We start from the raw sequence: 72,089 nt of genomic DNA, 5'->3' as shown, positions 1-72,089 counted from the left end.
ATTAGCAATTTTATGAAAAAATAAAATGCACTAAAAATAAACGTTTGTATGGCATGATTGGTAAATGATGCACAAAAATAGGTTCTTTTTTCCTTCAAGGCAATCAGGAAGAAGAAAGAACTGCTTTTTAAGTAATCCTTTTAGATAGTTACCAGCACCATGTGTGCATTAGGGACCACACTGTGTCAGGACCTTGGTTTCCTCTCTTAGGGGCCTCAAGATGGCCAGGCTCAATCACTGCGGCACAAGTAAGGACTCAGCTGTGGAGAGAAGTCATGATCCACCGCTGTCAGTGTCCAGAGGACAGCAGCTTAGTTCTAATGGTCTTTTCTCATTCCCACAATCTGAGGACTGAAGAGGCTTGAGTGGAAATGACCACATGTGCTCTTTTACAACTAGGTATGTTTGGTAGTTGACCAGTAGTTGTGATCGTTTAGGATTCAGATGCTGTGTTCTGGGGGAAAAGTGGCATACGTGGGCCAATCAGAATGGTGGACTCTTCCTTTTTTTTTTTTTTATTTTATGTTATTTTTATTTTATTTTTTTTCGTTTTCTTCCTTGGTCATTAAATAGCATTCATGCCGTAGTTTGGGAGAACATCTCACATAAAAGACGTCCCCTAGCCAGGCTAGCCTGGATCATGGATCTGTGGATTGGAATAGAAGGGACCACTGTTTTCCTTGTTCCCAAGTTGTTCATTATACATCCTTCCCTCCTTGGACCCCACTCCCAATCTTCCTGAACTGTGTTGGACAGTCAGTTCTGGAGTAAATGTCTAGCAGTGGGGAATTGGAAAATTATTTTACCGTTTTCATCGCATCTCAAAAATGGTGTTTCCTTCTCAGCCGATCATGTGGCAGTTGGATAAATTCTGTGCCAATCTTGAATTATGGGAGCGGGACCAGAGAATATGTGGCTTTAAGATGGAAGTCTCTAGCAGCCTTTGCTCTTGGGCTTCCTTCTTCTTTCTTCATCTTACCTGATGTTGACTTCTTGTCATTGGCCTAGTCCCTTGGGTCTTTTTGATCTATTATCCATCCAGTGTTGTTAGTAACTGGGCCAACTCCTCAAGGCAGGCTCTGTACCTGCTTTTTCTTTGTGTACCTAGTGCCTGGCACAGAGAAGTGATTAATGAAGTTTGGTTAAATTAATAAAAGAGAGACCAAGAAAGCCAACTTTTTGATGAGGAAGTTAGGGGTTAGGAAATTAGGAAGTTAGGAGTTGTTGAGATTACATAGTTAATAAAGGATGTTGGCAATACTCAAATATTAATCTCTCTCATAGTTTATGTTGTTGTTGTTGTTTTTTAGCCAAACCCCACATGCAACAGGGATAATAGGTTTGTATGAAATGTGCCGTATTAATGTTGCAAGGTGCTTTTGGCCGTCAGGGGGCTCCTGCATAAAAATGTGGACATAATGCCACTGAAGGGCACAAAGTGTCAACTTGGCAAGGGGAGAAAACCCATCTAATTACCAGTTTGGAGGCTTCTGATTATTCTGAAGCATTGGTGAGAAATTCTTAAGCCCCTATTTCTAGCTTTACTACACCTCAGCACAGAATGGTTGCTTTTAGCTGTTGGTTAAAAGCTTGTTCGTTATGCCTTTCCATTTTGGGGTTTGCACTAATTAGGATTTGCTTTTGACTATATGTCATTACAACCTTAAACAATGGTAGTTTAATCACATAGGGGTTTATAATAACCCCTTCTTATCAAAAATACCTTAATCAATTCAATAATTCCACTACTCAGCCATCAAAAAAAAAATCTTGCCATGTGCAATGATATGGATGGAACTAGAGGGTATTATGTTAAGCGAAATAAGTCAATCAGAGAAAGACAAGTATCATATGATGTCTTTCCTATGTGGAATTTAAGAAACAAAATGGGATCATGGCGGGGTGGGGGGAAGAGAGGAAAAAATAAGACGAAATCAGAGAGGGAGACAAACCTCTCTTTGTCTAAGATACTCTTTTTATAAAAAGATTTTATTTATTTATTTGAGAAAGAGACAGAGATAGTGAGAGAGAGCACAAGCAGGGAGAAGAGGGAGATGCAGACTCTATGCTGAACAGGGAGCCCAATGGGGGGGGCTCCATCCCAGGACCCCAGGGTCATTACCTGAGCTGAAGGCAGATGCTTAACCAACTGAGCCACCCAGGTGCCCCAAGAGTCTCTTAACGATAGGAAACACACTGAGGGTTGCTGGAGGTAGAGGGGGTGGGTGATGTGGTCACTGGTTGACGGGGGTGGGTGATGGGCATTGAGGAGGGCATGTAATGCCATGAGCACTGGGTGTTCTATAAGGCTGAAGAATCACTGACCTCTACCTCTGAAACTAGTAATACATTACGTGTTAGTTAATTGAATTCAAATAAAGTAAAATTTAAAAAATTCAGTAATTCCATGAAGTTGTCAAGGATACAGACCGTTTTTTTTCTCTTTACTCTGCTTTGTCCGTGGTGTGGTTTTGATTCTCAAGGTTACAAGATCGCTCTTTGACTTCTATGCATCACATTGACATTCCAGACAAGAAAGAGGGGATAGGGAAAAAGGAACACAAAAAGCAAAAGCAACAGAAACAATTCAAATGACTCTGTCTTCCTTTTAAAAATGTAGTATCCCAGGGGCCAGGAGAGTGGCACAGGTCACCTCAATAGGTCATGGCCGTTGCTACTCCATCCTAAATAGGGTTCTCTAGTTAAGGAAGAACGGGAAGCAAAGAGTGTGTGGGTAACAATTGGCGTTTGCCATAGTCTACCCTTAGTTAAACGACATCCACACAGACCCCCTTCCTTTCAGATATCAATCAACACCCCTGAAGTCTCATTTAATTATAACATTCAACTCACGGACCCAAAGTATTTGCCAGGTCTTTGAGTTCCCACAATGAATAAATTCAATGACAATTTTTGTTTGGCTCCTACGCATGCCTGTATGCCATTGTGGGAAAGGAAGAGGATGGCAAGAATAAAACTACAACTCAGAAAAGAGAATTGGAGACACATCATTCTAGAGCAGTCATCAGATCCTCTGGGTGGTAAGAGTGATGCCTTCTGGCCCTGGTGCACGTAGTGGTTCTAAGTGCCTTGGCGGCCAGTTGGCAACCCTTGGCATTATCCAAGGGATTATAGTCCTTGTCTTTTATTTACCTCCCAAGCCAGATTTGAGGAGGGTGCTGGGAAGGACGTCATGTGTGCTTCCACAGTCCATTTCTTGTTGAAGCCAAGGACCCGGGAATCATTTAGCCATGGACCACTGGTGTCCAAGAATGGAGGTTTGTTTTGTTTTTGTTTTTAATTTTCGTTTTTGTTTTTGTTTTTTTGTTTTGTTTTGTTTTTTGCATGATTTCCCTCTAAATTCCTAGCTGGCATCCAGCTGATTCATTACCTGTGAGAGTAACAAGAGCACACACCTTGTTTAGGTGTTTTTAAGCCTGAGATTATTTTCCCTTTGCCTGTTGCTCTTTGTGTCCTGGCTGCCATCCTTCCTCTTAGCTTAATGGCTTCCATCTGAGGCAATTCCTAACAGTAGGCTTTCGTAGCAGGACAACCTCTGAATCTCACTGCCAGCAGGTTAGCCTTCTCTCCCTTGCAGAGAACTAAGGAAAGGTGCCTGCAGAAGGCCTGCAGCTTGGTGGCTGCCCCCCCCCCCGTTTTTAAAATCAATTTTGGGGTTATTGAAGAGCCTGGATATTTCAACTGCAAGATTTTGTGGAGTCCCCACCTAATTTAAATTAAGATCAGCTGCCAGAGAGTCTTTTCCTGAACAAGTTGGTATTTCCTTTCTTCTTTCTCTGTGGTTTTATGACCTTGAGACTCATTGTATCTGTCTTTCAGAATGTTGCGGAATGTGACACACATTCATTTTGTTGGCCGCATCTTGGGTGTTGATGGCCTGTTCCCCCCTCCCACATTCTCAGATGCCAGCTCAACCCCAGCAACTTCCAGGACCAACCAGCCACATGCCAAGAGTCTCTGGCTCCTCCTAACACTCGTGTATTGACTTGAAATGCGGGACATGATTTCTTGGGTGGCAGCTGACAGGGTCATATGATATATCCTGGAAATATGGGGGAATTAGCTTTACAAGGGATGAGTTTTGTCCACTGAGAAACAGGAGGCAGCGGAGATACAGGCACACACGTTCCTTCTCCTTCCCTTTCCAGTGGACTGGGGTAGTGCCCATTGCTGAGACATATAGCAGCCTGGATACCAGCTGTAGGTCTGTGGCTTCGCACACAGCAGTCGTCACCATGGTGATCGAGCACCTTGTCCTGCTTCCTGAGCTTCCCTCTTGCTTCTCCTTTCCTTCATTCGGCACTGGGATTCTCTCTCTCAAATAAAGCAGCAGCACCTCCTCCCTGTCCAGCTCTCCACATTCGAGGAAAACTGAACCAATATCCCACATTCTGACTTTTTCGTAGCATTTCCCATAGAACTTATGACTTGGATGACAACTGGTATGCATCCTGAGGTGTAGCCGTCAGACGTCTAAACCACTGGTTTGCCATTGCATGGAAACGGATCATCAGCTTGCTTATTCAGTGAAATCTGGGTCCTTACTTCCCAAAGATGTGTTAAGCGTCTCCTTGGCTGGGAAAAGGTGCTGTCAAACTACTAAACCACAAAGGCTTTTCTTTTCTCCCACAGTTTTTGTCTTATGCAACGGCAGTTTTAAATGCAAGTAGAAGAGCATTTAATTTGTTACCTAGAATTACTGAAATTGCACATTTCTATTTCATTGCCTGTTCACGTACACATATATTTTCTTCTTACCACAGCATTGGAAATGCAGAGCAGTAGTAACTCAGCTGTTTTACTTGCACTTCTCAGTACATCCAAATTATACCAATGCTCTGTTCCTTCTCCTCACTGATAATGATGGAAGGACTAAAAGGAAAAGGAGCTATGGCTTGCCCTATATTTCCTTTTCATTCTATATATTAGTCGGCTTGGGATGCCATAACAAAATACCATAGATTGGTGGCTTGGCAGACATTTATTTGCTCCCATTTGGAGGCTGGGAAATCTGAAATGGTTGGGTTTTGGGCGAAGGCTCTTTCTTTGGCTTTTAGATGGTTGCCTTCCCGCTGTATCCTCACATGGCAGAGAGAGAGAGGTCTCTCTCTTTCTCTCTCTCTTTTTTATAAAGCCACAGTTCTATCAGATTAGGGCTCTACCTTTATGTCCTCATTTAACTGTAATTACCTCCTAAAAACCCTAATTCTGTATACAGTCACATTGAAGGTTAGGGCTTCAGCATATAAATTGGATGAGTGGTGTTGGCTCAGTTTAATCCATAACATTCTATGTCATCACTTTGAGAATAACTGATTAGCTGTTAGAGAGAAGTAACATGTGTGAGGAAGATATGAGAAGGTTCCTTGGTCATTCATTTTTCTCAGAATGCAAATGCCACGTTTCTGTGTTTAAATTCTGATTTAAATATAAAGAGCAGCCTTTGGGCTGTGAGTGCCTCCCTCTCAACCTGCTTGTGCAGTCTTAGCTGTAACACCTTTATCTGCAGCATCTTGTATGTCTCCTTGAACTTCCATGCATTGTGGCTCTGTGGAGTCCTCTGCTCCTGGGGCGTTGTGAGCATTCTATGCAAATAGGTGGCAAAAAACAACAGATCCACGTACTGTGTATCTCCTCTGCTTATATGTGTGCTCCATTGTCCCATCAGACTTCACTTACAAAATGTAAGTTCAAATATCAGTTTATTAAAAATGTCAAGATAAGGATAGTAGAATGTTATGCCAAGTATTGGGCCCTGCTGAGCCCCCCTTGAAGCCAGTCCTTCTCAGCCACATTTAACAAAGCATAATTTTAGGTTCTGTTACTTCCTATATCATTGTTTTTTTGGTACCTAGTGTATTTGCCTGCATATAACAAAAAAACACTAATTAAAGGTTGCTTTCTCATGGAGGAGTTTATTTCTTATATATAACAAGAGGTTTTAGGTGGGAAGTTCAGTCTGGTGTAATGGCTCTACAAAATCATCATGGAATCAGGATATCATTTTGTACCATCATTTCTAGACTGTGGTTTTCACCCTCCTGGTGGCAAGGTGGTTCCTGTTCTTCCTTCTTCCAGGTATCAAAACTGCATGCTAGGCAGGGAGAATGAGGAAAGTTAAAAAGATAAAAAAGAAAAAAGTAAAATGCCAAAGACACCAGCCATCTCATCTATCTACTAAAAGTATTTTATTATTTTTATTTTTAGAAACTCTAACTAGCAATTTCATCTTATCTTCTCATTGGCCGTAATTGTACTTACTTGGCCATACTTTGGTATAAAGAAAGCTGGGAGAGTTAGTATTTTTAACAGAGCTCTCCAAACAAAATCAGTATTTTATTGCTAAAGAAAAAGGGCAGAATTGTTAATGGACTGGACACAGGTACTATCTATCAAACCATCCCAAAATTTAGTAGCATACTATAATAACCGTTTTATAATGCTTATGGGATCTTTGGGTCAGGAATTCACAGATATAATGGATCTGGCTTGCTTTGGTTCCACAGTACTTGGGGCCTTAACTGGGAAGACTCACATATCTGGGGGTTACTAAATACCTGGAGGCCGGAACTCTTAGGACTTCCTGCTTGGGGTGTACATTGGTTAAGGTGTGCAAAAAAGACAAAACCAATATGGAAGGTAGGTCAGTAGGTAGGTAGATAGAAAGATATTTTATCTTTGTATCTATTTTTTTTAAGAAAAGATTTTATTTATTCATTTGAGAGAGAGAGAGTACACAAGCAGGAGGAAGGGGCAGAGGAAGAGGGAGAAGCAGACCCCCCACTGAGCAGGTTGCCTGACTACATAGGGCTTGATCCCAGGACCCTGATATCACTACCTGAGCTGAAGGCCGATGCTCAACCAAATGAGCCACCCAGGTACCCCTGTCTGTCTATCTACTGAATGAAATTAGATTGGCTCATGTGATTATGGAAACTGTGAAGTCCCATAATCTGTCATCTGCAAGATGGAGACCCAGGAAAGCCAGTGGTGCAGTTTGAAGGTCTGAGAGCTGGGACCCCGTGGTATAGATCCTGGTCTGAGTATCTGAAAGCTTGAAAACCAGGAATGCTAAAGGTAGGAGGTGATCGGTGTCTCAGCTCAAACAGGCAGAGAGTGATTTCAACCATCCTCTACCTTTCTGTTCTGTTCAGTTTTTCAGTGGGTTGGATGACAGCCACCCACCCACATTGGGGAGGACCACTTGCTTTACTCAGTACACAAGTTCAAATGCTAATTTATTCTGGAAATACCCAGAAATAATGTTTAATTGGATATCTGGGCACCTTGTGACCTAGTCAGGTTGACAAACAAAAGTAACCATTACAGGATGGGATGACTCAAGGTTGGCCTCATTTGGGACTATAAACTCGATAGAAAGCCAGTCTGTGTGTCCCGGGCCTTCCTCACTAAAAAGGCTAGATTTTGAGAGAAAATGCCCTAAGAGACGTGGGCAAAGGCTGTATGGCCTTTTCTGACTTAGCCTATAGGTTCATATATGTTATCAGTTATAAGTGAGTCATTAAGGTTAGGCCAGATTCAAGGGCAGAGGAACCCCACCTCTTGATGAGGGGCTTCAAAGGAGCATGTGGATGGAGTGGGCCATGTTGTAGCCATGTGCCACGGTTGGCTGTAGGGCTCAAGGATCAATGACGTGTCTATACAGATATATTATTTCTTTCACTTTCATGTAATGCTGATCTCTGAAGGGAAATACAGAGCAAGGATGGACATGTGGGTTTTTCCAGGATTTTTCACTTGTCAGAAAAAATAAATGCTTAATGTCTAACTTCATACTAGACCCTTTTTGTTGTTTGTTTTCTTAAGCCTTTATAAAGAATTTATATCCAATATATCCATTGTTTTGGTATATACAGATTGATGGGGTTTAACACTTGAGTAGATTCTTGTTACTGCTGCCATAAAACGGGATATAAAACAGTTCCAACGTCCCAAAGAATGTTCCTGTGTTCCCTCCTTGTCCTTAGCCCCTCTCTCACTTCTAACCCCTCAAAACCTCTTGTCTCCAGATAAAAATTGCTTTGCTTAGTGATCTTCAAAATACGCCATACATATTGTAGGAGGCACACAAGATGACCCAAACTTGGTGGGGTAGGGGTGGGCGAGAAAGAAAATAGTTTCTGTTTACATTTCGATTTTTATGTTTTAAAATGCACATAATACATTAGCACTGAGGTTATACACATTTAACTTATAAATAATGAAACATAATGGGATTGTTTAAAAATTGATTACTAATAAAGATAAGTGACCAAGAAGTTTTTAGACTACTGATTCAGATTATCACCAAAAGCAGTTTCCTCTGGGGTGAAAGTGGTGTGGTTGTTTACACATGGACTTTTTTCTTAACCAAATGTAATAGTGAATGAAGGACAAGAAGGCTGCTCAGAGAAATGTATAGCTCTCTGAGCTGGGTCTCAGATTTCCCAAATGAGATGGTAAAATGTCTAATTATTCAGTTTTTGACTTTCTTGTCACTCATTTAAATGTATGCCTGGCATATTTTAAGATTTAAGGGCATAGGAGAGAATAAGACAGTCAACGTCTTGGCTCTTCTGACGTGTGCTTTCTAGAGCAAGAAATAAAGAGTAAATAAACACGCCAGATTTCAGGTTGTACTACAAAGCTGTGGTCATCAAGAAAAAAAAAAGAGTAAATAAACACACAATTAACAAAATTTCAGGTGGTGCCGAGACAAAAGAGGAAGAGACAAAAGAGGGCAATGGGTGGAGGGGTACGACAGAAGGTTAGACATCCGTGGGAGACCTTTCTCTAGAAGGACCTGTTTGAGCTGAAACCTAAAATAATAACAAGAAGTCCCTACCTGAATATTGGATAGATTTGGGAATTTGAAAGCAGATGGGAATAACACATGAATTTTTATTTTATTGATTGTTTTTTTAAAGTATATAAAGCCTAGAGTGGGAGCAAATCTTATAGAAAGTTCCATGCTCAGATATCCGGGGTAAATAGAAGACAATGAGCAGTGACACAGTGCGTCTACACAGAGAGAGGCTGAAACTTACAGTAGCTTTCCTATGGCCCCTGGGTATCATGGGAAAATATCTAACAATTTTTCACACCTTGAAGTAACTGGTGGATCTGGAGAGGCCTCAGCGTCCCTACACATACGAGGTGGTGACCTGGGTGGCTTGTTCACTGGGACCAGATGGGGACCCATGTCTCCGGGAATGCCAGCATGTCCTCTGTTCATTATTCTCCTCTGCAGACTGTGGCCCATGGATGTCCTGTTCATTCTACTGGACACTGAGGGTAAAATGGTAAACGAGTCAGTCCTCTTGCAGTCTTTCTGGCTCCCTCCTCACTGGTGAGGTTCACCGTTTCCTTGTATGTCAGTTTGGGGCCTACAAGAGGCAGATGCAGGAATAAAATTAAAAATGCAAAGGAATTTTTTGGTGGCCCACAAAAGATAAAGGAGGAGAGGGACTAACAGTAGGCAGAGTGAGTCCCGGACCATGATGTGGATCTGACACCTGCGCACGGTGAGGGGAAAAGAAGGGGGATTGTGGGTGAAGAGCCTCAGACTTCAGTGCAAGTCTGAGAAAGTCTCATCTATGAAGTGATTAATTGTTAGAGGAGTCCCATACTGGGCAGAAATTGCCAGGTTCTAGAACCCCGAGGAGATGTGGCCTTGGCCCAGATGCTGTGGTGGATTCCAAAGGCTTGCAGCTGGGACTGTCCGACAGCCAACTGCCCTCCCCACAGCAGGTTCTCACTCGAAGGGAGAACCAAGAGGTGCATCTCCGTGGCCGTGTGCCTGCTCCTGGGCAGGCATTCCTCTTGCCAGCTTCTGTGGGTATTTTTACATCCCCCGGGGCCCCTGCTTCTGCTCCAAATTAATGAGCATCTTAGAAAGGAACCATGAGGCAGTTTTGTTCCTATTGATACTTATCTCAAGAATGTCATTAATTACCAGAACATATTTCTTGGCCATTCAGTTTTATTAATTAGGATTTTTTTTCCAGACTGTATTTTGGAATCGAGGAGGGTAGGATTCTGACTATAAACTCAAATCAGCAATTGCAAATTGTGACTGATGTGAGTGGGTTGGAAACTTCTGTGGTGGGAGCTGAGGGCCCCAGAATGGCAAAGGGACCCAGACATAAGCGTTGTGGAGAACAGGGGAATGAAGGCATTGGGATCCCCTATAGTGTCGCAGCAGCGCTTACAGGACGTTCGCTTTATAGGAGGAGTAAAGCAACCAAATGAGACTTGCAAGCAACCAAATGGGAAGAGGGTTCGGGTTGGGTTATGTTAGAGTCTCCCCGCTGGTCTGAGCCCGTGGCAGGGTGCAGACCAGCAAGACCGTGGGTCAGGAATAATGGCTTTGCCCTCACCTCTCCCTCAAAACTGTCACCTGTCCTGGATACAGTAGAAGTGCCTTTCCTATAGGTCCATATAAACTCTCCCTGGGACACCTGGAGGGCTCAATGGTTGAGCGCCTGCCTTTAGCTCAGGGCGTGATCCTGGGGTCCTTGATCCTGGGGATCAAGTCCCACATCAGACTCCCTGCACGGAGCCTGCTTCTCCCTCTGCCTGGGTCTCTGCCTCTCTCTCTGTGTCTCTCATGAAGTGCCCAGTTACCCTGGTTTGACTTTTTTTTTTTTTGACTTGTCTTTTCTTTTAAACGAAATCAATGGCCAAGTTATTACGTATTCTTTTCTCTTTTTCCTGATGCCATTAGTGATTCTCTGAAGCAACACGTGCTTGACCCACTGGTGACCAGGAGTCTCCAGCCAGCTACCTGGCCTTGCTTGGGAAATACATGGATTTTTCAAACAGTGTGTGATGAGTCACCAGTGGCATTGGAAAGGGAAAGAGAAGGGTGGAAAATATATTGAATTTGAATGGCGGCAAAAGAAATACCACATTAGCTCAGGCATTCAACATATAGAAGTAGTTGTCTGACTCCTTGGTAATTAAACTTTAATGAGAGGTTCATCCGGCCCCAGGTAAACAGATGTAATGATCTTTTGTCCACGATAAAACCAGTATATGGGATTTCTCACTGAGACTTTCAAGTTTCAGGCTGTCATTAAGCCCTGAGTAGGAAAATTCGGTTTGCTTTTAATCCTTTGTCGTGGGTTGGAAGGGAGTGAGAGTGTGGTGGGAGAAAGGAATGTTCCTGTTTGCAGTGAAAAGGGAAGGGTCTGTGCTAGGCTGAGAAGCTTCTAGAAGGAAAATAAATCACAGAATTTGAAGCGGTAGCGATCTTAGCATCTATTGCAACCTGTCATGCAGCAGACGTGGAAACAGAGATGGAGAGGGGCTAAGACACAGAATGATGGCACGGAAAGAAGGCTGGAGTCTGAAGGGCCGAGTCAAGTACCAGCTGTGCCTGCATCGCTCTCTGTGGCTGAGCTTTGACGCCAGTCCCCTTCCCCCGTGACCTGACCTTCTTGGGCTTTTGGAGACAGTGTGGAACGCTTAGAGGCCAACTATGACTTCCAGAATCTTAGGCAAAATTCCTGGTACTTGTTGGCATTCCGAATGTAAACGATAGGTCAGACCTTCTTTGTGTATTGAGACATTTCTTTGCAGTTCCGTCTGTCTGATCCCCATAACGGCCCTCGTCTCCTAACACAGTTCTAACAAGACCTTGGCAAATTCAGTCTCTGTTCCTGTTCCGAAAGTGTTTCTCTTGATGTTCTCATTTGGTGATTCCTGAAGGTTCATATCCGTGGGTCAATTAACATTTGAAAGCTTCCATCTGGGTTCTTGGCTTTAAAAATCAGTCCTTGCCCCATATCTAGCACCCATACATAGGCCTACATAACAAAGGTAAGGATGGCAAAAAGAAAGAAAAAATAGGATTGGACCATCTAAAATTGTAAAGGTGGAGCTTGATATGAAAGAACGGAAATATATAGTAGTGATTAAAGTACCTTGGGGAGCAAAGAAAAAGGGACACTAGGCTACTACAGGGTGATCACAGACCTCTGCCCCCTAAGGTAGACAATGATTCTTGCTCACCCCAGTGACATTACAAATCCCAGAGTTTTAAGCCTTTCCCCACATACATAATCTCTTGCAGCTGACATTTCTTCATCCCTTAAATGGCAGTTGTAGTCATCCTGGCTCTTAAGGCTATTGGGAGGATCAAATTAAACAATGGCTCCATGAGACTTGAAAGTGATATTTTAAAGGATTTACTAGCTGGTTAGTAGGACTTGACTACAACTGGGGATTTCTGGCAGCTAATTCAAGTCCTGACGGGTCTTCTTTTCACCGCTCTGGGGAGAAAGTTGTGAATAAGGGTACACTGTAGAGAAGACAGTCAGTGTTTGGCAACAAAAGGAAGACAGCACTATAGTATCTTTTTTGGAAAAACACTTAAAAATTTTAGTATATAGCATTACTCAAGTCATAGTTAACTGTTTAAAAACCACATGAGTCTATTCTCTGAAGGAAAAGGACAGTAACCAAACTGAGCTGTTCCTTTTTTGTGGACGTGTTCATGGAGTCCAAGCACAGAGCTAATTTCCTTCTCTTTATTCGCAAGTGAAGGTAGGCAGGGGGCGACCATGGAGTAACTTAAAGCCTGGAGATAGGAAAGCATGAATTCTCATAAATAACTCAAAGATTTCCTGCCACCAAAGAGCAGGATCAACTTGCAAGAGAAAAACAAGGGCCTAGGAAATTGGTCTTTTTACTAATGCTTTTGTCCTAAGTAATATTTCTCCAACTATCATTCAGATAGCATCATATTTCACTTTTCTGCTTCAACCTCAAATTCTTTAGAGAGGACCCTAGAAATCCATTTGCCATTCTGTGGGATGGAATCCAGGACATGATCATCATCATTATTATTATCACTGAAGATGAAGAAATCTATCACTTTCACTATTTCCTGCTGCCTGCATAATAACTCAAGCTCTGTCTCTTGGTCATCCACTTTAAGGGGCGATATAATGACATTGCTGGGAATTACATATATCTACTCATTCCAAAGCCAACAGCTCTTGTTCAGCTTTAATAGATCAAATTCTATTAAAAAAAAAGTCATGAGAACAATTACTTTCTTTTAAGAACTAAAGAGTTTTATCTCTACAAAACTGAGTCTAAAAAGTTCACTGCTCAGTGAGTATCAGTTTGCTTCTGGGAAATGGCATGTGATTTCTCAGTGGTGTTCTGTCCTACCTTATAAAACTTTAGCAAAGTATTTCCAGTTATTCAACAATGACCCAAGGCGTGTCAACAATCAATTTGCTTCAACATCAGCTTTTTGGGGAAGACTATCAGAGCATAGATCAGAGGAACATCATGACCTTTAACTTGATCTCCAAAAGTTCATCCGGTCTATACTCGTTGAACACCTTGAGTATACAAAGTGCCAGGTCTAGTGCTGAGTGTACAAGATGAATGAGGCTTTGTCTTCGTACTTGAACACATTTAACAGATGAACAAATGTCAGTTCTCCTCTTCTCTTTGTGGAATGCACAGTTTCTGTGAATGATGTGAAATTCCCAGAAGTCTTGGATAAGGATTTGGCTGCTTTTTCAATGCCTTTCTGTATGTGGTTTTAAGCCAAACATTCAGATAAAATTATCTTTGATTGTGTCTGTGTGCCATCTGTGTGCCATCTGAATCCAGAGGCCTGCAATCCTATGTAGTGTTGTATGGTGAATGCTAGAAGAGATGTAGGTACAAGGACCGATGAAAGTGCAGAAGAGACTTTTGGGGAGATCCCTGGATGGCTCAGTGGTTGAGCGTCTGCCTTCGGCCCAGGGCTTGGTCCTGGAGTCCCGGGATCAAGTCCCACATCGGGCTCCCTGCATGGAGACTGCTTCTTCCTCTGCCTGTGTCTCTGCCTCTCTCTCTCTCTCTCTCTCTCTCTCTCTGTGTCACTCATGAGTAAAAAAATAAAATCTTAAAAAAAATAAGAGACTTTTGGAATAGAGGAAATAGTAGTTGAGCCTGGGGTCAAAAGGTGAGTTAGAATTTTCTGGATAAAAATGTGGATAAAGGTATCCAGGGAGATAACAGCCCATGTGAGGAAATGGAGGTGAGAGAGTATGACAGATCGGGACATTTTTATGGTACCTGTAACATAGGGTGGTGGTAGTTGCTGACACTAGGTGAGCAGGCTGGGCCAGTCTGGGAAAGGGATGCTATTTCTGTATTAGGTTTATCATCTTAGTCTGTTCGTATCTTCTTGGTTGATGGAGAAACTGAGGAAATACTATCTTGCTCCAACTCCCCCTCTGGTATTATGACTCAAGATAAGCCTGTGGTTCGGTGTATTTGATTCCAGATGGCCTCAGCTTCCCCACTCTCTGCTCTTCCCCCCTGCTACAGAAACTCCTTCTTCCATGCAAATCACGGGCCATTCAGAGTTGTTTTCATTTGCTCACCTGTGCTGCTTTTGTCGGGAATCACATTACCACTTAAAAAATTATCCAATGAACTGAAATGTCAAAGCAGGAAAAAGTTAATAAGTTTACCAAGTTCTTCTCTCACAACTCTTTCTAATTAATGATGAAATGTTGAAGAAAGAGCTGTTAAAATGTTGACTAAAAAGAAGTTTGCGGAAGCTGGTTGAAAGCAATACTGATGAGCAAGGTGGAGGAGTTCTCCAAAGGGATGCGCTATTTCCCCGCCAAACTTGGTAAAGCCCAACCCCCTGGTGCTGGCCCAGATGCTAGGAAGTTGTTGTGTCTCTGCCATGACTACAGTGTTTGCGGTTTTATGTGTGTTTGGCTATTTTATTCATGTTTGTTTAGTCTTTCCCCAAACGTCAGTCCTGGGAAGTGGTTGATTAGCACATTTATTGTGTTTGTATCTCTCACTTAAATTAAGCACATTTAAGCCACGTATATAATACGAGTTCACTCAGATTGGCTTATCATACTTATGTGACACCTTTGTTGCTCGGTAATCATGGAAAAGATGAAAGCCTAACTTCCAGTTCTATTTGGTCTGTCTTCTGGCTGAAGACAGAAGGGCCTGAGATAGCCATCTGTGAGCCTTGCATACCACACTCCTTGGCTGAGTTTCCATACTGACATATAATGTGTAATAGTTGGTATGTGCTAGATAATCATATCCTATAGCTCATTTAATCAAATTATGTATTGTATGGCATAATACTATTATATAAATAATATGAGTCTTTTCCTTTGCTCATCTTGTCAGTGCTATTGCTGATCAACATGAGTTGACAGTATGTGGGGTTATGGACATCCTTGGGCATGTCCAGTTTTGGTCTTGATTTCATGACTGCTTAAAAATAGAAGACTTGCTACCCCTTCTTATGCCATGCCCCATTTTACAAAATCTGAGAGTGGTTAGGTGTTGTGGTTCAAAGTCCCCACAACCTGGCTGTGAAATTCTGTTTTGCTACTCACTTAATAATAAATCCTGAGCAAATTACTTGTACAAATCTTATTTTGCTTCTCCAGAAAATGAGGAATAATAACCAATTAAGGGTGGATTATCTAACCTCTGTTTGATTTATATAATCATAATTCCTCTTACAGGATTGTTGAGAAATTTAATTGATACAGTTTTTATAGTGTACTTTTACATGGTTGGCTTTTGATGAGGAGCTGCTTTCAATTTACATATGGCTAGATTCTTGCTAGCCGCCCCCTGCCCCCCAATAGTGGTACATGGGGACTGGTCAATAAATACTAGCTATTATTATTATTTTAATTATGATGTTTAGCGTGTAGCTGTTATCTCATTTGCACCTTGGGGTTAGATCATGTGTTATAAAACATTACAAAACAAAGGGGGATTGAAGATAGGGCATGTAAACCCGTGGGTGTGGTTAATCCCTGGATGTGGTAATTACTCTTATGATTTGATTTAATACTCTCTAAATTGGTAAACACATTATTTCTAAATCTACTCGTTTAATTCCTGTAGTAGCTATATTATCTTATTGTTGGCTTGTGTTTGGAAAGTGAACCCTTGTCTGCCTCCTAGATACTTTGTAAGAAGTGAACCTGTGATCCAGGTAGATGCTAACAGGTTCATGATGTGGCCTGGTTATGAATTCAGCCCTGAATTTTAAGGAAAGCTAGATGTTCAAGAATTTTCCAGGTTTTTTCAGGGAACGGTATGACTTTCTATGAATGATGCTAAATCCCCTGAAGTCTAATGTTGGGATCTGGCTGCTTCCGCAGTGTTTTTTTTTTTTCTCCTTATGCTTCCTAAAAGAGCACTAAGCCAGAATTATCCTTGATGGTGTTTATCTGCATGAATGTAGGAGGGAGGGAAGGAAGACAGGAGAAAAGAAGGGGGGGGGCCTAGGTTGTTTGAATATAGTTGTTGAAGTCAGAAAGACCTACAGAGAGTAGTCAAACTCAACAAGTTCACAACCTTTGGTTCTGATCCATGTGGTGGTAAGCTGTCACTAAAAAACACTGGGATGTATATATTTTATATATATATGGCAAGGCTTTGGCTGGAAAACTAAAGACCTTGGGTGGATTCAGCATTCTTAGTCCTAGCTAGGTCACAGCTTTGGAAGAGAAGAAAGGCTATAGGATATGTTCCCCTTGTGTCTTTGTACATCTGGGCTGCTGTAACAAAACACCCCAGCCTGGGTGGCTTATAAACAACAGAAATGTATTTTTCACAGAGGCTGAAAGTCTACGATCAATCTTGTCTCCTCCCATGGTGGAAAGTACATAGGGGAAACAAGTTTTCTAGTGGCTTTTATAAGGACATTAATCCCATTCATGAGGGTTCCACCTTCCTGACTTTATCTAATCCTTATTACCTCATAGAGGTCCTGCCTCTAAATACTATCACATTGAGGGGTAGGGTTTCAACATTTGAATTTTGTAGGGACACAAACATTGAGCTCATAACTCCTGGTAACATAGATTATATTGAAGAACAAGATTTGTTTTTCTAGATTGGAGTTTATAATGTCATAATGATGATCCCTTGGGGAAAAGCAGTCACCTTATAGACCCAAAAGAATATATTCATTAGAATATTAGAACTTATTATTGAGTATTTGATGGCTTAAGGAAAGGAGGAAGGCATATACTCAGTAACGTGATACTAATAATGTCTTATATGAAAATATCATTTCCAAAGTGTTTTTATGTGATCTCATGAGATTTTTAACAAAGATACTCTGAATATTTCAGAAATATGAAGGTCTTTCTAGATGAAGAATATGAATTCCACAGAAGTTAAGCAGTTTGTTTGAGGTCACATAGACATTAAACAGCATATCTGAGACTAGAATCTAGATTTCTTGAGAACAGTTCTATATTCCCATTATTATGGAACATATTAGTATTTTTTAATAATTTTTTCCTCAAGTTTGAGCCTTGCTTGTGATTTCAGAAGTGTTCTTTTAGGCCATAAGGAATTTTAGAATTTTCACATTTTTCTTTGTGGTTTCTTTCAACATGTTTGCCATTAACATGGTTTCACTAATATCTGGTGAATCCTTGACTTGTCCTGTTGGGGATTTCATCTCTGGAAATATAAAACAATGAAGGGAATAAGTCTAATTTTAGACTTCTTTCTAGTCAAGAGAATGGAAGTAGAAGTGGAGGACAACGAGGAAAATTAACAACAGTATTTCTAATAGTGATGAAAGCAAAAGGTGATCCAAGTCAAGTATTCATCTTGGGTTGTAGGAGGGGGGATATATTTCAAATAGTCCAGATAAAAGATGGTTAAGAGCAACAGGGGAGTCTAGAAAAGAGAAAAAGCCAGCATTGAGGTTACATATTATTCCTTTGAAAAAGAAAGTACTGGTAGTGTGACTTCATGGGCATCTCTGTGTTTGGATTTAATTTGTCACAAAAGGAATATATATTACTGTATAAATTTCTCTTCAGCTTCTGCACCCCAACATACACTCTATTCATCTACGGAGAGGCAATGCAGCTAACATTTTAGTGTGTATTGTTGCAGACCTGTTCTCCATACATATACATGAACATATAGTTACTTATATAGCAGGGTAATCAATCATTTCAGTTTTCCCAGGACTGCGAAGTTTCTGGATATGTGGGTATGATATTGTGATTTATAATAAGAAATGTGTATTTGGTCTTTGACCAGTTCTTGGCACAGAGCTAAGAAAAACTTTGGAATTTTCTGCCTTAAGAGCGATTGAGTATCTTTTGTTATGGTAATGAGATGACTTTTGGAAAGCCCTTAGGTTACCTGCCAATGGGGGCTGGTTTTCAGGGGAACCAGCCACTTGATTAGAGTGTTGGCATTTTCAATACCTCTGGTGAGAGGAGAGGGACTGGAGGCTGAAACAGTTGCCAGTGGCCAATGATTTAAATCATTTGTGATTCTCCATTAGAGACTCTTTCATTAGAAGCCTCCATAAAAACCCAAAGGACAAAGTTCAGAGAGCTTCCTGGTTGGTGAACATGGGAAATGCTGGAAGTGTGGCGTGTTTCGAGAAGCCAAGCAGAAGCTCTGCACCTTTTCCCCATACCTTGCCTTGTGCATCTCTTTCATCTGGCTGCTCTTAGCTCTGTCTTTTTATAATAAATCAGTAATGTAGTAAGTAAAATATTTCTCTGAGTTCTGTGAGCCACTCCAGCAAAGCGTTGAACCTGAGGAGGGGGTCTTGGGAGCTTCTGATTTATAGTTAGTAGGTCTTAAGTACAGGTGACAGCCTGGACTTGTAATTGGCATCTGAATTGGAGGGTGTTGTTGGACCTTCAGTTTGTAGCCAGTTGGTCAGAAGCACAGGGAACAACTTGGGTTTGCAACCGGTATCTATTTGGGTTGGGTGCCATCTTCTAAGACCGAATCCTTCCCCTATGCAATCTGATGCCATCTTTGGGTAGGTAGTGTCAGAATTGGAGGAACCCACCTCATGCCAGAGCACTGCTTGTTGCTTGTGTGTGAACACCTCACCACTCACATACATCAGGCAAACCGGGAAGGTTGGTCACCCCATCCAGAGACAAATGGGTGAGAAGGTTATCTGTCCTCCCTAAAATGGGATAAGAGGAGGAAAGTGATTTAGTTGACCTCACAGGCAGGAAATGGATAGTCTTTCAAATGCTTTTTCTGGGTTTTGAATGAATGTCACTTGTCCTCCTGGTTTCTAAAATTGGTGGCTCATGTAACTCATGATCTAGTCTTTTCAGGCCAAGCAGTTGCTTTGTCCAGCTCAGTGTCTTCCTGGCTGTGGAACATGCCATTGACACTTCCACATCTCTGCCAAATCCTCTGTCAAGACCCTGAGGGAAGCCTTGGTTGTAGAGTTATGTTACTCTTCATCATAGTAGACCCCATGGCAGGCTCATGAGACCAGCCTCCATTTGGAGTGTCCATGAGAACTATGGGAGACCCAGGAGTTTTTTTTTTTTTTTTAAAGACTTTATTTATTTATGAGAGACACAGAGAGAGAGAGGGAGAGGCAGAGACACAGGCAGAGGGAGAAGCAGGGTCTATGTAGGAAGCCTGACACGGGACTTGATCCTGGGTCTCCAGGATCAGGCCCTGGGCTGAAGCTGACGTTAAACCTCTGAGCCACCCAGGGTGCCCTAAGGAGTTTAAACTAGATCTCCCTCCCACCTTTCTTGGCCCTGCTCCTGTATCTCTCTCCCTCCCCTCCCCTTTCTCCCACTATATTACTCCCTCTTGATTATGTTGACCCTAACAGAGTGACTCAAGGTCCCCCGTATAGTGGTCCTCTCACCGAATCCAAAATGGGGAGCATGGGAGGAATCCCTTAAACCTGGTGTTTCCCTTTGACTTTTAGAAGTCATCTTTTCTTCTTCAGACTCAAGCTTTTGGATGAAAACTTGAACCCAGCTGTCTGAGCTCTCTTTTCTAGCAGTTCAGTTGACCTCTGGCTCTTATAATTCCTTAGTCCAGTATCATTAGAATTGTCCCTTCCTTCATCCTGTCTGGGCCTTCCTTTCATGAAACACTCTCTGGTGAATAATCCATCAAGTCTGGCTTTCAACCCTATTATTTTACTAAAAAATTTAAGTACTCACCTTCTCCTATACTGGCAGGAGGAACCTCACAAATGGCCTCATCTTGACTGTTCAAGGCTGCAAGAGGTCAGTGTTTTAAGGTGGAAATTTGTAATTTAATGGTGTAATGTTTGTAAAATACTATCCCTAATAATACAGGTTTCTCCCACTATCCCAAAGTAGAGTGTTCCTATAAAACCTTCTGCAAGCCAAAATGATGTAAAGCAAAGAAGCAATTGCCATTAATTTACATGGAAATATTTTTGAGTGTTCCCCAAAAAATAATCTCTTTGAGGCTTTTCTGATACCTTAGGATTCATCTTGCTAATGAATACACAAAATAAATCAAGATAAAGCACAGATGCTCATAAACACAGTTCAAAACTCTGGTGTCTGATACTGAGAGGCTGAGTTGTAGTTCCCTAGGAAGGACCTGAGTGGAGCCATTCTTGCTGCTTGGGGTGTGTGCTGCCTCCACAGTGGTTTGCTGCAAAAACAGACACTGACTGCTATTGTCACTTTCCACCTTTCTCCATAAAAGTGAAAATCCTCTTCCGATTCCTTTTGGTTAGCAAAAATGGGTACTAATGTAGGTTTATTGTAAAAGCCAAGTGGTATAACTCAAACTTTTGAAAAGTAGAGGTTACTTGTACATCATTTAAAGAACTCAAACAGGATTGAACATGTTTTGTTTTCTGACTTGTTTTCCTCATCAAACAAAATACCATAGATATTTTCCCATGTCAGGACAGAGAGCTATTTCATTTTTTTAAATGGTTGCAAATGACTTTATGTCATGAATGCGCCATAATTAATCAAACCATTTCCTTCTAGTAATGGACATCTAGGTTCAGACTTTGGAAAAGACTTTATTTGTGGAAGTCAGAAATATGCATTTTAAGAATAGATATCAAAGAATAGAATAAACTTGCAAGGGTAATATTGAGAAAAGTATGAAGAATCAGTGCAGCTAGTGAAATGTTTATTACAGAAAACAGACGGTTTCATTTATCCATATTTAAAGCAAAAAGAACAAGGAAGGGATGGGGTCACTGCTTGGTATATGGCTGACTGATGAAAGGAAGGTAGTGATTCAATGTCTATTTTGCTTCTGTTTTCTACATTAAGGAAATGATCTTCAAGTTGGAAAGAGCAGAAAGGCATTATTACCAACCTGGAATTTAATACATGCGAACATTTAGGACTGTGCCTGCAACGTAGTAAGTGCCTAAGGAATGTGTTAAAATTTCCATATTATTATTATTATTATTATTTTCTGTAGAGTTTCCAGGAATGAAAAAGGTGCTGGATGATCAAAATGGTTAAATCACCAGTTTTTCAAAAAGGAGAAAAAGATGAGTTCTGAAAAGAACACATCAATGAATGTGACATCAATCTCCGGTCAAATTCAGGAACAAAGTATTTAGAGATGAATTGTGAGTGCTCTGGAAAGGACGATGAAATTATTGAAAACAATGAGTTCCAAATAACAAAGTCTAGCTAGACTAATCTGATTTCCTTTGTTCAGTCTTGTCATTGAATGATTTGATTAGGGAAATGGACTAGATAAAAAAATACCCGCATTTTAGTAAGATATTGCACAAATCGCCCATAAGCTTCGTTTTCTTGTACATTCTGCACATGCTGTACTCTCTGTTTAGAAGTTCTTTCTCTCCTCATCTGTTGATGATTGCCCACTCATCCAAGGCAGGATAATACTTCTGGAATACTAACCAACATTTCCTTTTTTTCTTCCAATGTTGGCTCTCCTTGAGTCAGCTAGGCTGTCTGCAACATCACTTTAAGTAAGTGATGACGCATCAAAAAAGCAGCAGAAAAAATAGTTTGTTGTTGGATTTGGATTTGAAAAGTTTAAGTCTTTAGGGAAACAGAAGGACCGTTGGCTAAAAAAAAAGGTTTATAAGAGGGCACCTGGGAAGCTCAGTGGTTGAGTCTGCCTTTGGCTCAGATCATGATCCCAGGGTCCTGGGATTGAGTCCCGCATTGGGCTCCCCTCAGAGAGTCTGCTTCTCCCTCTGCCTCAGCCTGTGTCTCTCATGAATAAGTAAATAAAATCTTAAAAAAAAAAAAGGGTTGTAAGAATACTTTGATGTATAAAGGTAAAACCTTCCCCCGTAGAGACTAGATACTAAAGAGTAGAGGCCTGGAATAAAGAGGACAGAGCTAGTGAGCACTCTGTCACACCTGCCACATAGCATTTTGCTGCCACCTGACCTTCCCATAGACCTTTATGATCTTCCTTCAACAGCCACTGATAGCCTGGCATGAATGAAGCCTGATCGTGTCATGTATACATCATCCCATGTAGGCAACTCCTCCTTTGGGACCTAAGACAAGCCTCAGAGCTGGAGGATAGGAAACCGAGAGCCTAGAGAGAAGCTTGTTGTGTAGATGGACCTGCACTTGGGTAGACCTAAATACCCTTGCAGTTAGGAAGCTCTACTTTTTCACTTTCTTGAGATTTAATTTAGACAAATTTGGGAGAGGCAAGGAAAAAAGTCTCAATTTTGGTTTAAGCTTTCCTCAGCAGCCTCAGTACGGTATAGTCCCGTACTCTTTTTTTGAGCTCCTCTTGAACTCCAAGTCCACTCTTATGATAGCACCCATCATAGAGAACTGCTGTATTGCCTGTGTGATTATTCCCCAACTAGACTATGAAACTTTTAAGGGTAGAGAATAGACTCTATGATGTTTGTATTTCTTGGCACATAGTAGACATAGACACTAACAAAGTATTTAATGGATTAAAATGAAGATGGCTAAATGTGAATTACCTGGATTCATAAGTGATCAAATATATACTCAAATGTTAGTGTCAGCTTTGAATTATTTCTTTATGAGGTATTTCTAGGTTCAGACTACTACTTTCTAGGTTTCTATCAATGACTGGAATAACATATAACTCATGGATTACATTTTGGAGTTATATAGGAAGCCAGAAGGGAAAGTCAGTATGCTGGATGAGAGTCAGAATCCACAGAGAGAGGAACAAGTTAAAATGATAAACCAAATATAATTTAATTGGGAGTAAATACAAAATACTATAGTTAGGTTAAAAAAAATCAACTGAATTACAGATTAGGAGAAGGCATAGCTTAAAATAAAGAATTTGTTAGAGATCTTGCCAAAGCTTTAGTTGATAAGCTTATTGTGAGTCAAATTATGATAGAGCTTTTAGTATATTATATATTTAATGTGATTTTGGGATAGTATTTATTGAAATAAAAGGAAGAGGTACATGAAGGCAAAGATCCCACTGATGTCTCACTAATGAGATCATGGCTGAAATATTGGGTACAGTCCCATATATAATATTTAAAAAGGATAATGCTGGAGAATTTGGAAGAAAATGTTTATGGAAACTATATTTTTATGGGAATTGAGAAGGGATTGGGGCTAGACCACAGGAGAGGTGTCCTCATAAGGGAAGTGATGGCCGTATTCTCTAATGTATGAATGCCTGTTACACAGATGACCCTTGAGCAACAGGGGTTTGAGTTAGGCAGGTCCACTTAAATGTGGATTTTTAAAATAAACAGTACAGTACTGTGAATGTATTTTGTCTTCCTTATGTTCTTAATAACAATTTCTTTTCTCTAGCCTATTTTATTATAAGATTATAGTATTTAATACACATAACATACAAAATGTGTGATTCAGACTGTTATTGGTAAGATTTCTAGTAAGAATAGGCTATTAGTAGTAAATTTTAGGGGAGTAAAAAATTATACATGGATTTTTGACAGCCTGGCGGGTTGGTGCCCTTAATCCCTGCATTGTTGAAAGGCCAGCTTTATTAATGGATAATTCAGCCTATGTTTTATGGCCTAATGGGTGAAAGTTATAAGGAAGCAGATGCTAGGTCACTATTTTTGAAAATCTATAGCAATTAGCAGTTTCCATCAATGAAGTCACAGTTTTGGGATTGTCTTCACCTTACTTCACTGGAAGAGTTCAAAAACAGGATGATTGTCATCACACTGGAGCTCTGATAAGCATAGATGACTGGAGTTGGATGAGCTCTAAGGTGGTCTCCAATTCAAAGACTAGGTGCTCTTTCAATGTATGGTCTATGGCTAGAGAGGATTTTGTGGATGTGGATATACGGGAAAGACTTTTTGACCAAGTGACGGAAGTGATGGTGACACTGCTTAGCTCAGAATAAAGCTTCCTGGACTTTCTGAACCCTTCACTCTGCATGCAGGCCATATAGAAGGCAAATATCTGGGCTGTTGGACAGTAACTCATGTGTAAGAGAAGGAAATAACTCCTCGGTGGATGTGAACGGTGAGGAAGAATGATGATGCTACTCTATGTTCCATGACTTTGTACCTGGAGAAATAACAGGACTTGATCAATGGAAATGTTTGGTGGGAGGAGGGGTGGGACACTGTTGATGAAGAAGTAAGTGTGGGTCTCATCTGGGAGAATGATGATGTTTTAGCCCCATGGTCCATGGCTTTGAGCCCAGCAGGTGAGTCTGGGACAATTGATGGCTTCTGACACCCAGGCGGTTGCAGTAATTCTGAACTCTGTGCCATGGCCAAGCAGCTCTCAATGCTGCAGACAGCTTCATTACTGCGGGCCCATCCTTCACTTAGCAGCAGACCTTCTTCCATCAGCCAAAGATGAATGAGAGAACCACCCAGGCTCTACATGTTTTCAGTATTGCCCTCTTTCTTTTGTCCACTCTGAGTTTGGTTTATATGCTCTGCTGCCTCCCCTCCGAACTATGGTGCAGGAGGCCCCTGGCATTCCCACCCCTCAAATGAGAAATGAAACTTGGACAAGAGGATGTCTTCAAAGGACATGGCAGGTTGGAGATCTCTGCAGCAATCAAAGAATGACAGAGTGTGCCCTCGCTTGGTCAGGAATAGGCAGAGGTTATTGCAGCTTTAATTCATCAAAAGCAATTCCATTCCCGTTTCTGAGCACAGAGTGAGTAGAACTTCCAAGAATCAGAGTGGGCAACTAGCAAAGCTTAATTTCCTGCCAGAAGAAGGTAAATATATCCTCATGTTATAGGCAGCACAAAATGGTGTACCACTAAGTCAAATTTAGAGCCCTCCATCTTCAAATTGAAGTACGGTTCTGAAAACCTCTAAGTCACAAAATATTTTGATTGTTTTTTTTCCTTAGTGAATTCAAAGGAGGAAATGTAGTAAGTGAATGCATCACGTATAAACCTGTGCGCTTTTTACTGATGCCTCCTTTTTTTTCTGAAGCTGCTGAGTGCCTCCCGGGGTGTGCTGCAGCTCCCATGTCTCCGAGCATTGTGGCCAAGTGCCCTATGCAGATGGGAGACTGACCAAAAGCCCTGAGCCTCCAAGATGTTTCCATACCGAGGCACTCTTCCCCGCTAGACAGATAGCATGCCACACCACGGAGCATAGAACCAGACTTTCTGCACTACCTTCAGAGCATCAGATGACAGATCCCAGAGCTCCCAGGAAGTAGACTTCCATTGGGGGAATGGGAAACCTCTGGAGATAGTTTACCCTTCTTCTCCTCTCTTATGTGACTGTTCCAAGGTAGATTTTCTTTTTGCCAAATTCCTGGAGAAGACCTGCCTGGTGAAGAAGCACGCCTGCTGAGAGATGTGCAGGGTCTCCTGGTGGCTCACCATGAAGCAGTGGCTGTCATGGTAGCACACTGCCTCTCGCTGTGCCACATCTTTCTTTGCCTTGCTTCCTCTTATTTCCTGACCTCTACCACTCAGGTCTTGCACCTCCTCTTCAAGTATCAGCCCCTAGTCCTTGCCATGAGGTTTGCTTTCATAGATGACCTGGGCTACCGCAGAGATAAAGAAATCAGAGAGCTCAAAAGAGCTCTCATTCATTCAATCATTCATTCAGGGTTTATTGAGTAGCTACTGAATGTTGAGGATTTGCTAGTTTCTAAGGACATAGTAATGGGTAAAATATGATCCCCTCCTTTACACAGCTCATTGTCTAGTTGAGAGATGACATAAGATCAGATAAAGCTCTTCAAAATTTGGAAAACAGATATTTATGGTAAAATACTTGAGATAAAATGTTCTTTTCTTGGAAATTTGGCTTTAAGAATGCTGCATATGACTTGGTATTGAGGCCCTAAGCTAACGGGATGTTTTGAATCAGTTTTTTGCTTTTGTAGCAGAATCAGACCAAAGTCAAAGCTGAAATCAAAAAGCTTCACGTGCCCCATTTTCTAAGGAGAGCCATAAGAAACTTTCCATTGCTGAGCTAAATACCTCCCTGAAGGTTTTTTTGAGAATTGGAAGAAATGATCGATCTTCCTACACTCCCTCAGGAATCTGAATGAGAAGAGGACTAGAGTGTGGGCTGGAACCATCAAGTGGTTGACCTGGTGGTGTTAGTCATGTTTTTTAGAAAGAAGCTTTTAACCCTATCCTCTGGGACTGCAGAGGAGCCAAGTGAAGGAGCTCCAAGAGAATCACCCATAAGAATCAGGAGTGCTGAAAGAAAGAGCCACCTGGTTCCTTGGCGAAATACCCGTTTGGGTGACCCACTGTGGTGCTGGTTCCAAAACACACGGTGAATCTAATGTACAGACTGTTACCCGATTTCGCTGTGGGAATCTGGAAGTGGGAGACCATTGATACAACATAGATTGACAGGCTTCGAAGACTATGATAAGGTATGTTTGAGAAGAACTTAGGGCTGATGTACTACATTCCATTTGTTTTGCCCTCAGAGGGTTCAGACCTAACGGATCCTATGGGGCTTTCCATAGGAGAATTCAGATGCTAGAGAAGAGCCAGCAGCCGAGGAGGACTGCCCAGGTGGCTAGTAGGCCTTGCCAGGAGACATCTAGCCTAAAGAGGAGAGAGGGGGCTTGTCCAACAGGCCAGATTATGAGAGTGATAGTTGCTGCATTGAACAGGAGAGAGAGGTGGAGGGAAGATAAATACTGTGGTCAAGAAAGTTGTGTGCTGATGTGACGACCAAAACATCAGAGGAGGTTACAAACATCAGACAAAATGTGAAAGAACCAGAGTGAAGCAAGGGACTCACCCTCACAAGTTATAGGTGGACCGTAATTGTAGAAGACCCCACATCCCCACCCTTACCTCCTTGACCCCAACACGAGTGTTTACCTAGAGAAGCTGGGTGGAGGGGGGGCTAGGAGGGGCAGCACTTCCCACCGTCTCTGCAGCTGCTCGTGTTGGGAAAGGGGGCAGGCAAAGTTTTGAACGCTGAAATTTTAATCTGTATTGGACTATGTTTTAATAATTAAAAATAACCAGAAAGTTATAGAATCTGCAAAAAAATATTACTAAGGGAGTGTGGAGAGCTTAACGTAGCAGGATGGAAAATGAGCCGCTGAAAGATGTGAAACCATTTCCCGAAGCGACAGTAAGAGCAGGCCTGGATGTGGCATACCCTCTCTGTCTTGGCCCGAACCCAGTCCCGCGACATCCACCTAGACGTCTGTGAGCTTCAGGAACCTGCCCCTGTGTGTCCAGGAGGAAGAGTGATCTGAACATGTAGTGTGGTCTCTGTCACAGGCAGCCACTTTGAAATCCAGAACGTTGCACAACTTGGAAGCCAGGAATCCAGATGGTTTTGTAATGAGGGTAATACTACCGATGAAAAGCTGTCACTGACAGTGACAGACACCGTTCAGGAGTTCTCACGTGTTCTCAAACAGCCAACGATGTCTTACAGGCTGGATCTCCCGGAGAGTGCGCTCCAACTTGTCCAAGATTAGGATTAGGATCTGATATTTCATCCTGGCAACTCTGTGACGCTCATGAGTGCTGTGACTCTCATTTTCTTGAAGAAACAAAAGAACTAAGAATTTAATGCCACACCTAAGAGATAGAAAATTTATTGCTAGTGTCTGGCTCTGTCCCACTTCAGTATTCCTACTGTTTCTATTATACCCGTATCATCTGATCATCTTGACTTCTGAAAATCCAAGGCCTTTCTTCTACTCTTTGCTCAGGATGAATTTCCTGAGACTCATTTTGATGATTCTGTGATGACCCCCTATTGATTTTCCACATGACATATAGTCACTGTGCCAAGGCTCATGCTGCCTACCATCAGAGTTTATTGTTCCATCTGGCTATTATTATTCCATTTGTACAAGATCCTGGTGTGTTTGGTTCTTTTTTGGTATAAAGTTGCTGTTTTAATGGTTTGATGATGTGCTGAGCTGCATTTGGTGTGCTGGGTAATTTCCTTAATTTGACTCTGATGTTTGTGAAGATTGAATATTCACCAGTTCATGCAATTTTGATTTTTTGACTCAGAAATCTGGAGCAGATGGGCCTGGGACTCAATAATTCAGCTACTGCTGATCAGTTTCGTATCTTTGTTCATTTATTAATGGCACTGTTGCTAGTGAGTCTTTATAATTTTCTTTTCGTCACCTCAAATAATTGTTTGATATTAATACACTGTCACTTTAATCTCAGATTATCCTTTCACGTTTTGTGGAAGCTCAGTAAAAACACTTTAAAATAATCTGTTTAGTTTTGTTGAATAAGCATCACAATATCATAATTAGATGTTGGGGGCTTTGGAACCCAAAATATAATTTCCTTTTTTAATCAGTTTAAAAAATAGCACATTGATTTATCTTCCTAACATGTTCTGATTTAGCAGTTGGGTGGAGCCAACAAAAGTAGCTTAAATGGGAGAGGACACATAGGCAACATGTGGAGCCAACAAAAGTAGCTTAAATGGGAGAGGACACATAGGCAACATGTGATTCTAGTTAGTGGATTGAAATTGAGAACTAAGTCAAAGCAATTTTGTCTTTACCTTGGTTGTCTTTTAAAGAGTCACCATTGGCAAGGTCCCTTTAAAGTCACGTACCCAACACATACGCATCAGTAACATGCTATTTTTACACCTGTCTCTGTGATCAAAATGATGAATTCTTGGACCTTCTGAAGTGTTCTCAGCCTAATTGGGGTAGAGGATATACATACGTCAAGCCAGAGTGATAAACGTAATAATATATGTCCAAAATACAGCGATTGTGCAAAAAAGGGAGGATTGATTAGACCAGAAATCAGGTTTCCCAATGTTTAATTGATATTTAATCTCTCAGAGAAATGTTTATATAACCATTCCCTCTGCTTAAATAGTGCATTTGGGGAATCAGTCACTAGTTTTTTTCTTTGATCCCCGAGTTCTATATGACATTAGAGGGCTGCATCTTAAGGTTCAGGTCTAGAGAGGTGATCAGTATTTTGAGAAGGTGCACTTCGCCTTGCTCTCCTATCTTCTTGTTTTTTTTTTTTTTTCCTACTGGATGTTAACCATATGTATAGAACAACTTCTCTCCCATAATATGGAAGAGTTCTCTTACTGAGTGTTGCTGCACGTAGATCTCTGAGTGGCCAGGAAATGGGAAATAGAGTTCCCTTCAGGGTAATTTACCACTTCACAGGTAGTTTGTCAAAATTTGCAAGTAGATCAGTCCTTGCAAAGAGTGGAGTGTTTTGACTTTTAATTCACCCCCTCCTTTTTTTTTTTTTTTTTGTAATTAAGATACATTTTTTATTAAGAGCTGCTAGAAACCAACATTTTTCCACCCATAAATTTAGTATCTTCTGACACAGTGAGAATTACAATGGTAGGAAGAGAGGGGACTATGCAAACAAAACACAGACATAAAATGTAATGAGGGAAAAGCAGCCAGCTTGCTGCAACTGTAAAGAAGAAGAAAACTTCAGGGAGGTCTGATTTATAGGGAATAATTATTATTGGCTGATTTAGAAAACTGGGGCAGAGATAGGAAGCCGCTGAAATGGCTGTTTTTGCAAACTGATTTGAAGAACCCTTCTCTTCTATACTATTATAAAATAATAATTCTTGGTGAATGTGTCCCCTTTCACTTAAGGATTTGCAAGGACTTGAAAAATACCACTTGAATAGAATTACGATTACAGAGAAGCACATTCAGACCACTATTTTATTTTATTTTATTTTTTTTTTCAGACCACTATTTTAAATGTAAAAGCAAAGACCAGGAGCAGGACAAGGATTTGTGAAAAGTCGCCTAAGGGATCAGAACAAGAGAATAGATCCAGTTAACAAATTCTGATTTCCTAAATTCAGAAGCGGTTGGTTCCACAGTTAAACTTTAAATTCTAATTAGGGAATTTCATTCTCACAATAGCTTTTAATCTAAGAGAGATCATTATCCATTCATTCATCATTCAGTTATTCATCAGGCAGTTATCGAGCTCCTCCTATATGCCAGGTACAGACTTCTGTGCTAAGAAAACATGCATGAGGAAGACATCTCTTCTCTTAGAGGGTTCCTATATTTAAAGGGGTGAATTTAAATGAACATGATAGGCTAAGACATATATTTTCCCAACTGGGAAATACCAATTAATAAAATGCTTAGATTCAGAAGCCCAGATGTTATCTTTTTGTGGTTGATAATGCATTTTTTTTCCCTAAAAATGAAGGATGATTTGCATGGTTATTCACACAGTTTTTATAAGGTGCCACTTTAATAAGATATATCTCATCAGACTCGAAGATCAGAATAAGTTGAAGTCAAAGCATCAGAGGTGGCCCTTTATATTTGGAAACAGCATTGAACTGAACTCAGGCATCTGGGTTAGAATTCTGTTTCTTTTATTTACCTATTGTATGAGTTGAGACAAGAGATCACACCTCTTCAGGATTTATATTTCTCATTTCTAAACACTGAGTTGAGGACTAGCTGGGGCGCTTTTTATGATTCTTAAGCAATTAAAAAAATCAAATATGTATTGAGCACCTCCTATAAGCCTAAATTGTCTAAGACCCTGGGGATACAGAGGTGAACAAAACAGACTGTAGAAGGAAAAATATAGACGATAGAAGAAAAATCCAAGTGTGCTGTTCTGGAAGCCATGTGAAGAAACTGCTCACAGGAATAGGGAGGGGTTAATTTTCAAATGTTGCTGATAGATTAGGTGAAATGAGAGTAAAAACTGACCATTGGCTTTAGCAAAATTAATCACCGGCAGCCCTGACAAGAGCAGTTTCAGGGCAGTAATGGCGATAAAGGTGTGAATTTGGAGTGAGTTCTAGGTGAGGGGCTGGATATATAAATGAATAATGGTCAGAAAATACATAAAAGTAGAATTCTGACCCACATCTTCAGCAAACAGCCCAGGAAGCCAACCCAATGTCTACACTAAGCAGTCCAGGAAGTCAACCTACTATCTCCAACTCAGAATTTTAGAAAGTCAGGCCACTATCTCTATGGCAGTGCCAAATGGCTAGGACTTGGTTAATAACTGACAGCTTCCCTAATTTTTATTTATTTGTTTGTTTTAAACTTCAGGCCAATTAGAGGAAGCCAGACAGACACCTCTAGCTGTCATATAGGAGGACATCCTGCCCCTTCCTCATGCCAGCAGCCTCCACTCATGGCATACTTGAAGCCTTCGCTTTTTTTCCATAAAGCTTTCCCACTCCTCTTCCTGCCATCGAGTCTCTGCCTGAGACCCATGGTGGTGGCTGACTCCTTTGTTATAGCAAGCTCTGGATAAATCGCCTTTCCTCGGTCTCATTTGGATGGTTTTTGTTTATTTCCATATAGAAAAAATATGAGTAGAAAAATTGGAAAGAGAGAACATAGTTTAGAAAGAGGTTTGTGATAAAGCTGAGCAGAAAAATGAGTCAGTAACTGAAGTGAGATGCATTTCTTTTGATGTTGTACTGGCAGAGACATCAAATACAGTGATTAATAGAAGCAGTGATGGTGGACATCCTTGTTTCTTCCTGATGTTGTTTAAAAAAATAAACATTTCAAAGTTTTAGCATTGTGACATTTTCTGTGTCCTTTATTAGATAGAGGACATTACCTTCTATTTCTAATTTGAGAAGAGTTTTAGAATTTGATGAGTACATATTTCTATGTGGCTTAGTTATGAATGAATGTTGATTTTTTTGGGGGCAAATTCCCTTGCTGCAGCTATTAAGACTATGACGTGGCGTTTCATCCTTAATGTTTTTAATATCCTGAATTATGCTATTAGATCTACTATTGCTTAGCATTCTTGAATTCCTGGGTTAAATTAAGCTTGGATATGACTTAAAAAAATTGCTAATTTGGTTTGCTAGTAGTGTTTAGTATGAGAGCATAAGTGAATTTTTATTCTCCTCACCTGTGTTGTTCTGTTCATACTGACATCAGAATTTGATATTGATATTTTACATACTAAGCTTATAAAATGAGTGGGGTTTCCCTTTTTCTTCTACTCTCTGGAAAGGTTTGTGTAGATCAATGTTATCTGTTCTTAAATTTTGACAGCATTTACCTCTAAATACTCATAGGCCAAGTATCTCTGTGTATGTCGGTGTCTATTTATGGAAGTACTGATTTCATTTCTTTAACATAATCATTAAATACATGTTTTTAATTTCTTTTAGAGTCAATTTTAGACCATTACTATACACTTTCACATTTGATAGAATAATAGAATATTTTTCATAATTTCTTTGAAAAAATTTTAGTCCAATCATAATTATATCATTTTTATTAATATCTCATTTGTGCCTTTTTCTTTTATATTTTTGTCTTTCAATTAACTAGTTTATACTCATTTTTATTATCTCCTGATGATACTTTCAAAATCTCTCTTATGTTCCTCCCTGTACCTTTTCACATCCCCTGGTAATCACAGATTTGCTTTCTATCACTATGGATCAATTTGCATTTTTTGTAATTTTCTATACATATAATACTATTTGTATTATTTTGTCCAGCTTATTTCACTTAGCACAGTTATTTTCATCCAGTTATTGCATGTATGAATAGTTTATTCCTTTTTGTTGTTGAGTAGTTTTTGATGTATGACATTATTTTTTTATCCATTCACCCATTGATGGAAATTTGGGTTGTTGCCAATTTTTGGTTACTTTATATAAATCTGCTCTGAACATTTGTGTAGAAGTCTTTGTGTGAGGGCATGATTTCAGGTAACAATTTAGGAGTGGAATAGCTGGGTCATAACATAGGTATATGCTTAACATTTTAATAAATTACCAAAGTATTTTTTCAAGTGGTTGTACCATTTTATATCCTTACAAGCAGTGTGTCAGAGTTTAAGTTCCTTCACATAACCACCAAAACTTGGGTTGGAAGAGTTTTTCCAACTGAATCATTATAAGAGTTGCGCAAGGCTGTGTCTTTGTCGTTTTAGTTTGCATTTTCTTAATGTCTAGTAATAGTGTGTAACATCTTGTGCCTATTTGCCTTCTTTGTCATATTCTTTTGCCCCTTTAAAAAACTGGATTGTTTTCTCATCATTGAATTTTGAGTGTTATTTATATATTCTGAATACAAGTCCATCAGGAAATTATTTGCAGATAATTTATCCTTGTTTGTAGCTTGTCTTTTCATTTTCTTAATAGCATCTTTCAAAAAGCAGAAGTTTTTGATTTTGATGAAGCCCAATTTAATAACTTTTTAATAGATTGTTCTTTATCAAAGATAAATTATAACACTTTTATCTCTTAAGTCTTTGCTTAAAGAATTTCTGCCATGTTTTATTCTAGAAGCTTCATAGCTTTAGGTTTTATGTGTAGATCTAAAATCCATTTTGATTTGAACTTTATATATGGTGTGAGATATGTATTGAAGTTCACTTTTTTGCATATTAATGTGTGGTTATTCGAGCACTATTTATTGAAAGACTATCTTTGTCTCATTGAATAATATATGTATCATTAAAAAATCAGTTGTCAATATATGTGTGGTTTTATTTCTAGACTCTGTCTTGTTCCACAGATATATTTGTCTATATCTGTACATAAATACCATATTGTCTGGATTAGTATGGGTTTATAATAAGTCTTCATATCAGGTAGCACAAATCCTTTAACTTTGTTCTTTCACAAAACTGTTTTGATCATTCTTAGTCCTTAGCATTTCTGTGTGACTTTTAGAATCAGCTTGTCAAATCCTACCAGAAATGCCAGGAGCTTGATTGGGATTGTATTACATCTATAGATCAATTTAGACAGAACCAACATTTTAAAAATAGAGTTTCTAGTCCGTGAACATTTTATATCTTTCCATTTATTTAGGTCTTTTAAAATTTCAGCACTGTTTTTGCCAAAGGTCTTGCATAATATACTTTTCTTGATTTATCTCTAATGTTTTATTTTTTTGATGTTATTAAAGTGTTTTTTTTTCCATTTCAATTTCTGATCATTCATGTCTGTTAGAAAGAAACACCTTTTATTTTTGTATACTGGCCCTGTATCCTGCAACCTTGCTGAACTTAATTACTAGTTTTTTTTTTTTTTTTGGTATAAGTTCCAGTGGATTTTCTGTGTAGATGATCGTGCTGTTTGGTAGAATAGACAGTTTTACTTCTTGTTTTACAAACTGGTTATCTTTATTTTTCTGTGTTAATGCAGAGGCTAGTACCTCCAGCTCAATGAGTATAAATGGTGAGAACTGCATTCTTATCTTTTTCCTGATATTAGCAGGAAGACATCCAATCTTTCATATTAAGTGTGAAGTTGGTTGTAGATCGTAATAGATGCCCTTTATCAGATTGAGAAAATTCAATTTCTAGTGTGTGGAGATTTTTCTAAGAATGGATATTAGGTTTTGTCAAATGATTTCTCTGTATATATTGAATCATCTGGTTTTATTTTTTAGATTGTTCATATGGTAAATTATAATGATTAAATTCAAAATGCTATATAATGCTTACATTCTTGGGATAAACCTCAGTTGGTCATAATATATATTCATTTTTATATGTTGCTGGATTCAATTTGCTAAAATTTTGTTCAGAAATTTCATATCTGTGTTCAAGAGAGATACTGGTCTTTAGTTTTCTTCTAATTTTTTGTCAGCTTTAATTATATGGTTATTGCTACAAATATTCCATCTTCTCCAATAGTCTGGAAGAGTTTGTGTGTAAATGGTATTGTTTTCTCCTGAAATGTGTAGTGGAATTGCCCTCAGAGAAGGTGTATGTGCGTGGATTTTTTTTTGTGTGTGGAAGGTTTTTAACTACAAATTTGGCTTATTTAGTTTATATATAGGTATATTCAGGTTACCTATATTTACATTTTCTTTCAAAAGTATCAGAAAGCTTCACAATATAGGGCCCATAGTCCCATCGGTCAGAATTAAGGGGCATTCATTAGAAGCCGCCTCCAGTCTGCCACAGTCTCTATAATTCTCTTGGCTAATATTATTTATATTATCTTCTTGGTTACTCTAAGCTTTTGGTTACCAGCCTTTCATTAAACTGTTTTTAATTTGTATTCATGTGTTACAGATCCCGAAGATGATCTATTTCAACTACTTAATTTAGTAGATGATGAAAACTGTAGTCTGAGTTATAAAGGTCATCCAGTAATTTATATTAGAATTAGAAATAGGGTCTTGGTCGCTTGTCACTTGCTCAAGTGTCTTTTTATTGTCCCCATGAGGCTTTCTCGTATCTGCACGTCACCCCTTGCATAGTACTTGCTTTGGGTACAGGAAGTGATGTGCACAAGTAGACCTGTTCTTCATGCATAACATGTTGAGGAGCATGTTCTATAATCATGCTTCTTGGGTAAGAAAAAGGCTGTATTGCTCTGTATGACCTTCTTGTCCTTCCCTTTCTTTTCTTCCAATTCCCCACTCATTATAACGTGGAGAAGGGGATAAATGTAGCCTACCTTGTCTCGTTCTACCTCAGTATTTCTTAATTTCATCTTTATATCTCCACCTTTCCTTCCCTAGTCCAAAAGCTTATCCCTTTTGCTGGATGTATGTAATACTACAGCAATATCATCTTCTTTCACATATCCTGCCTCCAAATATTTTGACACATAGTTAGAATAGTCTTAGTGTAAAATATAACCTTCTGTTTAAAAACTTCATTTCCTATGATCAAATTTTCATGGCATGGGCCTGAAAGAGGTTAGGAGAAGGTATCACATGAGGACTTGTTCAGTAAGTTAGGGATAGTTCTGTTTGGGCATCAGGGTCCTTATTTCTTCATCAGCCCATTTAGCACATCAGTCTAGTGACTGGGGACAGCTCTTGGATCTTCTTAGTTCAGGTTCATGCCTGACAATACATGCTGGAGTTCCTTTTTTTTTTTTAAGATTTTATTTATTTATTCATGAGAGAGAGAGAGAGAGAGAGAGAGGCAGAGACATAGGCAGAGGGAGAAGCAGGCTCCATGCAGGGAGCCTGATGTGGGACTCAATCCTGGGACTCTAGGATCATGCTCTGGGCCAAAGGCAGGTGCTCAACCACTGAGCCACCCAGGCGTCCCATGCTGGAGTTCTTTTAAAACAGACTTTAATTAAAAATCACAAAAATATCATTGGGAAGGGTGGACTCCTACCTTAGAGGGAGATACGTAAACTTTGTTACAAGTTAGTGTTCCTAATGTACCTTTTTACAAGGTTGTGGTTGACTGCTAGTGCCTCCTAATCAGGTTGTTGTGGGTGGTGAGGTGGTGTTCTTGGGCAGCTTCTGTTCATGCTCTTCCAGCCATGCCTTCTCCACTTTTGAGCTTCATCCTTGTCCAGAGTTACTCTTATTATTCATCTTTCGGCTAATAACAGAGATCTGTGTTTCTTTTAATGTATCTTCCAAATTCAGTTCTTCATGAACAGATGTTCTACTTCAATTAGAATTTAGCAATATGGCTTGTATTGCTTCTGTGTTTTTAAACTGTTAATTGCCAATGTATGGATTTTTGGTGCCTGAGAACTTGGAAGCCAGGATCTTCCTGTTCTGCTTCAGGATGTCTTTTTTGATATTGGGAAGAATGTCTTCTATGATCAAGACAAGAACCAAATAATGGTTAATGCCACATCCCTGGGGTCCCAAGACCCTGAGATGAGTGTCTCCTTGATGTTGACAGGATTTAGGAAACTAACTACAGAGCTATATGAAGATCCTTATGATGTTTGTGGCATGAAATTGAACATTGCAGAATTTCTGGATATTTCCCTATGCTGTTTTGATAATAGCTATGACAGTCACTATTTATTTTGGTTTATGGGGCTATTTTTAATTCTTACTTCTTTCTAGACCACTGGGCTTTCCACTTGGATATCCATTTGGATAGATCTCTTTGGAAAGAAACGTGTTCCTGGATCACATCCCTGTAATCTTGCCAGTGGTTCCCAAATGCTGATCTGTGAGCCACTATCAGCTCTACAGCATCAAAATTCTCGGAGAGAATTTATTTAAAAGTATAATCCCAGGATACTTCCCTAGAATTTCTGATAAATTATATATGGGGTAAGACCTGTGTTCCTAAGGAAGCTCCTAGGATATCCCTATATTAAGCTGGGTTGAGAGACGCTGGTCGAAATGGTAGATATCCTGTTTAGGCTTGACGGAGTTTTAGATTTCAACACAATACTAATAACTAATATAATAATACTTGTTGGACACTTATTATATACCAGCTACTTTAAGTATCTGTGTAGAACATATATCTCACTTTTATGAAGATTACTGTGATGTTATGAGGCAAATAGTTATCACCTTTTTTTTCAGGAAACTGAGGCTTACTCAAAATCACATATCTAATGATTGGGGCCTAAGCCTGTACACAACACCATTCAATGCTAAATAGTGTGCTACTAAAACGTAAGAGGCATACATTGGTTCCAACCCTGTCTCCAACTGGGTGACGTTGGATAAGACATTTAAATATTCAGGAAATCTATTTTTTTTTTATCATTTGTAGAATGAGAGGATTAGATTAGGTAATTTTCTAGTTATTCTTAGCTCAGAAATTACACTTTTTGTATGAAAATATAACAGTGAACTCATCTCTAACATATGAAACATTTATACACAATTTTTAGTAATATTCATCAAAGTATAAGAACTTAAGTACAATTTGGCACTTTTTACACTAATCTTCCATGTTATGAACACTTAATATGTACAATTTCTGCTTTAAATATTGAACTGTGATTCTTTCTTTTTTTTTTTTTTTTTTTTTGTGATTCTTTCTTTATCTAACCATTGGGTCTATCTATACCAAAGCTCTGCCGTTCCTGGAATTAAAGTACCCTTTGACTTTTCTTTTGCCATTTGTGACTGTCCTAGAGAAGGGACTTTGCCAAAAGTATAGTTATCTTTTAAAATTTGAATCTTGAGAGTTGTCCTAACTAGTTTTGTCTTCTACTGTAATCACTGTTTTGTGGGTCAGAAATGGAGTGGAACAATTTTTTTTAAATTTAAATTTTACTTGGTTAACATACAGTAGAATATTGGTTTCTGGAATAGAGTTCAGTAACTCATCACTTACATACAGCACCCAGTGCTCATCAAAAACGTGCCCTCCTTAATCCCCATCACCCATCTAGCCCATCCCCACCCACCTCCCTCCATCAGCCCTCAGTTTGTTCTCTATTGTTAAGAGTCTCTTATGGCTCATTTCCCTCTCTCCTTTTTTTCCTTCCACCCTTCCCATATGTTCACCTGTTTCCTTTCTTAAATTCCACATATGAGTGAGGTCATATGGTTGGAGTGGAATGACTATAATTTCTCATGCACTACACTTCCTAGCATGGCAGCTTTACTGTGGTGGTGGTACTGGTGGTGGTGGTTTTACTCAATAGAATCTTTTTTTGTATTTGACCTGTGGTTTCTGCTCAGCTTCTTACCCATGAAAGGTAGGACCTAAAAAAATAAAAGTACTTACCAACACTTCTTTATCTGTGAAGGCTCTGTAGAAACATAGTTCCACCTTCTTAAAGGTGACTACCCCTTTTCTCAGGATTCACTTTTTAAAGCATTTCTTCAAGAAAACGTCTAGTAGTTTATAGGCTTTGCTTACGTAATTCATTGTTGAATTTTATGATATGAATTATGTAATAATAAATGTAGAGAATATTATACAGCAGTGTAGGCGAGCATACTGAAGTCAGACATGCACACACAGATTACATATGTGTGTATATATAAATTACACACATTTACTGCTTATATTGACTGCTAAGGATTCTTCTGATTAGCTCATGGCACACACATTGTTCAGCAGTTGTTAAGCTATCACACAAATATTTATAGCTGCTCTTTTTTCCTGTTCCAAGAGACATGCTTGTTCTATGATTCCAGCTTCCAAAAAGTGAAATGTTACAAGATACATCTATCTGCAGCAGAACATTCTGAGCATTGCTTTCTATTCAGTGCTCATGAAAAGGAAGTACAATGAGTAAAGAGAGCCAAGGTAACGTTTAAAATTCTGTTATGGCTTTTGACTAATTTTCTGTTTTTAAAGATTTAATTTATTTATTTATGAGAGACACAGAGAGAGGCAGAGACACAGGCAGAGAGAAAAGTAGGCTCCATGCAGGGAGCCCGATGTGGGACTCGATCCCGGGACCCCAGGATCATGCCCTGGGCTGAAGGCAGACACTCAACCACTGAGCCACCCAGGCATACCTGACTAATTGTCTTAAAAAAAGAAAGAAACAAACCTGGGTGTACTAATGTGTTGCTTGGTCAAATAAAGAAAGTCTGGTTATTTGAGAAGGCTTAAGATGGAAGGTTTTACCAAATCATTCCTTTAAAATGCTGTTCCCCATAGTTAGGGGTTTTGATGCTCTATTTAGAATCATCATTAATATAAAGAGCCACTGAGATAAAGTCTTTCAAAAAAAAAAAAAAAAAACAAAGGTGGGAGGGCACTTGGGTGGCTCAGTGGTTGAGTATCTGCCTTTGGCTCAGGTCATGATCCCTGGGTCCTAGGACCCAGTCCTGCATCGGGCTCCCCACAGGGAGCCTGCTTCTCCCTCTGCCTGTGTCTCTGTCTCTCTCTGTGTCTCTCATGAATAAATAAATCTTTTTAAAAAAGAGAGAGTCATTGAGATCACCAAAATTATCATTTATGTCACCAGAGAAGCTTTGTAAAAATTAATTTCTCCTCCAATCCAGGCAGATAAACCTTTCCATCTGGCTAATTTGTGAACATTATCTAATGTAATGTTATTTTCTGATTAAGTAGAGGACTTGAAGAGACACAATTAGCATTGGAAAGAATATTTTATTTAAGGTGTTTTGTTGTTTATTTCATTCTTTTACTACAAACAGGGCTTCATTCATATGAATTTTGTGAATGTTGTGTTGAGAGGTGTAGATGAGCTCAAAAAGAAAACCAGTCCCTATCACTAAGGAAGTTGGAATTCATATGTACACAATGGCCTCATGTTCTGAGTTTTTAAAATATACCTCTGATTTCAAATAGTCTGTACCGTATTCCCTGTAATAGATCAAAATATTTTAGAAACATCTATTTCCTATATCTAAACTACTTCTCTGAAACTTTCTTATACTGCTGTCATAGACACAAAAATTCTTTGGAAAACCCATTGCAGTTTTGGGTTAAAAAATTTGTAATCAAAGTAAGTGTAAACTATACAGTAAAGTATAAAGTTTTAAATATCTTAAAAGGAGTGCAAATGAAATACTGTTGCTTTTCAGAAGTATCTTGCAGGATCAGGGAGGAACTTATGGAAGCAATAGTGTTTGAAGTGGAGCTGAAATAATATGCATAGTGACAACTGATGATTGCCTGGCAGGTATTGTTTGCTTAATTGTTATCTACATTTATCTTAATTCTGTGAAGTAGCTTCAATTATTATCTCTGTTTAATAAGTGAAAAAGAGAGACATTAATTAAAAAGATATGTCATATACCTAATTGGGGTTGGACCTGAGGATTCGAAGATTTGAACTGAGGTATGTTTGGCTTTAAACTTTTTAAATTCACTCTATCTATAGTATTTTGTCTTAATGGAATAAAATATAGGAGGGTATGAGTATTTGAGATAGTGGGAGCAGCATGAGGAAAGATACAAAGAGTGGAAAGCACAGGAAACAACAGAAAGAGGTGGAGATAGTGGTATATGGGAAAGAAGATACAGATTTGGAAACACCACATGGGGCCAGTTGGTGAAAAACCCTGATTTCCAGGCTCAGGATGCTGACTCTTATCCTGGGTGATAGAGTTATTGGTAATTAGGGCTAACGAAGATTTGGAGTAAGTATGTAAGATGTTGGAGACTGAGAGATTCATCATAGGGTTAGGACTTTGATCCAGGAAAGCAACAGTGAAGATCTGAACTGCAGAGATGGATAGAGGAGGCCAGCATGTGGAAAGAGTTACCAAGGTGCAAAGAGGAGACCATGTGACTCAGTAGATGTGTTTTTTTTAGGAAGGGAAGCCTGTTGAAGATGGATCATGATTTTGGACACACTGGTCGGGACACCTCAGTGGACATTTTCAGGAGGCATTTGCAAGATACTGCTCCTAGACCCCCACCCACCTGCCTGAATAGGAGAGGAATGCAGTGTGTAACAAGCATTACAAGTGAATGGCGATGAGGCAGAAATAAAGTCAACAAGCTTTTATTCTAGGGCAGACACTGTTCCGGGTGCTTTACTACAATAATCCTGTGATATAAATCTACTCACTCCATTTTAAAGGTAAAGAAATAGCTTTAAAGAAGTTAAAATTTGCCCAAAGTATGAATAAAAAGTAAAGCTAAGATCTACACTTAGATCTCCTTCACTGAGGGGCCTAAAATCATTAGTCTTTGAAATTATCATGCATTTATTCATTATTTATTTTACTGGGTATTTATTTTGCATAAAGCATTGCTCAATCTCCAAGAAATTGTATCAGAAAAATGGCAGTCCAAAATGATGTTATTCGTGTGTGGGTGTGTGTATGCATACACACACATATATTTTAAAGATTTATTTGTTTATCATTTGAGAGAAAGAGGAAGGGCAGAGGGAGAGAGGGAGAGACAATCCACACAGACTCCCCACTGAGCATGGCGCTGGATGCCATGGGGCTCCAGCCCAGACCCCGAGATCATGGCATGAACTGAAACCAAGAGCCAGACGCTTAACTGACAGAACCGCACAGGTGCCCCTATTCATGTATATTTTTAAGAGAAACACCCACAAAATAATGGTGCATATTTTCTGTGGATACATATAAGAAGAGTCTGGAAAAACACCCAGCAATTTGGTTAACAGTGGTTACATCTGAGGAAAGAATTAAGATAGGAAAAGAGGTTAAAGAAAATTTATGTCTAATGTTTTAATTATATAGAAAACGTTTTCATGTATTCTTTGTGTAATTAAAAATTAATTTTAAAATGACTATTTCTGCCTGTAGAATGGCTTCCCATATGGACATGATTATGATATTAGGAGTTTAAATCAAGTAAATGCAGAAATAGGATGAGTTTACAGAAATTATTTTGAACAACTCTGTGTTAAGTGGGATTATTTTTTTCCCTTCATGACGTTGCTGGAATCTTCTGGGGAAAGGCAGGCGAGCTTTCACTAGGGCCAGGAGGCACAGAGTGTTAGTTGGGCCGACCTCATTTTTCTGAGGAACGTCTGAGGCTATAGGTAGTAGCCTGAGGGGGAAATTCCCCAGCATGCGTCTGGTATAACTTGCTCACTCTTAGGTCAGAATCACGGAAAGGCAGCGGAGTTCTTTTGTAAGTGGGCTGAGGCATGAGTGTGCAACGCTCTTCTGTTGAGCTTGCCCACTAGGGGCCTCCTTTGGCCACCTCCAGCCTCACTCATGCCCTTGGATCAAAGCACCAGTTGTAATTAGCTTCTGCTGGGTATTCTTATTTCAGCCCTAAGGGCTCTCAAATGTGCTGTTTTCTTTACCCTGTTTCCTCTTGGCTCCTTAACCTTTCTCATCTTTCCAGTCTAAGCTTGAATTCTCCTACCAAAGAGTCATCTGCATCCCACCTCCCTCACTAGACTGAGAATTTTTCTGCGCTTCTCTCCCTTGCCCCCAATACTTCCTACACTGTTGAACTTCCCTTTCTCCCCTAAGACCTTTCTCCACTCAGGCAGGATGTCAAATGACAGAAAAGCTTTAAAAAAGATAATTGTCAGGGTTTCACCTCAGACTGATTGCATCTGAATCTTGAAGATTGTGTGTAGATATTTACTTTGTAGATAGTGTCCATCATATAATTACCACTAGTAATATTTGATATTTAAGTACATTAGGAAGAGAGGCTCTGGTCATATGCATCTGTTTACTTTATTGATACTGAAGACCATTTTTTAATAAAATATTTTATTTGTTTATTCATGAGAGACACACAGAGAGAGGCAGAGACACAGACAGAGGGAGAAGCAAGCTCCTTGCGGGGAGCCCGATGCAGGATTCCATCCCAGGACCCCAGGATCATGCCCTGAGCTGAAGGCAGACCTTCAATCACTGAGCCCCCCAGGCGTCCCTGAAGACTGTTTCTTATACTTATCAGTTGTCCTGGCCTTACTGGAGTCACTAGGATAATGTCATAAAGACAGAGATCTATTTAGTTTGCTTAAAGAAAAATTTTTGACATCGTATACAGATCCTGGAAGGAGATATCATTCTGGGTCCCGGTAGTAGACAAAAGGACATCTCAAGTGAAGCTCAAAAAGGTAAATATTCACAATAGCTTATGCAAAGCAATTTCTCATTACATCTTTCACTGTCCATTCTAGTTCATCCTTTTCCCATCACCATACCAACTTATATCTGATAATAAGAGTAGGGCGAGGTATTACCTGGTTAGAGAAAGGTGTAATATACTCAGATTTGTCCTCTGGAGTCTCATTATTGATCCCATGGGCTCTTTTTTTTTTTAAGTTTTTTTTTTAATTTTTATTTATTTATGATAGTCACAGAGAGAGAGAGAGAGAGGCAGAGACACAGGCAGAGGGAGAAGCAGGCTCCATGCATTGGAGCCCGACGTGGGATTTGATCCCGGGTCTCCAGGATCGCGCCCTGGGCCAAAGGCAGGCGCTAAACCGCTGCGCCACCCAGGGATCCCGATCCCATGGGCTCTTAATGTGCAGCATGTACTAATCAGCATTTGACTAGGTGTTCTTGGGTTCAGACATTCCTGATACCTTGGGGCCTAGTATACTGCTCAAAATCTTATGTGTCTTTTCAACACTCCACACCCACAAATCAAAGGGAAGAGCATAATGTTTAACAGCCCAGGTTCTGGAGCCTGGATCTGGGTTTGGAGGCCAGCTTTGCCATTTCAGTGAGCTGTGTGCTTCCCTATGCTTCAATGTTCCTATCTATAAGATGTGGAAAATATAGTATGGTATCTACTTCATAAAGTGTTAACAGTATTAAATGAGTTAATATACAGGAATAAGTTAGAAGATTATCCAGCACATTGTAAATGCTTTAAAAATATTGGCTATTTTACTCTCAAAGATTAAGCATTCATCTGGATTACATAAATGTTACAGAAGAGTATGGGAAGTATGAAGGATAAACTAATCATAGATAATATAGAACCACTAAAGGTATAATGGAGTACAAATGTCATTGTAGACATTGAAAAAGTTTGAAAATAAATGCAGTTTGTTAAAGAAGATCTGAATAAGAGTAGGTTTATCATTTCACCGGCCCCTTACTGGGTCCTGGGAAGGTCCTACCAATTATGTATTTATAATTCTGTGTTCTTTTTCTTAAAAAGTCTACCTTGAATTATATAGACTTTAAGATTTAATAAGTGAAAAACAGTAGTAAGGAAAATAAAACAGTAGAGAAATTCAGGCCAAATTGGTGAGGTGGATATATAAAATATCCATTGTTTATTGACTTCTGCCTTTTATTTTTATTTATTTATTTTTTATTTTTATTTTTTTTTTAATTTTATTTATTTATGATAGTCACAGAGAGAGAGAGAGAGGCAGAGACACAGGCAGAGGGAGAAGCAGGCTCCATGCACCGGGAGCCTGATGTGGGATTCAATCCCGGGTCTCCAGGATCGCGCCCTGGGCCAAAGGCAGGCGCCAAACCACTGCGCCACCCAGGGATCCCCAACTTCTGCCTTTTAAACTGGAGCTCAGAGTAATCACAATTCTGTTTTCATATGTCTTTTTTTGAAGCTTTTCTAGAAACAACTTCCTAAAGGAATCAGTTTGCCCTATGTATGGACATGTTAACTCTTATTTTTTTTCTCCTTAATTGCTTTCATCTTAAAATATGAGGAAGAATTAATTAACTATCCTGATGGGGGAAGAAAAGTTAATAGCAATTTTAATGAGTGTAACCTTAGCAGGATTTGTAATAACCCTACAAAGATGGTGAAGTCACTTCTTTCTCCACTTGACTCTCTCACCTTCTGTGAATGTCTATAAGTGCTGATTACAAGTGATTAATTACCTACTGGAAGGCTTGTCTCCAGCTCATCTTCTTATCCCCAAACCAACTGCTATCTGAAGAGTATAGTGAGAACTCTAAATGCAAAAAAGATAAAATGGCCTTTTCTACATTATAAAGTGCTTACAAGACAGTATTTGATGAAGAACATCTGGCTAGAGCTTTTACAACAGCACAGAAAAAGCAAATGAGTTGTGTGAGGCTGGTCTAGGAAATTTCATCTAAATGACAAAATATGGTAGCCATGCCATAAATGAGACATTTGTGTTACCACAAGACAGTGAATTTTTGCCTAGAACCCTTCTCCAGACTGTAGTGCAGGAAGGAAGAGCCCAGATAGAGCCTAGTGTTATCACTAAGTGGAGTATTCAAGGTTCAGAGTTTGGGGCTAAGGAAGAAATTGGAATTTGTGGGGTTGAAGAGGTATAGGGGGACAAGAATTATATAGGGAAGGAAGTTCAGAAATCTGCATAAAGGTACACTTAATTCTTTGGTGAAATACTAATCTGTGCATGTACAGAGTGAAATTCCATATAGCTCAGCAAGGAATAACCGCTGGAGAAAGAAATACTGGAGAGTTGTGAGTTGACCTAAGCTTGTACAATTCGTGTTCCGTCCAGTCAGAGCAGAAGGACCTTGTTGAATGCCCTCCATGTCCAGTAGAGAACCTAAAAAGGTCATGCTCCAGAAGCCAGACTGACTTAGTCCTGGACTAAATGATATTCTGGAATCACTCTGATATATCACAAAAGCAAGCCTTAAAAGGATTAAACGCTACAAGTAAATGTACTGCCTTCAGAACAAAAAAACAATATCCTATTAAAGAAAACAAGAAAAGCCAGTCACATAACAGTGTAACATCCATTATGTCTATAATACAGCTAAAATATATGAGAGATGTGAAAAAGCAGAAAAATGTGTCCTATAACTAAAAGAATAATCATTTAGCAGAAACCTGTCCCTAAATTATAGATATGATAGAATGATCAGATAAGGACTTTAAAATACTTATTATAAATATGTTCAAGGATATAGGAGTGCCTGGGTGGCTCAGGTAGGCCTCTGACTCTTGCTTTCTACTTTGTTATGATCTCAGGGTCGTGAGATCCAGTACTGCATGCCCCACATCGGGCTCCATGCTTAGTGGTGAGGCTTTGTGGGATTCTCCAGGTCCCTCTGCCCTTCCCACCATGTGCATGCTCTCTCTCTCTAAAATAAATAAATCTTGAAAAAAATATGTTCAAGGATATAAAGGAAAATATATATACATATATATATAAAATATATATATTAGGGAAAATAATTACATTAGAGAAATGGAAGATGTGAAGGGATCCTAATGGGATGTCTAGATGAAAAACATAATATCTGAAAAAAATACCAGATAACATTAATAGCAGATTATTCACTGCCAAACAAAATATTATTAAATTAGTAGAAAAGGGAAAATAAACTATATAAACTGAAGCCAAAATAAGAATAGCTGAAAACAAATGAGTAGAGCTTCAGTGACTTGTCAGACTATACCAGACCATATGTAAGTGGTCCTATGTTTAATTTGGAGTTAAAACAGAAGTGGAAGAAGAGATTTGGGGGCAGAAAGAAAACCTTTGAAGATATTAGGGCTGAAAAAAATTCCAAATTTGATAAAAAAATATAGAGCATATGTTTATGAATATAAAAAAAGACCAGAAAGATGCACTCAGGTGAAACCATATCCAAGCACATTAAGTTCAAACTGCTTAAAAAATTTGATAAAGAGAAAATATTAAAAGCAGCCAGATAAAACTAGCAAATTATATATAGGGAAATAATAATAAGAATGATTCTATCCATTAGAAAAAAATACAAGCCAGAAGATAATGAAATGGCAACATTAAAGTACTGAAAGAAGAAACTGAAAGGAGAAACAATGTAGGATTTTATATAGAGTGAAAATATTCTTCAGAAATTATGGCTAATGAGAGCTATTAATGACCATTTTTTGAAAAACAAAAGTCAAAGGAATTTATCCCCACAGAGCTACACTACATGAGATGTTAAAGTTCTTCATGTTGAAGGTAAATGATAGTAGATGGAAATTGGATGTATATCAAGGAAAAAAGAGTAATGAAAGTAGTAAGTAAGTGGATAAATGTTTTCCCCTTATTTTAAAATTTATTTAAATGATACTTGACTGTAAAAGAAAAAATGGGGCAGCCTGGGTGGTTCAATGGTTTAGCGCCGCCTTCAGCTCAGGGTGTGATCCTGGAGACCCGGAATCGAGTCCTACGTTGGGTTTCCTGCGTGGAGCCTGATTCTCCCTCTGCCTGTGTCTCTGCCTCTCTCTCTCTCTCTGTGTCTCTTATGAAGAAATAAATAAAACCATAAAAAAAGAAAAGAAAAATGATAAAAAAGGTACTTACAAGCTTATAATATGTGAAGAAGTAAAACATCAGAATAACAGAAGAATGAGAGGGTTGAAAGCAGAACTTTGTAAAGTAGTAAGAGAAGTGGTATAATGTTAACTAAAGCGGTGTGATGTTATCTGAAGGTGGAATGTGATATAACAAAGGCATATATTTTAAACCCTAGAGAAACCACTACAAAACAATGTTATAGCTAATAAAACATTCCAAGATGGTAGGTTGCTAAATATTTCTTAATTAATAAAGAGAAAACCAGAGAAGCAAAGATAAGAGGAATTAGGAACAAAGGAATTAGGAACATCAGGACAAAAAAATCCCCATGATATTAGACTTAAAATCAATGATGTAAATAACCATTTTAAATATCAAGGAAACATTTCAACTAAAAAACAGAGATTCTCACACTAGATAAAAAAAAGCAAAACCGAAATATGTGTTATACAGAAGAAGTACACATTAAATATAAAGATTACAGATAGGTTAAATTTAAAGAATGAAAGAAAGTTATACTGTGCAAGTACTAATAATAGGAAAACTGTAGTGTCTGTGTTAATATTATATAAAATATTTCTCAAGATAAGAAGTATAAAAGATCAAGAGGAATATTTTATAATGATAAAGTGGTTAATTTATTAAGATAGAGCATTCTGAAATGTATATAGAGCTAATAACAGTGTTTCAAAATACATGAAAGCCAAACTAATAGAAAGGAAAGGATAAGCAATTCCACAATTATAGATGTAGATTTAAATATTCTTCTCTCAGTAAGTGATATAGTAAGGATATAGAGGATTTGAACAGTCCTATAGACCCATTCAACCTAATTGGTATTTATAGAATATTATACCTGACAGTTGCAGAATAAACAGTATATTCAAGCTCCTATGGAGCATTAATCAAGAAAGATAATATACTGAGGCATAATACAAGTTTAAATAAATTTAAAATTATTAAAAATGCAGGGTATGTTAGCTAATCACAACCAAACGAATTTGAAAATTAATGAGAGAAAGTATCTGGAAAGCCTCCAGATATTTGGAAGCCAAAAAACCCCACACTTTTAAATAACTCATGGATCAAGGAAACAATCACAAGGAAAATTAGAAAATGTTTCTAATGGAATGAAAATTAAAACACAGTGTATCAAAGTTTGAGGCCATCTAATACAATTCCTAAAGGGTTTTATAGCTCCCAATGTTTATAGTAGGAAGGGGAAAAGGTTTAAATCAATTGTATAAACTTTCTCCTTAAAAAACTAAAAATCAAATAAAAATATTATAAGGAGCTAAGTAATAAGGATAAGAGTAAATATTGATGAAATAGAAAACAATTAATGGAGAAAATTGAAGATACAAATTGATGCTTTGAAAAGTTGACAAACCTGTGGCTAGACTGATAAAGGAAACTGGAGCAAAATCATACATTACAAATATTGTGAATAATAAGAGATCGTCACTAAGTAGCATACAAATAATTAAGAATATTAGAAGATTATCATGAATGACTTTATGCTAATACATTAAACATTGTGAGGAAGTACACAATTTCTTGAAATTGTAAATAACCAAAATTAACAGAAAGAGTAGAAAATCTGAGTAGCCCAATTTATTAAAATTTATAATTAAAAATCTTTCTACGAAGAAAATTTCCAGTCTATACAGCTCTACAAATATTTAAAGAACAAATAGTATCCATTTTGTATAAACTCATTATATGAGAGTAGTGTAGCACTGATACCCAAGCCAAACAACAATATTGCAAGAAAATAGTGTTGTAGTCCAATATCCTTCATACATTATAGATGCAAAAACTCTTAGCCATATATTAACAAATCAAATCCTGCAACACATAAAAAGCATAATACGTAATACTTGGATTTATCCCCGCCATTCAAGATTGGCTTAACATTTGAAAATCAATCGGTGCAATTCACCACATTAATAGAATAATGGGGATAAATCATGTCATCGTTTTAATAAATGTAGAGAAATCGTTTGACAACATTTAAATCCATTCATAATAAAGACTTTCAGCAAATTAGGAATTAAAGGGAAGTTTCTCAACCTCACAGAAGCCATTTACCAAAATTACCTACAGATAACATCACACTTAGAGTTGAAAGTCTCAACTCCCATTCTCATTATAAAGAACAAATAAGTGTGTCTTCTCTCTCATAAATTCTGTAAGTGAATCGAACAAGTTGTCAAGATTCCATTTGTATATACACTAATCATATTTCTATATACTATCATGAACAATTGGAAAATGAAAAAAATACCATTGAAAATTATCTAAAAACCATAAAATTTATTTAAAGAAAAATTTAATAATGTTAAAGATCTTTACGTTGAAAACTATAACAGTGCTGAAAGAAATGAGTTTAATAAATGGTGACACTATATTCATAGATTGAAAACCTCACTATTGTTATGATGTAAACCCTCCCCAATTTTATATAAATTACAGCGGGCTTTTTTTTGGTTAGACATTGGCAAACTAATTATTAAAAATAAGGTGTTCACTTTCTAGTTTAGAGACTTTACTATAAAGTTGCACTAATCAAAAGCATATGGGTTACTGAAATGAAAATAGACTAGAGAAGTAAAAATAGATCCATGCTATATATATAATCAATTGATTTTTCAATCAAGTTACCAAAACAATTGAACTAAGAAAGATCTTTACAACGAGTGGTGCCAGAATAACTGGCTATAAGAAGTAGGTGTTCTTTATCCCATACCACCCTCCACACACAGTATTTAATCCTAGATGGATCATCGACTTAAGTGTAAGAGGTAAAATTACAAATCTTGTAGAAGAAAATACAGGAGAATATTTTATGACCTTGGGGTTGGCACAGATTTCTTAAATAGGAAGAATCATTAAAGGAAAAAGAGAATGACAAAATGATTTTAGCAAAATTTAAGACTCTGCTCATCAAAATGAATAAGCAATTTATGGATTGGATAATTTATTTACAATACATATATCTGACAGACTGTGCTCATCATATGTAAACACTGTAGAAATTAATAAAAAAGGCAGATAATGACATTAAATGTGGGCAGAAAATGAGCAGGTAATGCACAAAGATTTACAAATGGTTGTTAAGTACACGAAAAAGTAGCATCATCTGGAAAATGCAAATGAGTTATTAGGGAAATTCAACTTAAAAATGAGATACTACTACTCTTGAATACTCATTGAATGGCTAAAATAAAAAAGAATAAAATAAATGTTGTTAAGATTTTGGAGCAATGAACTGTCACACATTCCTAAATGGGACTGTAAAATGGTACAATCAGCTTTGTGAATCAATCTGGATATTTCTTGTGAAGTCAAACAAACATGTACCCTATGATCCATCAATTCCATTTTTAGATACCTAGAAGTGTGTAAAATGAAATAAAAGCATATGTCTATATACACAAAGACTGTTCAATCATGTTAATGGTAGCTTTATGCCTTAAAGCCCCAAACTGGAAGCAACCAAAATGTGTCCCCTAACAGAAAAAAGGATAAACACATTTATGGTATATCTATATCTGTATAATAAAATACTTCTAATTGATAAAAGGGGACAAACTACTGATGTATGGAACAGCATGGATGCACCTCAGAAATACTATGCTGGGTGAAAGAAGGAAGACTCAAGAGTACAAACTATGTTATTCAATTTATATGAAGTTATAGAATGGGCAAAACTGAAAAAAACATCTTCCAGGCACAGACTATTTTCCAACATCTTTCTTTCCCCGCTTTTCATCCTACTGGATCACATATGTAAGGAGCTAAGGGGAACGTTATTACTCAGTGTTTATAGCTCACTCTTATTATCCATCTGTGCCAGCTTCTTCTCTCATTTGACATTTAATACTTTTCCCCTTTGCAGATGATAGTCATTCCAGTTCTCTTCCCCAAGAGGTCCTTACACTGTGGTCTTTTTATCTGTACAATAATTATGTGACATGTTTTTTAAGCATATTTTTCAAATTTACATAATGTTGTACCAGAGATTTTATTTTAAAAAGTGAATATTACTTTTCTCCCTGCTGCACAGTATTTCTTAATCTACTTCCAACATTTTTTATTCATTTCTCTAGTAATGGAGGTGCCCAGATTGCCTTCATGTCTCTGCTTTTATAAACACTGCTGTAATGCATATTCTGGTATGTCCCCCATGTTAATCTATGCTAGAATTTATGGGACTACATACCCAGGAATAGGTCATAGGATTTATGCATATTTATTTTCATCAGGCATTGTGAGACTGCTTTCCAGAATGACTGTAGCAGTTTATATTTCCACCAGCAATATGTGACTGTCCTTTTCCTCCTCAGCCATACTAACATTTAGTATTATTAACCCTTTTAATTTTTTATATTTTAATGGTTATAAAATAGACAAGGCTTGTTTTAGGTTGCATTTTTTTCCTCATTACTAGTAGGTAGGAGAATCTCTTTGTACATGTGTTAGTAATTTGGAAATTTCCTCATATGAATGACCTATTAATACATTTTATTTATTTTAAAACCTGGTTTTATTGTCTTTTATTCTTGTTGGTTTGCAGTAATTCCTTATATATATCAGTTACTAAGCTTTGTTAGTTTTTGTCATTAGTAGAAAAAAAATCCATCGTCTTGATTTTCATTTTTGAAAATGACTGTAAATGACTTCATTTGTGGTCAAAGCCATCAGTTTGGGTTGTCTTCAGAGGTCTTTTTAAACCCTTAAGTTACAAAGGAATTTACATTTTTTTCCCTGAGCTTTTTAGTTTTGTTTTCATATTTAGGAAATTGCTCCATTTGGATTCCATCTTCTTTTTTTTAAATTTATTTATTTATTTATTTATGATAGTCACAGAGAGAGAGAGAGAGGCAGAGACACAGGCAGAGGGAGAAGCAGGCTCCATGCACCGGGAGCCTGACGTGGGATTCGATCCCGGGTCTCCAGGATCGCGCCCTGGGCCAAAGGCAGGCGCCAAACCGCTGCGCCACCCAGGGATCCCTGGATTCCATCTTCTTATACAGTGTAAGATAAAGAGTGATTTCATTTTTCTTTTTTAAAAGTTTTATGTAGTTAAGACTACATTCTTAATTCTATTAAAAGTCATCATTTCTACCTACAGTGACACCTTTATCATATATAAAGTCTCTGTGTGTGTTGTTCCAATGCTGTTTGTTGGTTCCTACATAAATGCCATACTTAAAAATCTTTGAATCTATAAATGCTCTTTTAAATAAAATAATTTTTTGTCAAATTGAACACCAATAAAAGATAAATTTATAAAAAAAATAATTTTTAATCAAAGAGATAGTTATAAGTCCAATAGCCTTATGCATAGATAATACAAGATAGCTTTCTGGTAAACTTCCAATTTACATTGTCCAGAAACAAACTTTTTTCTCTTTTAGCTGTTTCCTTTGTTATTTATCTCTTCTCATAAATGTGTTTGCTAGTGTTTCTCACTTTCTGTGTGTCAGGTACTTTTCCCATCATCCCTTCAACGGTTACAAGGTACATATTTTTATTTCTGTCTTTCCCGCCTACCCTCTTTAAAGAAGATGAATAAACTGAGCTCAGAGACACAGGTAACAAGATAAAGATTAGAATCCAGGTTTGTTTAACTTTAAAGCTATACTCCACTGAACCAAGGGTGGATAAACTTCCCTTAGGGATAAGTGTAAAGAAACAAATGGTAAATATTTTAGGCCTTATGGACCATATAGTCTCTATTGCAGCTACGTAACTCTGCCATTGTAGTGCAAAAGCATTTATTGATAAAACATAAATGAATGGATGTAGCTGTGTTCCGCTAAAACTTTACAAAAAGAGGTAGTGGGTTGAATTTGCCGATTCCTGCAGTAAACCATATTGCTTCTCTTGAAGAATATGGTTTTTAAAATGAAGACATATTTAAATATTACTATTATTCTTTTTAAAAGTAATCTCTATGTGTAGGTATAGGTTGTATGTGAAAATAAGTTGATGACCAATAGTTGATGGTGTTGGTCAGCTGTATCATTGGAGAATGACTTCTTTGTACTTTATGTTTTGACTCGGACTCAAGATACTGGAATAGACTAGTACAAGATACTAGAGTAGACTTGATTACCCAGTTTTTGTTTGAATGCTTTCATTTCTGTCTCCTAGATTTAATATTAATAGTTTCCGTACCCTTCAAAAAATACATACACACACTCCAAAGGAGAATATACCTTGTATCTTTTCTGCAACCTCCCTCCCTTCTAATCTTCATTTCCTCTTTCCTTCGTTGCTTTCTTTCTTACACTCTCATTTTCTCTGTTTCTCTTGGAATTCCTATATTCAATACTAGCGCAAGTGATTTAAATTTAGAAGAAGATGAATGGTATTTTCTTCATGCAAACCATCATTTAACATAAAAAGCTTAGCATCTCAAATATAATTTGATTTTGAAAAAAATACTTTAAGTCGACAATTACAATTTGTATGAAATAGTACACTAGTGAATTAAATTCATTGTGTTAAACATAAAAATGGATCTCATTGTCTATATCACTCAAGCATAACTACAGTATAATTGCATTTAATGCAATTAAATATATTTTTTATTAAAGGTCAACAACAGAGTTCCTTGTTACATTACTTGGGCAGAAGTGCCGTACTATTAGGCCTCTATCATTAAGTGAGTTGTAGAAGGAACCAAACTCATTACTACCTCATAGAAACATTCCATTATATTCCAAGGGTAGATTGGAGACCCTTTCCCCCTTTCCTTTTCTTTGTGTACTTATCTCTTCTGAAGACTGGTGGCTAGTAGAAGGGCCATACCCTATTTTATTAGTATAAAACTTGATTCTTTCTGAAATATTATTATCTATCTCACAGATGTCAGTCTGGAATTCTCCTTAGTACATTTACTTAATACTTCTACGTATTGGTTCAGGTTGTGAACCCATAAAAACAACAACAACAACAAAAAAAACTTTTTGGCCAGAAAATTTTGGTTTCATTGTCAGGTGGTTCTTGATTATAATGTCTTGCATCTCTTTTCTTGCCTCCCTCTTCCCCTTTGGTCATTGCTTCTCTATCTGCCTGGTTTGTTGTATTTCTCGATACTCTAAAATATCCCAGATTTAATTTGCTGTAAGCATAGTTTCTTGTCCTTCATTCCTTTTTCTTTCTCTGTACACCCATTCTCCTTTCTTCCTGTATCTTTAATTCTCTGCCAACCATAGTTTTGTGACTATCACTCATAATGAAGAAGAGGTTTAAGAAATACCTAAGTGGAGTGAATTCTAAGGTTACCTTTATATAGATTATTTAGTATATGAATTTTCATCAGTGATCTAGATAGGTAGGTTAATTCATTGTCACCAAAGTAGATGTGCATAGCAGATTGATTGGTTTAATGTTCCTAATTAATGGCTTCCCTGTATTCATACTTTTACCTTTCAGGTTTTAAAATTTTGCAATCCTTTCCCACTTTGAGATTGGCCATGTAACTTGTTTTAGACAATGAGATATTAGTAAATTTAACATAAAGAGAGGCTGAAAAGTGTACATTTCTCTTGCCTTTTTGCACGATTGGGATAACTCAGTCTTAACCTCTGCATTATCATGAGAATAAGCCAAGGTTGGTCTGCTGGAGGGACCTCATAGAGCAAAACTAAGTCATCTGTTCTGAGGCAATCCTAGGTTATCCAGTTGTAAACTGACTAACCAGATGCATGAGTGAGCTCACCAAGATCAGCAAACATGGCTTAGAACAGTAGTATGATCTAAATGACACACACACAATAGAAATCACTAATTATTCCAAACCATTCAGTTTTAGAGTGATTTATTAATCAGCAATTAACTAATACAATGTGGATCATCTATCCACATTTCAATTAATTTTACAAAATAAGAAAAAAAAGCCATATATTTTTCCACATATTTAGTATTTCTGGTTTTGTTCATTCTTGGTATAGATTCAGATTTCTATTTAGTATCGGTATCCAGAGGGTTTCCTTTAATGCTTCTTATAGTGATGGTCTGCAATGAATTCTTTCAGCATTGTATGTCTAAAGGAAATCTTCATTTTGTCTTAATTTTTGGAAAATATGCTAGTTTTTTTTTTTCATTCAGTACTTTGAAGATGTTTCTCCATTGTCTTCTGGTTTGCATTGTTTCTGATAAGAAGTCTTCTGTAACTCTAGGCTTTGTTCCTCTGTTCCTCTTTATTCTCTAACTGTTTTTAAGATCTTCTCTTTAAATGGATTTTAAATTTGATTATGATAGGTATTGGTGTAATTTTCTTCATACTTCTTGTGCTTGAGGTTCATTGAACTTCTTAGATCTGTGAGTTTATAATTTTGCTATATTGTGATTACTTTCGGCTATTATTTTAATTTTTTTCCCTTCTGTTTTACCTGTTTCTTTATTCCTTCTGAAGGGCAATTATGTGGATTTTAGTGCATTATTTAGTAAATAAACATAAATACGTATATATTTATCTACTTTTAGTCTTTCCCTCCTGTGTGTCATTTCATATAGTCTTAATTGCTATGTCTTCATGATTGCTAATCATTCTTCATTGTAAAAATGCTCTTATTCCTATGAGGTGAATTTGTCATTTAAGTTGCTGAATCTTTCATTTCTAAAAGTTTTGATTTTTAAAAAAATACGTCCTGTATCTTGCTTTTTCCTGCTCATTTTGCTCCAGCTTCTCAAACATATGAAGTGTATTTATAATAGCTGCTTTGTTGTTGTTTACTAATTCTGTCATTGATGCTATTTCTGAGTCTATTTGTATTGATTGATTTTACTCCTTATGGATTTATGTATTTCCTGCTTTGTTGCATGCCTGATAATTTTTGATTGGATGCCAGACATTGTGAATTTATTTTTGTAGGGTGATGGAGCTTTTTTGTAAGTATTTTGGGAGTTTTGTTACAGTATGCAACAGTGACGTTACTTGGAAACAGTTGATCCATTTGAGACTTCCTTTTAGGTTGGTAGGCAGTTCCTCTATATCTAATTTGGCCAGATTTTGAAGTAATGCTCTCCTGAGGATCCTACCTGATACTCCATGTGTGTTAAATTTGGAACATAAACTATTCTTGGCCCTTTATAAACTCCAAAAACTATCTCTCTGATCGTTGGGCTGATTCTTCCCAAGCACTGCATAGTTTCTTTACATGCAGTTACTTATTATTACTTAGATAACAGTTATTAGGTACCCTTTGCAGATCTCTGGAGTTCCGTATATGTAGCATATTTTTTTCCTAATTGTCTTCCCTGTAAACTTTAGCTGTAGTATAACTTTTGAACTCTGTATCTTCAAGTAGGAAAGTGTTCCAGACTTTACTAATGCCATTCAGCAAACTTGGGCAACGGTTGATCCCATGGACTGAATGTTTGTGTCCCCCCAAAGACTGTATGTTGAAGCTCTAACCTCTAATATGACAGTATTTGAAGATAGGGCCATTGTTAGGTAATTAGGTTTAGATGTGGTTATGAAGGTGGGGCTCTCATGATGGGATTATTCTTCTTGTAACAGTAGAGAAAGAGACCAGACCACTCTCATGCTCTGACTCACATGTTCCCTCCCTCCTTCCTTCCCTCTCCCTCCCTCTTTTTTCTCTGCTTGTGCCAGGTGAGAACATAGCAAGAAGATGGCTGGCTGAGAGCCACAAAATGGCCCCAGCCAGTACTCAACTATGCTGGCACCTTGATCTTTGACTTATAGCTCCAGAGCTTGAGAAATAAATTTCTTTTTTTATACTACTTAATCTATGGTATTTTGTTATGGCAGCCCAAACTGACTAATACAGTTGGCCTCACTTTATTTATTTTCTCTTTTGAAGGGATCACTGGCCATCCTGCCTGTTGTTCAATGTGTGAAAACCTTTGTTTCATATATTTCTTCTGTGTTTTTAAATTGTTTAATGCAGGAATATAAATCTGCTCCCTGTTACTCCTTCAAGGATGGAAGCGGAAATCTCTTCCAATTAGATATTGTTGAGTGAATACAAATTCATTGAATAAAAACTCATATTGAACTCTGATATAAAGAAAGCTGATATTAATTAAGTCCAAGAATTTAGAAACTTTTAGGTCTGACATCTTTCTCTTTATTCCTTCCTCAACTTTTATTGATTTGAATGGCACAAAGGTTTTTCTTTCTTTTCTCATATAAGCCAATTGAATTAAAATATTATTCGGGAACAAAATTCATTCTTCCTCCTATTTAGTATGCAAATTGAAAAATTTTGAAGGTTCTTAGGATCCCAGGTGATCTTGTTATGACCTACTGAGAAATTAGAAAGTAGTAACACAGCTTTCCAGGATAAAGAGTAAAGATTGCTATCTAGTTCAGTAAGAGTTTTCTCAGATTATGTCTCCCTCCTCCTTTGTAGATACAGGTAGAGTGGTGCTCTTGAGGGTAAAATTGGTGATGAGGCACACTGGAAGTTATGTCACTTATGAAAACTTTTTGAAAGCCTTTTTCTAAGTCACTCTTGGTTCAGCAGATTGCTTAACTCCCATGGCATGAAGAATGCTACAAAGTCTATTAACATTTGACAAAGATTCATTTTTTATTTTGTTTCTCATTGAATCCTATGGACCAGAGTTATCATCCTAAAATAAGTCTTAGCTGCAATTTTAATGAAAAATAATAAATTTCCATGCCAAACAATAATGAGTTCACCATTTTATGCAATTTAAATTTATTCCTTCCTCTTTTTCTGTTCCCTGATGGTGGAAAAACAAGAATTGTATTTATCAAGTCTTCTTTAAGCAGAGGTTCAGCAGTAAAAAATAAGGCCTTCAGTTTAATTCTTCCCTGACAGATTGGAGAAGAAAGAAAAAAAATGAGAAGTTTCTCCTGAAATTGCATTTTCATTTTTCACCTAGAGAGAAGACATCTTTTAGACATTCTTTAGATCTATGTGAATGATTTTGTATTAGGTCTTCAAATGTGTTTTTTTTTAAAGACTCCCCTAAAGGGGTTTGGGGAGAGTAAGCAATCTGATAGAATTCTCATGCATTCACATCCCAGACTTTGCCTAACTTTAGAAGCAGGCTGTCTTTCTGACACCTTTCACAGCCCTTAAACAACTTATGATCTGAGAGATGATGAAAAGAAGCAACTGTGCAGACAAAGACTTTGGGCTTCAGGCATTGACTGACTTCTTTCAGTGTCCCCCTTTCAATTTTGCCATCTTTCAGGGTTTTGTTTGGTATTTGATACAGCTCTTCAGAGACTTAAGAGCCTTTCAATAACAAGTGTAAGAAAAGGAACATGACCAGGATTGACTGTGTGTGTGCTGGCTGGACTCAAAGGCACATGAAACCTCCTGCCTTACTTAACACTTAACCCATTATAGTAAAAATACCATGATCTTCTGTTACAAATCAAACTAACCTTTATAACCAGTTCCCCACCCTGTTAAAGATAAAGGGGGAGAAATTTTTTTGTAGCCCGTTGTGACCATTGTCATGTTTCTCGGTGACTTTGATATTTAGAGAAAGCTGAGAGAATCCAGAGGAATTGGAAATCAATGTGTATGTGGTAAATTGAGAAGGAGCTACCATTACAGGGTTTTAATTTCATTCCACCCTGAGTTCCAGGGTTCTTGATCCAGGCCTCATTTACCCACAGTAATTCTTTGCCCTTGCCTCTAGCCCTCATGGATGTGACAGCCTTGCTTTCTTAACAGCTCTGCTAGTACATTTTATATTATATTTGGAACACTAGATGATAAATTGAGAGAGGTTAGAAATTTTTTCTCTTCCTTTTCTTCCTCAAGAAATGAAATACCAGCCATTTAGGATATATTTTGGTAGTAGTCTTTCATATGCCTTTATTGAGTCTAGGTAATAAGATTTGGTAGTTTGTTCTAATGTACCTGATTGGAGAAATCTATGTAGCTGTAATATATATTGAGTAAATATCCCTTTGATGGTGATGATTACATATGGTACCCAGTAACATCCAGCTTATATACATGAAACAGGGGTCTGTGGTCTCTGATTTCAACAAAAAACTACAAGAATGTCTTAAAGGGAAGCCTTCATTGAGGTTTGGGAAGAGATGCAGAGCATAAGGGAAGAAGATACTGTGTGGAGAGGGGGGGTGGAATTCTGAAATTTATCAATTATTGATGGTATTTCAGTCTCTTCCAGTTTCGACTGTCCCTTTTGGATTTCTGATTTTGTTGAATACAATTACTCTTTTAGATTTCCTTTCTCAGCTTCTTTCTGAGTTGGTGTCTAGGAACTAAAAGGAGGTTTATGTTACTCTTTGGTGCTAGAGGAAAGGGTATTCTGATATCTATTAGTCATCCATGGATGTGTTGGTTGTCTTGGTCTCCCACTGATATTGTCTGGCCTTTGAAACATGACGGTGGTACATGCAAATGGAGTCTATGGTTGTGGCCATCCGCCTCCAATTATAATAACCCTGCGCACTATGGATTGTCTTCCAACCCCAGGCCTTTGAATTTCCCTGCCTGTTTAGCACCACTGTGTTTCCTCAGTGGGACACCTGGCTATTTCTGGATCATATGTGCATGTTATACTTAGGCGTGAAACCCAAGGGTATTTCCTTAAACTCATATACCTAGCATATCTGTCTTTCAAGAACTATATCTTGCAGCATGTTTGATGTGGTTGGGGTTTCTCCTAGAGACTTAGTCTTCCCCTGGGCTGAACTGGTGAATCCTTCCATCATCCCTCTAGTGCTAAGGATTTCCCACAAGAACTGTGATGCTTCTACCCTCTTTCTATGGTTATAGTCTAATGAGGACAATATGAAGACCTGTGCATATGACCTTTTCACTTTCCCTCTAGATGTCTTTCCATATTCCATAGGGCCAATAGAGCTGCTTTTTTCTTCTTCTTCTGGCAAGGACTTCTTTATATTTTCTACTTCTGCTTCTTTGCCTAGGTCCTTAATGGCAAAAAGATTCTGGAAGAGATGCTGGCTTACTTATAAAGCAAGATTCAAAACTAATAGCTTTGTTATGCATAGAACGTATTTCTTAGGAGCAAGAAAAATCTGGATTGTAAGTCCTTTCTGAAACAAAGCAGAGAATAAATAAATAAATACCCAATACAGGAATCTTTTCTATAATATATCTGACAGGTGGTTATTCAGGTTCTACCTGTATCACTCTATTGACCACCTGTTCCCTGCTCCATGGGTCAGTCCATTTCAGAGTTGGATAGTTGTATTTATTTCGTGCATTATGTGACCATAATAGGTTGTAAAGGACTCAAGAACAGGGACTTTAATTAATTCTGCTTTGCATCCTCACAGGTCCAAAATAGTGCTTTATACATAGAAAGCTCTTAGCAACTGTTTGCTGAAATAATGAATGAATTCTGACAAGGCACATGCTGCCACTATAATTTTTATCTTTTGGTTTTGTTTCTGCTCCTTAATGCTACATTTTGACAATCCTTCATATATCTGCAGGCGGATATTATGTCTTTATTTAAACATTTTTCAGGCAGGCCAAGTGTTTCTATTTTCTTCAGATGCCCTCAAGAATATTTCCACACCATTCTGGTCACTTTCATTTGAATTCTTTAAATAGAAAAACAGAGCATAACTCCGTGGTTATACCAAGTGACATAATCTATTACCAGCAGAAAACATAGCAGGGAGGTTAAAAGAGAAGAGGAAAAATTTTACATATATATTAAAAAGACTGACTTGGAAAAAATAAGTTTGCTAGTAAATAAAGAAGGGCATGAAATTAATGATGAGTTTAGAATGTATATTTTTGAGATTAATAAAGCATTTGATACAGCCTCTCATGAAATTTTACTTGCAGATTTGAATAGAATTGTCTTGGCTAAAAACAGAATCCCACTGTCTTAAAAATCACTTAGAAGGTTGTAAACAAAAGATAATGAGAAATAGTAGGGATTCTGGATTAGGGCAATATCCAGAAGACGCTGGATAGATGGTAGAGAAAGGATACAGCAAGTCCTATGCACAGTTCTGTGAATACTTGGAAGGATGAAGTAAAGAGTGAGAAAGTGCGTGGGTTATTTGTCCTTGCAGCTTCAGTGCTGCAAGCATGAGCAGAGACTGAGGTGTAACAGAAAGGATGCTAATAAGACAATAAAAATAGATAACCATAAATTCAAATGCGCAAAAAAGACAATTCAAACAGCCTCAAGATTTAACCGAATGTCAGGATTCAGCACTTCCCACTCTGGTTTGCATGTGGGTTAATGGAATATCTGTTCAATGAGGGGTGTAAGTATGAGTGTTAGACTGTGGTTTAGGCAGATCAGAACCTACAAAGTGGTTAAAGCCAGACACATTTGTTTCAACTCATTTATGGTATCTGATCTGGCGCCTCTGGTAATCGCAGGACTTCTAAAAAATTAAAATCAATAGTAATAATTAAAAAAAACACTAGGGTTTTCCTCATGACCTTGATGTGTTCTTCAGAGTCTCATAAAATCTTTGCAGCCTTGATTTACTTTGACAGTGTGGACCTAAAGCTCTGAATACTTCTTTCAGCCTTATTTATATTGCTTCCAGTCTTAGCATCAAATGATAGTTGACTTCTTTATGCTTGTTTGTCCGTGATGCACTATTGTACTTGAAATTTTCACATTTCTTTCTGAAAGGTGCCTGCTTCCATTACTCATGTATTGGACAACGGTTTCTGTGCAACAATAGTTACATAATTTTAAAGCTGGCTAAACGTTGGAAAAAACTTTAGGCGTTTAGCTGGTTGGAAGATTTGTGATGTTCTTTGTGATCACCAAATCATTCACTGTTCAGAGTTAGGACATGTTTAAGAATGACAGGGGATGCTGTCATTGGAACACTGAGATGCTTGGACAATAGGCATAAACTGACATTGTCCTGGGAAAACTAAGATGTACAGTCAGCCGTCTTTGACTAATTAAATGGATTCCTCTAGATGCTTTAGTGGTTGTACCTATAGCTGTACATCCCATTATTTTTGAGGGAAGATAAATTTTCTGAGTCATTTATCTCTGCCTTTCAACCAAAATACATACAATGAACTATCTTTTGTGTTTTGGAAAAATTCTTCCCTAGCTTTGAATTCTTAAATATTCTTTGCTTGCAGCAGAGTTTAGCTGACTATTGAACCTGTGCATCATGGCAGACTGGCGTTTGAGCAGACTTCTGCAAGTGAACCATTAATTGAAGAAATATATGGTACAATGATATCTGAGAGATGGATTATTGAGATGAAGGGTTATAGAGTAGAGTACATTTTGGCAAGTAAGATAGAGGAAGTATAGCTTAATGTCTGGCCAGAGCTGAGCTGGCTAGGTACTGTTATGAGAAGACCTTACCTGAGGAGTGTATGTACATGAAATCAATTAATGTAAACAACTATTTAATTCAAATCACAATGGAAAGCCTAAGGATAGCCAACCAAATAGAGTAGTGGTAATACATTTTTATTTCATTTTTGAAAAGATATATCTTAAAAGCTGGCATTTACATTTTAATCCCTCTGAGTGTGCTATTAAAAATCTTAGTATCTTTGATCATGAAAGTCATGGAGACAGTAAGACCAAGAACCATGAATTTGATGGTTTAACTCCTTAGAGTTAAACCTGTCAACAAATGAGAGGTTGAAGAGTAAAGGATGTTTGGAGATAGGGCTTACCATGATTTTGTGGTAAAGTTAAGAGTGTGTGATTTGCACCTTTTGACTATAAGAGAAACAAGTAGGATCTTGAGGGAGATACAAGTCTACCAGAGGCCTTAGAGTTCCAAAGGGGACATAGTGGCATTTACTAATATGTGAAGCGTATTGAGCATTAATTAAAGGGCCTGTTGTATGTACTTAGGCGAATGCAGATATCCTCACACTGCAGAAGAGAACATCTGCTGTGTAGGGACTATGGGGAGAGCACCTGGACCCATCGTTCCTGAAGACACAAAAGGACAGTCATCTGCTCAGGCAGCTGCTTCCATCATAGTCAGCATAGATATAACTCATGCTATTATTTGGATTTTGAGAAGCCCAGGAATTGATGAGAGAATAATTGAATCTCAAATTTGGAATTCCCTCCATCTCCATGTGATGCTTGAAGTCTTTCCAAAACATTGACCCTGCATCCTCTCTCTTTTTATCTTGTATCTCTTATTGAGAGAGTTTACTTTGTCTTCATTTTCTTTTAGGCCTTTAAATCAGGTTTCTAATTCCTTGAAAGGCCTCTCAGTGGACTTAACTTCTGTATATATTTAAATTATTTCCTGGGTAGTAAGCTCTATGCAGGTAGAGTCTGGGTTGTCTTGTTCATCACCGTTCCCCACCTAGCATAATATAAAGCACAGTACAAGCACAATATAAATATTAGTTGAATGAGTGAATGAATGGATTATCTAATGACCCCGGCCAATGAGTATGGAGCAGTCCTTAATCCTTTCATAGAAACATTTTCCTTCTGTCTTTTTCAATGGACCTTCAATGTTAGCATTTAGTGTTTGATTTTCTGTCTTTTTGTCTAACTCTGTGTACTTATCTGGGTGGCCTATCCTTGGATAGATATTTGTAGATGGCTCCAAAATGCAAGCTAAGGCGTTTGTCTTCTGCATGTTGGATCAGTTTATCCAACTCTCTGCTGGATATTTCCACCTGAATAAGTGGTCCTCCAGCATATGTTTGGAAATATCCTGTGGCAGATGATTCTTCTGGTTCTTCAGGCTTCTATATATTTCAGTGAACTGAATACATCTTCCAGAACCATCTATTTTTCACCCTGGTTTTCCTTAGGACTATTCTAGATAAGTTTAATCTTTTGTCACTTTTTGCCAGCACAGTTGTCACATGTTCTAGTTATTAGATAAAGATTTAACATTTATATTTATGAAAAATGCAGAAGAGAAAGTTGGAGCATCTTATGAAACTTGAAAGCTGCAAGCTTAGTACTTTGGCTAAATAAGACTTCTAACTGAGCTTCTATTATGTGTCAAGTCATGTGCTAAGCACTTCTAGACAAATCATCTTTAATCCTCATAAAATAAATATTAGTATCTATATGACAAACGAGGAGACAAAAGCTCAGGAAAATTAAATATCTCATGCTAGGTCATACCACTAGAATGTACCAGTGCTATACTAGGTCAGATTGGCTTAAGCCAAAACTCTTAATCCGCCGTATTCACATTTACTGGACCTTTCTGTGTTTAATGAAGTCAGTGGTAGTGGCATGTTTTTTAGCAATATATTTTTTTTTTTTTTTTTTTTTTTTGCTGAAGATTCCTGTGCCTCTCTGACTCTGCCATTCCTGCTTGATATTAACTCTGAATCTCAAGTTTTTTTTCTGACCCTTTCTCTTGAGATCTTGAAATGACTAATAGAACAACCCTGATTCAGATCCAGAAAACTTTTCCATTTCAGGGGCTTTTGGGTTCATCGTCACGGTCGTAAATGGGAATCCTTGGGCAAGAATAGGAGCTCTCATTCTGAAATAATCAGGTTGTACTTTTCTGTTATGCTGGGCTGAAGGCAATGAAGAGGACAGGGAAATGAGAGGTATGAGAGATGACATCCCAGAAGGATACAAATATGGGGAGAAAAGAGGATGTTCTTGAATTCATGGAAAGGACACATCACTGTCCCAGTTTTTCGTTCATGGTCTGGACCACTGTCATCTAGCAAGGGGTGAAAGGAGACAAGCAGAGGAAGAGAAAGTTAGACCTGAGTGTGAGGGGGAAGGGTCACAGGAAGTGATTCATGTGCTTCTGAATTATGGTTCCTTTGAAGTTTCAATCTTAAAATTGAATCAGGCCATATAGGAAGCAGGGAGTCAGAAAAATACAACTTCTGACGACAGCCAGTACGATTATCACTGTTGTTATTTTTGTTGCTACCGAGAGCCTTTGACTGTGACAGCCACTGTGCCAAGACCATGATATCCATGCCTCATCGATCCTCACAGCTCCCACACAAAGTACACAGCTTCGCCTATTTTGAGGTTGAAGATACGGAAGCTTGGAGAGGTACAAAGCCTCACACCAAGAACAGCGAGGGAGCGCAGAGCTGCGGGGAACTTTCCCCACGCCAGCACCCCGGAAAATTCCCTTGGAATAGTCACCGACTTGGTTGCTCGGATGCTTCGTGAAACCTGAAAGGATCATGTGGCTGGTGTCTACCTTCCTGGCTTCTGTGCTAGAATGTCAGCAGCACTGAAGGCCGTGTGCGCCCGCCTTCACACACACAGCTACCTGGCTCTCCCGGCCTGCTAATAGTAGGGGTACAGTATCCCAGCTAATAGGGCTCACATGGAGGGAGCTGGCCAGGTGAAACCTCGTAAATTGGTTTCTGTGCTTCCCCTGTCTCTCTTAATAGCTGATGCCCGGGATTTCCATCCTTGTCCAGGCTGGCTACGAGGGAGAGGATTAGCATAAATAACTCCCACGGTGGCAGCAAGGAGAGGGCAGCCACCTGCTTCGATGGCCTGTTTATTATTAGCATGACAGGAATTCAAACCTGGGACAGGGGGATCTTTCCTCTGAAAACACCACTGTGCTTCAGAAAGATGACCAGCCCCGTATCCCCTCCCCCACCATGTCTTGTTCTCTTCATTTTGTCTTTTTGTCACTATGACTTTGCCACTCCCTGCCCAGGGTGATACAGGCCTCGTGTGACATTCAAGGGCCAGACGTTGGAATGCATGTTGCTTTAAGCAGCAGCAGCCCCCTGGTGTGGTGGGAACCACAAGTCCTGGGTTCTTAGTCTGGCTTCTCCACTTACTACACACAAGGTCTTGGCTATGTTACTTAACTTCTCTGTGCCGAATTCCTCTCACCCCCCGGTAGATGGGGGTTATAAAACCACACACCTTGTAGGGTAAATATGAAAGGCTGAGAGCAATGCCTGGTACAGAGTTAAGTGGTCAATGCACGTGAACTGTTACTCTTATTGCAGAGAGGGAATGAGCTTATAGAAAGGAAGGGTGGGATGGGCCACCTCTCCGTTCCATTCGTCAATTCTGTGCTTTTGTTTCCCACCAGATGCTGTAGCAGCTCCACTCTGGGGGCAAGACCTGATTTTGTATTTGAGCTGTCCCAGCTGCAGGGTCAGTGAGTGACCTCAGTCCTTGTCTTACCCTCAGGCTGTTGGTGTGTGGGGAGGCCCCACGGACAAGCCCAGGATCGTCTGTGTCTGATGCATATATAGCCCATGTGGAAAAGAAGCCCTCCATTGGAAAGCTGAAGGGGCACTGAAGCTCAAAGGGCAGCTTTATGAAAGGTATATTTTCTCTGTTTCTGGAGTTTCTAAAATAATACACATATGGGAGTGGAGCAGGGCTCAAATGTCTTGGACACCTGAATCTTGTCCTGTCTTAGTCTTGCTCTAGAGCAGTCCCCATCAAAGGATAAAGCTGAGTAAATGCACATTCCTTACAGTCATCTTTGAAGCTTTTGCTTCACCCTCCATGTGGTGTTCTCCTGATGCTGGAGTAGAAGGAGGTTTCCTTTGTCTTGGCTAGGGGTACACTTTCCTGGGCCCTCCCCGGCCTTAATAGTGGGAGTCGGGAGTGATCCTGGGAATGATCTTTAAAGGAAGATCATATTGAAGACGGAAGAATTTTACCTCACTACCCAGAGCAGAAGAGGGGTGGGCCACCCAACTAAGGCCTTCTTAAAGGGTGGTGGTGACCTAGGTAAGACTAGAGAGCAGTCTTTAGCCCAGCTAACTTCCTAAATGTGAATGAAAATAAGAAAATTTACACACACACACCAAACAAATTCTAAGAGGGACAGACCCTAGATACAAGTGAGGAGTCTATCAAATGTCCTTAACCTTGACAGATCACATCATCAACACTTCTTGGGTTTGAGTAGGTGGGAGAAGATCTAGGGCAGAGAGGCAGAGTGAGCAGGGCTTTGTGGGAAGAGAGACAAACTACATACAAACCAAGAAAGGGGTGTAGCAGGCAGACTCTGGGGTAGAACAGTGTTTCTCAAACTGAGGGATAAAGATGCATTCTCAGAGGTGCATGGATTCTTTTACAGAATTATTTAATTGTATGCAATAATCCAAAAAGAACAGACAGGCAAATTCTAGACCATCTGTTTAACCCTTTCAGGATTCTCATTTGCATTTGTGAGGCATCAAGTAAGTATTTTAAAAACATTTCAAGTTAAAATGATCAAGCACAGAGGTGGACATCATACATGTGATGCGTTTGCTCCAAAGGAAGGCCAAATGATATGGCAGTTTGTGCAGTGATTTTTGAATAAGGAAAAACATTGGAAAAAGGAATGACCTTATGTTATATATCATGTTAAAAAAAATAACAAAAAACAAAGCAACCAGATTCAAAAGAATCAGCTGTGGAGCAGTTTGATCAGCTATCGTGAACATTGGTGTCATGTGTTAAAAAATACATTATCCGACACACAAAATTGATACCATTTAAATTAGTTGATTTGTAGTTGAAATATAATGTATTAATTTATTTTGATTCTGAAGATTTATAGGAAATATAAGTACGAAGATATTTTACCTAGTTTTTTTGTACGTACTCAAATAACATTGTTTTATTTAGCTAACACTTACATAGTCCTTATACTGAGCCGAATGCTGTTCCAAGGATTTTACGTATTGTAACTCATTGAGCCCTCATAAAATTACCCCATGAGGTTGGTATAATTATTATCTTCAAACGGAAAAATGGAGAGAGAGAGAGAGAGGGAGAAAGAGAGAGAGAGAGAGAGAGAGAGAGGAGCCCATGGACACTTGGGGTTTGAACCCAGGTTTTCAGAAAGCATCTAGAGCCTGTACCTTTAATCACTATTTTATATGGCTCTTTTTAGGACTCATGTGATTAGATTGGACTAACCTGGATATTCCAGGATAATCTCCTGATTGCAAAATTCTTTTGCAATGTAAGATGACATATTCATAGGCTCTGAGAATGAGGGCCTAGACATCTTAAGATGGGGAGGGGGTTGCGTTATTCTGCATACTGTATGGTGTGACAGAAATAACCCCCAACAGGTTTGGCCCTATAGCAGCAGACCAACACATATGGATGACTCTATACATAAAAAATAATGGCTTACCCTAATAAATCATTACTGCCAGTTAACATTATCTGAGCAGGTACTGTATAGCCGACACTCTACTAAATGCTTTATATTTATTAACTCCATTTAATCCTCATGACACCTCCATGAGCTAGATGTGTTATTCGATCGATACTCTAGTAATTAGAAATGAAGACCCAGATAGGTGACATAACTTCTCAACTAGTTAGTGGTGGATCTGGGATTTCAACCCAAGCAGTTTCATTCCACATTCTTAGCTATTACACCGCAGTCTCTCTCAAAATATTGGTCAATGGAAGTTGTATTAAAATGGTAGCTTAGGGGTGCTTGGTGTTTCAGTCGGTTAAGTGTCTACCTTTAGCTCAGGTCATGATCCCAGGGTCCTGAGATCAAGCCCCACATCGGGCTCCCTGCTCAGCAGGGAGTCTACTTGTCCCTCTTCCCCTGCTCCTGCTCCTGCTCTCTCTCTCTCTCAAATAAATAAATAAAACATTTAAAAAATGTAGCTTATTGGTATGAATTATTTCCTACCAGTTAAAGCTCCTCTTATGTTGTTGGAATAAGACATTAAGGCAATGTCTTCCTTGGGATGAGCAACAATGAGCACTTTTCTCCTGAGATCTATCGAGAGAGTCATATTGCTTGGGAAGGGATAACACTTTTCCCACATGGCCACAAGCCTGGGCTCAGGGCTGACTCCCCAGTGCTGGCTAGCACTACTCCTCTTTTTCAGCATGGCCAGATGTTCTCCAGAAAAATCTCCCTAATTTCTAAAACTCAGGTGTTTGGAGGATTTTTTGGCAATTAACTTTGGGTTGGATCTATATGTCTCTAAATAACTGATTATTTTGGTTCAATCGGAGATAGGACTTTTAGAAGAAAATTAAGGTTAAATGAGATTATAAGACCACTCCAATATGATCGGTGATGTTGTAAGAAGAGTTTGAACGAGAGATCTCTTTCTCTACGTACACACCCTGAGGGGAGGCCATGTGAGGACATGGGGAGAAGGCAGCCATCTGCAAGCAAGGAAGAGAAACCTCAACAGAAATAGAACTAGCTGACACCCTGATCCTGGACTTTCAGGCCTCTAGGACTCTGAGAAATAAATGTCTGTCGTTGAAGCCACTCAGTTTATGGCATTTTGTTACGGCAGCCTGAGCAGACTAAGATAGAGCCAATCATTTGGTATGACAGAGACAGTCTATAGTCAGTGGAGATAAATGGAAGTGGGGAAATTGTCATAAAAGCATTTTTCTGTTTTCATATTCACTTCATATCCTCATGGTCTAGGAAGGGTTGGTTTGAAATTTAAATCCACTAGACTAGCTTCTGAGAGTGGATAAATTGTTAAAAGCTAATTGTTAAAATCTCTGCTGCAGCCATATTGTGTTCCTTGATGTTTTTAGAACCCACCAGGGAAACTCTTGCTTCGGGTCTTTGCATTAGCTTTTCGCTTTGCCTAAAACGCCTTCATCCCGGGGATTCACATGACTCCCTTATCTACTTCAGCTCTTAGTAAGGATGCCTCCTTATAAAGGTGACGTAAAGGTGAGGCTTTCCTCATCCATTCTATGTAACCTTACGACAGTCCACACTCAACTCCTCCCCATTTCATCTCCCTAACTTATTTTTAATAGCTTTTAACCTCTAACATGTTGTGCATTTGCCTTATGTTGTTCATTATCTATTTTCCCTCAAGAAGATGCACACTCCACAGGAAGGGGGCTTTTTGTCTGTTTTGTCCACTGTTAGGTCTTAGTACCTCGAACAGGGTTTGATACCTGGTGATATGTTCAATTTCTTGGGGCACCTGGGTGGCTCAGTGGTTGAATGTCGACCTTCAGCCCAGGGCCTGATCCTGGAGTCCTGGGATCGAGTCCCACATCAGGCTCCCCACAGGGAGCCTACTTCTCCCCCTGCCTGTATCTCTGCCTCTCTCTCTGTGTCTCTCATGAATAAATAAATAAAATATTTTAAAAAAAATTATTGAATGAAGTAATATGTTGAGTTCTAGGCTTTTTTTTTCCACATGCATCATCTTAACAAAATTCTCATAATAATCCTTTGGGGTAAATTTATTTTTATTATTTTCCTAGTTTTACCAATGAGGAAACCAAGGCCTAGAGAACTTAAATAACTTGTCTAAAATCCTACTGCTTACAAAAGGCAGAGCCAGCTTTGAAACCCAGGTAGTCTATTTCTAGAGCCTACACATTTATCCACTCACTCATACTTCTCCCAATGTTTATTATTTGCTGACAAATAACTATCTTTTTTTTTTAAATTGTGGTTGCATTATAAAGGAAACTTAACTATAGGGGCTTATTCAGATAAGGGTTTCTTTTCTTCCTTTGTCAAGAAAGTCTGGAGAGAAGTCTTTTAGGAAGAGCAGAGCTGGTCAAGGAAGGCATCAAGAATGCACAGTCCTTCTGATTTCCTGCTCTATCACCCTTAGCATGTTGATTCCTCAACCTATGAGCACGTAATCCACATACCAGGCAGTAAGAAGCAGAAAAAAGCAAAAGAAAAAGGGCACCAAGAACCATCTTTCCTTTTCAAATTTATTTTTATAAGACGAATAATAGCTTCCTTGTAAGCCCCAAGAGTAGACATCCATATAGATTGCCTGCACATGGCTGTGTATCTGCAGCTGGGCTACATCACATAGATTGGAGAATAATGTTAGCATGATGTTAGCAGGGTGCACAGGGACAGTGGGCAGTAGGTGTTCACAGTAGCGTCCACCAAGCTTTTGTTATTCTCTTTAAGGCCTTTGTATTAGGATGCTTTGTCCCACGGTAATCAGGACGTGCAACTCAAATTGGCATAAACATTTAGGAAACATTAATGCCACATCAGGTATCTGGAAGTAGGTCAGATTTCAGAGTTGGTTGATTCAGTTTTTCAAGGACATCTCAAGGAATTAGACTCTTTTCATCTCTCTTCTCTTCCATCCTTAGTGTCCTCATTCAGATGCTGGAGGTAAGGTGACTGCAGCAGGTCCACGTGTTAGATCTACACATGGCAACATCAGTGAGAAGAAGAGGGACCGACCTTTCCTTCCTTACTTCCTTTTTTTCCTCCCTCAATGAGATTGCCTCATCTAGAAAACCTTTAATGGACATCTCATGTCTTGGCCAGAATTTTGTCACATGCTCACTCCTACACCCAGTATGGTGAAGCAGGTTAAGCAGACTACAGAGGATTATCTACAACTCGGAGCTGGGGATGGGGAGTCAGCTACCTTTGAAGCTTATGGGCTGGGTAGAAGCTGGAAAATATTTTGTTAGGAGAGAGAGGAGGGTAGACGTTGGACAGAGAACCTATAGTATCTTCTAAAATATGTGGAAAACCTACAGTTAAGTTTATTATTTTTCAGCTGATTTTTGAGTTATGACTTCCGTGAAGATGAATTTGACAGGTAAATTTCTAAAAATGCTT

The 72,089-nt window shown here is 38.5% G+C and overlaps 2 long non-coding RNA genes across 2 annotated transcripts; one reads left to right on the top strand and one right to left on the bottom strand.

The window, feature by feature from the left end:
• Nucleotides 1–5,924: 5,924 nt before the first annotated feature.
• On the bottom strand, nucleotides 5,925–11,496 carry LOC140613497 (uncharacterized). Its single transcript, XR_012014501.1, has 3 exons — nucleotides 11,294–11,496; nucleotides 9,126–9,309; nucleotides 5,925–6,115 (listed from the first exon to the last, which is right to left on the bottom strand). It is a non-coding gene; the product is annotated as an uncharacterized lncRNA (long non-coding RNA).
• Nucleotides 11,497–21,116: 9,620 nt separating this feature from the next.
• Nucleotides 21,117–41,404, top strand: LOC140613496 (uncharacterized). The gene is made up of 3 exons (XR_012014500.1): nucleotides 21,117–21,211; nucleotides 40,458–40,555; nucleotides 41,191–41,404. It is a non-coding gene; the product is annotated as an uncharacterized lncRNA (long non-coding RNA).
• Nucleotides 41,405–72,089: the final 30,685 nt, after the last annotated feature.

This window comes from Canis lupus, chromosome 21 (genome assembly GCF_048164855.1).
Source record: "Canis lupus baileyi chromosome 21, mCanLup2.hap1, whole genome shotgun sequence".
Taxonomy (NCBI): Eukaryota; Metazoa; Chordata; class Mammalia; order Carnivora; family Canidae; genus Canis; species Canis lupus.
The sequence above is the reverse complement of the archived record's forward strand: the minus strand, read 5'-3'. Positions and strand labels throughout refer to the sequence as shown.